At 41.7% G+C, this 64,087-nt stretch overlaps 2 protein-coding genes and 1 pseudogene across 2 annotated transcripts; all 3 read left to right on the forward strand.

Moving 5' to 3' along the window:
- Positions 1-5,718: 5,718 nt before the first annotated feature.
- Positions 5,719-6,640, forward strand: LOC123725243 (cortexin domain-containing 1-like). The gene has a single exon (XM_045690375.1). It carries the CDS (start codon positions 5,800-5,802, stop codon positions 5,980-5,982), a length of 183 nt encoding a protein of 60 aa, XP_045546331.1. The 5' UTR covers positions 5,719-5,799; the 3' UTR covers positions 5,983-6,640.
- Positions 6,641-19,746: 13,106 nt separating this feature from the next.
- LOC106562658 (hereditary hemochromatosis protein homolog) lies at positions 19,747-20,208 on the forward strand. The gene has a single exon (XM_045690376.1). It carries the CDS (start codon positions 19,762-19,764, stop codon positions 20,173-20,175), a length of 414 nt encoding a protein of 137 aa, XP_045546332.1. The 5' UTR covers positions 19,747-19,761; the 3' UTR covers positions 20,176-20,208.
- Positions 20,209-49,351: 29,143 nt separating this feature from the next.
- LOC106560939 (hereditary hemochromatosis protein homolog) lies at positions 49,352-54,667 on the forward strand (annotated as a pseudogene).
- The last annotated feature ends 9,420 nt before the right edge of the window (positions 54,668-64,087 follow it).

Here is a 64,087-nt window from a genome sequence, read left to right on the forward strand (position 1 = left end):
AAGTTTCTGGATATTGGCGGGAACTGGAACACGCTGTCGTACACGTCGATCTAAAGCATCCAAAACATGCTCAATGGGTGACATGTCTGGTGAGTATGCAGGCCAAACTGAGACATTTTCAGCTTCCAGGAATTGTGTACAGATCCTTGCGACATGGGGCTTTGCATTATCATGCTGAAAAATGAGATGATGGCTTTGGATGAATGGCACGACAATGGGCCTCAGGATCTCATCACGGAATCTCTGTGCATTCAAATTGCCATCGATAAAATGGAATTGTGTTCGTTGTCCGTAGCTTATGCCTGTCTATACCATAACCCCAGCGCCACCATGGGGCACTCTGTTCAGCAAACCTCTCGCCCACACAACGCCATACAAGCTGTCTGCCATCTGCCCAGCACAGTCGAAACCGGGATTAATCCGGGAAGAGCGCACTTCTCCAGCATGCCAGTGGCCATCGAAGGTGAGCAGTTTCGCACTGAAGTCTGTTATGACGCCAAACTGAAGTCAGGTCAAGACCCTAGTAAGGACAACAAGCACGGAGAGGAGCTTCCCCGAGGCGGTTTCTGACTGTGTGCAAAAATGATTCAGTTGTGCAAACCCACAGATTCATCAGCTGTCCGGGTGGCTGGTCTCAGATGCAGGTGAAGAATCCGGATGAGGAGGTCCTGGGCTGACATTACACATGCGGTTGTGAGGAAGGTTGAACGTACTTCCAAGTGCTCTAAAAAGACATTGGAGGCGGCTTATGGTAGAGAAATTAACATTACATTCTCTGACAACAGTTATGGTGAACATTCCTGCAGTCAGCATTTCAATTGCATGCTACCTCAAAATTGAGACATCTGTGGCATTGTGTTGTGTGACAAAACTGCACATTTTAGAGTGTCCTTTTATTGTCCCGAGCACAAGGTGCACCTGTGTAATGCTCAAGCTGTTAAATCAGCTTCTTGATATGCCACACCTGTCACGACTTCCGCCGAAGTCGGTCCCACTCCTTGTTCGGGCGGCGTTCGGCGGTCGGCGGTCGACGTCACCGGCCTTCTAGCCATCGCCGATCCACTTTTCATTTTCCATTTGTTTTGTCTTTATCTTACACACCTGTTTTCAATCCCCCAATTACCTGTTCATTATTTAACCCTCTGTTCCCCTATGTTTGTTTGTGAGTGATTGTTTCTATGTAGGAAGGTCCGTTATTGTGGGCTCTGTTTTTGTATTGCATTTATTATATGTTGAGTGAAATACGTTTTATTTACTCATATCTGCTGTCCTGCGCCTGACTCCTATACACCAGCTACACACAAACATCCTTACAGAATCACTCACCAGAAAGAATGGAGTCAGCAGGAGCAGACGCCCTCCTTTCAGAGATAGAGGAGCGCGTTCAGCAGCACGCGACTATATTGCAACATCTGGGCACCGCCATGGATCGCGTGCTGCAGAAGATGGATCGTTGGGAGAGAGGAGGAGGTCGTCCAGCGCCTCCACCAGCCCCACTACAGCAGGTCCCTTTGTCCACCCCTCCTTCACCCGGTTCCAGCGGGATTCGGCTCGCGCTCCGGAGGGAGTATGATGGAACGGCTACCGGATGCCTGGGGTTCCTACTCCAGCTTGAGCTCTACCTGGCGACCGTCCACCAGTGAAGGACTGTTCCACCTAAGGCAGGGGACGAGGAGCGCGCAGGATTTTGCATTGGACTTCCGGACCCTGGCTGCCAGCGCAAGATGGAACGACAGGGCCCTGATCGATCACTACAGGTGCAGTCTGCGAGAGGACATCCGTCGGGAGTTGGCCTGCCGAGACACAACCCTCACATTGGACATGTCCATCCGGCTGGACAACTTGCTGACTGCCCGCGGACGTCCGGATCGGGGCCTGTCAGTTCCATCCCCCAGCACCTCCGCTCCGATGCCCATGGAGCTGGGAGCTGCTGCACTTAGGGCGACTGGAGGAGGGGCCATTCCCTGCACTATCTGTGGCCGCAGAGGGCACACTGCTGGTCGTTGCTGGGGGGGTTCCGTCAGGGAGCCGAGGCAGCAGGCAGGGCACTATCGTGTCACCCCAGGTGAGCCGTCACCAGGCTCACCCAGAGTCCCCTGTTGCTCACATATATGTGTTTATTTCATTTCCTGAGTTTTCCCCGCATTCCCAGCATAAGGCGCTCGTAGATTCAGGTGCAGCTGGGAATTTAATTGACCGTTCATTTGCCCATAGTTTAGGGATCCCCCTTGTTCCTGTGGATATGCCCTTCCCTGTGCACGCCCTAGATAGTCGACCATTAGGGTCAGGGCTGATTAGGGAAGTCACCGCTCCACTAGACATGGTTACGCAGGAGGGTCATAAGGAGAGAATCAGTCTCTTCCTTACTGATTCTCCTGCATTTCCCGTGGTGCTGGGCCTATCCTGATTGGCCTGTCATGACCCCACTATTTCATGGCAACAGAGGGCTCTCAAGTGGTGGTCACATGAGTGCTCAGGGAGGTGTGTGGGGGTTTCCATCGGTGCGACTACGGTGGAAAGTCCAGAACAGGTCTCCACCGTGCGCATCCCCTCAGAATATGCAGATTTGGATCTCGCCTTCTGTAAGAATAGGGCGACTAAATTACCACCTCATCGACGGGGGGATTGTGCGATAAATCTCCTGGTAGACGCAGCACTTCCCAGGAGTCACATGTATCCTCTGTCACAGGAGATGGTCGCTATGGAAACATATGTCTCCGAATCCCTGGGGCAGGGATACATTCGGCCCCACTTCACCTGCCTCCTCGAGTTTCTTTTTTGTGAAGAAGAAGGATGGGGGTCTGCGCCTGTGTATTGACTATCGATGTATCAATCAGATCACTGTGAGGTACAGCTACCCGCTGCCTCTCATCGCCAGTGCGATCGAGTCAATGCACGGGGGGCGCTTCTTCACAAAATTGGATCTCAGGAGCGCTTACAACCTGGTGCGTATCCGGGAGGGGGACGAGTGGTAGACAGCATTTAGTACCACCTCTGGGCACTATGAGTACCTCGTCATGCTGTACGGGTTGATGAATGCTCCATCAGTCTTCCAGGCCTTTGTTGACGAGATTTTCCGGGACCTGCACGGGCAGGGTGGAGTGGCGTATATCGACAACATTCTGATATACTCCGCTACATGCGCCAAACATGTGTCCCTGGTGCTCTGGGTGCTTGGACAACTGTTGGAGCATGACCTGTACGTCAAGGCTGAGAAATGTCTGTTCTTCCAACAGTCCGTCTCCTTCCTAGGGTACGGCATTTCCACTTCAGGGGTGGAGATGGAGAGTGACCGCATTTCAGCCGTGCGTATTTGGCTGACTCCCACCATGGTAAAGGAAGTGCAGCTACACACAGACTTCCTTACAACACCTGTCAGTTGGATGGATTATCTTGGTAAAGGATGGGCTCATGGGCTTATGGTATGGGCTCACTAACAGGGATGTGTACAAATTTGTGTACAACATTTTAGAAAAATAACCTTTTTGTGTGTGTGGAACATTTCTGGAATCTTTTATTTCTGCTCATGAAACAAGGGACACTTTAAATGTTGCGTTCATATTTTGCTTCAGTGTAGTTGTATCCTGACCTTCACTACAGCATACAGATGTGTTGAATACTCAGTAATACTTTATAATAATCGCCTCTAATAAATAATTTATAAACTATTAGTCTGTTCACCATTTATTAGATGCTGAACCGACTATTAACAAATACTTCTCTAAACGATTAATTAAAGGACGTTATTAAAAGTGTTATTGTGTTGTCTTTATTACTGTCGATAAGGATGTTTGTTTATTTGTTTGTTTGTTTATCTATCAGTTGTGAATGGGCCTGGTGGTCAGCATTAATTGCGGAGAAGAATTTCATGAGACCTGGTTAGTTTGTATTTTCTGCTTGGATATTAAAAGTGATGGATGCTCTAATCCTTCATAACACCAGATATCGACTAAGTGTCTCTGTTATTTCCAGAAACTTTGAACACAGCCACAATTGATTATTTCACTTTGCACTCTCTATTCTATACTCTATATCCCCCTGTGTAAAACTGGCAAGGCAGTATCACTCATTCTGGTGGTGGGATTTATTTTCTTAAAAAGACATGTAATGATTAAGGAGCTGTAACTCTAAATGTTTTTTTCTGGCTAGTAGAATTAGGGTATACTACAGTGTCCATGTAATAACTCCTACTGAGACTGAGGTTGTCCTAATATGGACACCATATAAACAGCTCTAGAACAAGGTTGAATTGCCCATATACATTACCGGTCAAAAGTTTTAGAACACCTACTCATTCAAAGGTTTTTCTTTATTTTCACTATGTTCTACATTGTATAATAATAGTGAAGACATCAGAACTATGAAATAACACATATAGAATCATATATTTACATTACATTACATTTACGTCATTTAGCAGACGCTCTTATCCAGAGCGACTTACAAATTGGATATAGTAACCAAAAAAGTGTTAAACAAATCAAAATATATTTTATATTTGAGATTCTTCAAATAGCCACCCTTTGCCTTGATGACAGCTTTGCACACTCTTGGCATTCTCTCAACCAGCTTCACCTGGAATGCTTTTCCAACAGTTTTGAAGGAGATATGCTGAGCACTTGTTGGCTGCTTTTCCTTCACTGCGGTCCGACTCATCCCAAACCATCTCAATTTGGTTGAGGTCGGGGGTTTGTGGAGGCCAGGTCATCTGATGCAGCACTCCATCACTCTCCTTCGTGGTAAAATAGCCCTTACATAGCCTGGAGGTGGGTTGGGTCATTGTCCTGTTGAAAAACAAATGATAGTGGGACTAAGCCCAAACCAGATGGGATGGCGTATCACTGCAGAATGCTGTGGTAGCCATGCTGGTTAAGTGTGCCTTGAACTCTAAATAAATCACAGACAGTGTTACCAGCAAAGCACTGCCACACCATAACACCTCCTCCTCCATGCTTTACGGTGGGAAATACACATGCAGAGATCATCCGTTCACCCACACCGCGTCTCACAAAGACATGTCGATTGGAATCAAAAATCTAAAATGTGGACTCCAGACCAAAGGACAGATTTCCACCGGTCTAATGTCCATTGCTCGTGTTTCTTGGCCCAACCAAGTCTCATCTTCTTATTGATGTCCTTTAGTAGTGGTTTCTTTGCAGCATTGTTGGTTAAGCGCTTGTAAGCATTTCACTGTACGGTCTACACCTGTTTGTATTCGGCGCATGTGACAAATACAATTTGATTTGAATAAAAAATCAACAGTCATTTTGATGTGGTTTATTTATCAGGTACTGTTCTTAAGTCAGAAACTTCCTGTTAGCATTTACACTCAAAACAACGTAAAGCTTACTGACTGGTTAGAAGTAGTTGGGAATGTCTTTACCATATTCAACTTTTTGCCCTCTGTTCTGTCTGTTTCTGTTCCCCCCTCCTGCCACCTCCCTTTTGTCCATCCTGCCTCCCTTTTACCCCTAATGCCTCCTTCCTTTCCCCCTCCTGCCTCCTTCCTTTTCCCCCTCCTGCCTCCTCCCTTTTGTCCATCCTGCCTCCCTTTTCCCCCTCCTGCCTCCTCCCTTTCCCCCTCCTGCCTCCTTCCTTTTCCCCCTCCTGCCTCCTCCCTTTTGTCCATCCTGCCTCCCTTTTCCCCCTCCTGCCTCCTCCCTTTCCCCCTCCTGCCGCCTCCCTTCCCCCCGCCTCCTCCCCCTCCTCCAGAACCATTCTCAGGATGGTAGAGGTGTGTGTGTGTGCGGCGGAGGACAGTGACAACATAGAGACCCAACGACAGCAGCAGCAGCAGGCATGGAGGAGGGGGCCACTCCCGACCCAGAGTTTGTGGACGTGGACCAGGGCATGACGCTGGCCTGTGTGGCCTTCCTCTGCCTTCTCCTGGTGGCCATGATCATCCGCTGTGCCCGTGTCATCATGGACCCCTACAGCGCTATACCCACCTCCACCTGGGAGGAGCAGCACCTGGATGACTAGCGGGGAACAAGCTGTGCTGTTACACATATAGCTACATCTGTGAGGGTGCAGACGCACAGGCACGCAGGGACATGCACATGAACGCAAGCGTGGGTAAACACGCACATGCACAAAAGAAAGGAGTAGAGAGGAGAGCTTGACCAGAGAGGAGAGTAGAAGAGAGGAGAAGAGAGTTATGGTCCCAAACAGTAACACTGCCTGTCAACACATCTATTGTCTGGTATCAGTCAGTACTTGAGAAGCGCTGGACTGGATGACAATCAACCATGGTCTGGACGCATTACAGTCTGTGTCTACACCTTCACCCTGTAAACTGCTTCCTGTACACACTAGGCAATACTGGTCATGATGATGATGAAGAGAAAGACTATTTAGTACTTTAGGACTTTTTCAGTTAATTTATTGATCTTACAAAACATCTGAAGTTTTGTACATTTTATAAGGAAAATAACAATGACTTTGTCTACATAATAGTACTGCTCATGATACAGGGCCTGTGTTTTTCAGCTTATAGACTAATAAGGCTCAGAGAAACTTTATCCATGTGTCATGTCTGAAAATGTGTCAGGCAAACAGTATTGCAAAGTAGTGGGGAAATAATGTCATCTGTTACAGTCTATACACACAAACACACACACACACACACACACACACACACACACACACACACACACACACACACACACACACACACACACACACACACACACACACACACACACACACACTACACTGCCCACCAAACTGTAGAGCAGGCACCTCACTCCAATAACTTGTGGCTCATAGCAATGAACTATCATCCCCAGCCTTGTCCTCTTCCAGTCATAAATCATCCTTGTTTGTGGCTGTTGTCTGCCCATTAGCTTAAGCACAAAACGGTTATGTTGATCTAGTACTTCTATGTTCTGTTATGATGACTTACGTCTCTAGCAAGTGCATTTATTACTTGTGAAACGATTGTCTGACTTGCATGTTATGAAGTGCCTCAGCTGACACCACAGAATAACCAAGCTTGGCTGAATTTCAACTCCTCTCCTCTATTCTATGGATAGGTGTGAGCAATAGGGTGAATATACCTCCTAGCCAATCAGAAGGCAAAATGAAGCAAGGCAATCACCATGATATGTGATTTAACCTGTCCGATACGTTCATCTGTGCATAGGGGCTAGGGACTAGGGTCGGTTTGGATTTGAGCAGATTATTGACAAGCATTAACCGGCAAATTAGCGGCAGGTGACGATTTGATATGAACCCAGATTGTGCTACATTTAGCCTGTCTATAATAAAGATGATTATGAATTACAAAAACCCTATTTTGGATGAGCGAGTTGTCTTGGTGTGAGATTGTAATTAGCTGTAAATGAAAACCTAACGGAATCTAATCTTACATGATCTGGACACGTAATTGGGTCGTGTGGAAAGCCCGATGACATTTCGCTCAGTGTTCACCCACGGGTAACTCTCTAAGTTCCCTAAGGGCCATTCTCATCAACCCCTATTTCATATAGAAGACTTACAAATAGTTAGTGTGCTGCTACCATTTTGAATTTCGTGTTGCAGCTCGAGTCCAACTCACCACACTATTGGTATGGGACCCAGATGGCACCCTATTCCCTATTTAGTGCACTACTTTTAACCAGAGCCCTATGGTCAAGGGTACTAAAACAATAATAAGGTGCCACTTGGGACAAATCCTTGATGTAAAATCTTGACAAGCTTGAGGTTTCAAGGTTAGGTCCACTGTCTGCAAACAGACCAGCTAATACATATGAGCATTATGCTAATCAGGTTAAATTAGAATAAAATAACGTTTCAGGAAATAAATGTTCCTCAGGGAGACAGGCTGTCATGTAGATGGTCTAACTCCTTTAAGGATAAATCCCTCCCTCCCTCCCTCTGTTTTTCTAAGCCTGTTTCTCTCTACAGCAGAATGAGGCCTCCAGCTCTGACACTCACTCTGTGGTAAAGGTCGGAGTTGTTCTCGTGTTGAACATGCTTTCAGGGGCACAACTACAACATTCATTCAGCATGCATGTGTGTTACTCCGTCATTGTATATGATGCTTAGTTTCTTTCACACCTTCCTCCTCCCCCCTTGACTCTCCCTTCTCCTCCCCTCCTCTCCTCCTCCTCCCCTCTTCCTCAAACAGTTGTCCCTTCAGTTGTCCTTGTGAAACCCCAATCTCTCTATGCAGAGGTGTGTGCTTATTCCCCTGCTGTACTCCCTGTTCACCCATGACTGCGTGGCCACGCATGACTCCAGGACTTAAAATGGTCCACACAAATGCACACAGTCATGAAGAAGACGTGACTGCGCCTCTTTCCCCTCAGGAGGTAGAAAATATTTGGTATGGGCCCTCAAATCCTCAAAAAGTTCTACAGCTGCACCACTGAGAGCATCTTGACTGGCTGTATGGTACCAGTGCACCAAGTCTGACACCAACAGTCTCCTAAACAGATTCTACCCCCAAGCCATTAGACTGCTAAATCGCTAACAAAATGGCTACACGGACTATCTGAATTTACCCTTTTATTTTTGCAATGACTCTATGCACACTCACAGGACACACACACACACACACACACACACACACACACACACACACACACACACACACAATACCTGCACATTGTAAAGATGGTATTGGCACTGACCCTGTATATAGCTTACTTACTTACTTGTGATTTTTTAATCTACTTTACTTCATAGTACTACTGATATTGATTACTGCATTGTTGGGAAAGAGTTCACCAACAAAGACATTTCACTGTACTTGTTCACGTGACACTATAACTTGAAACTGGAAACACACACACACAGTCACACCAGCCAGCTGAATCTCACAAGCCTTTAATCTAGAACACACTGCGCGATCCCATTTTATACGAAGGTAAACGAGTGACATCTCATGACACACACAGACACCATCGTTTTAGGGCGTAACCTTCCTCCTATCTCCCTCATATCTCACACTCAGGTGTGAAATTGCCCTCAAACACAAAGACAGAATCAAACCAAGTCAAACGGCTGGGGGAAGGAGGAGAGATCTGTCGTTTGAAATCCCTGTGGTTTTCCGAGCAAGGAGGAATGAGGAATAAGTTTAGCTAATTAGCGTGTCGGTTCAGCCGCCCAGGGAAATGACTCCACTTGAACCCATTACTAGGATTCTGCTACAGTCAAAGAATAGTTTCCCTGGCATTGAAATTGTTTTTATTAGCTTGTCTTGGCTCTGCTTACGTTTGCAAAATTCTGGTAACTTTACAAAAATTCCCAGGTTTTCCAGAAATCCTGGTTGGAAGATTTCCGGAATCAGGAGGGAATGAGAAGGAATCCTCAAAACACTCTTTCTGGTAAACATGGGAATTCTGGGAAAGCTAGTGGAATTTTGCAACACAAAATCTGTTAGAATGTCTGCTTTCTACCACAAGAATAAGGCACTATTTAGTTAGTTGTTGAAAAGTCAATTATAAAAGTCTAGGGTTGGAAAGTTATAGGAACTAAACATAAGCAAGACCTACAATATACTGTATTTGGTTGTACTTTTATATGAACAGCTGCTGTTTTTAATATGTGTATGGCAATATAATTCATACATCATTTATTGTCACCCTGACATTTTAGAACAAAAGATGGCTACTGTAATATCCATCCAAAAGCACAAACAACCTAAACTAACTGGTTCAAAGTCCCCCTTCCAAAGCACAAACAACCTAAACTAACTGGTTCAAAGTCCCCATTCCAAAGCACAAACAAACATAAACTAACTGGTTCAAAGTCCCCATTCCAAAGCACAAACAACCTAAACTAACTGGTTCAAAGTCCCCATTCCAAAGCACAAACAACCTAAACTAACTGGTTCAAAGTCCCCATTCCAAAGCACAAACAACCTAAACTAATTGGTTCAAAGTCCCCATTCCAAAGCACAAACAACCTAAACTAACTGCTTCAAAGTCCCCATTCCAAAGCACAAACAACCTAAACTAACTGCTTCAAAGTCCCCATTCCAAAGCACAATACCTAATGGTGGTTAATATTTGACCAGCTGTACTGGAAACTGATCTTTTCCACAAGTCTATTAAAGTCAAGAGTAGCCCCAAACCTTTCCCTTCCTCTTCCTGTTTCATTGATTTAACCTCTTAAATGTAACGGCAGAAATGTCTATTTCCATCTAAATAGACATACCTTAAAGTAACTGCTTTTAATGAGCAGTTATATGATAAGGATATTCATAAACTTGGTATCATTGGAAACAACACACCTGGGAGATTGAGGAAATGGTCAGAACATAGATAGGAATGGCACAGTTCATATCACACAAGATCAAGCATACACAAAGTAACCGCTTTTATTTTTAAAGTAATCTTTCAAGGACAAGCTATAGGTCAATTATTGATTAATAGAGCTGGAAACACATCAGATGGCTTCCACAGCAAATCAAAAACTTCTGGGGAAAAATAACATCTGGGATTGACAGATATAACAGCTACAACTACAGACGTTTAATAAGGGGAGTCAGGGGGGGTCAAGGGACATCTCCAAGTGTCCACTCAGCCTCCCCAAACTGTCCCAAGTGTGTAAATTAGATATACACTGAATTCGAGAAAAGTATTCAGAGCCCTTAATTTTTTCCACATTTTGTTACGTTACAGCCTTATTCTAAAATGAATTAAATAAACATCCTCATCAATCTACACACAATACCACATAATGATGAAGCAAAAACTGTTTTTTTGAAATTTTTGCAAATCTATTACAAATAAAAAAACAGAAATACCTTATTTACATAAGCCTTTAGATGCTTTGCTATGAGACTCTTCCTGGAGCTGGCCGCCCAGCCAAACAGAGCAATCGGGGAGAAGGGCCTTGGTCAGGGAGATGACCAAGAACCCGATGGTTACTCTGACAGAGCTTCAGAGTTCCTCTGTGGAGATGGGAGAACCTTCCAGAAGGATATCTATCTCTGCAGCACTCCACCAATCAGGGCTATATGGTAGAGTGGCCAGACGGAAGCCACTCCTCAGTAAAAGGCACATGACAGCCTGCTTGGAGTTTGCCAAAAGGCACCTAAAGACTCTCAGACCATGAGAAACAAGATTATCGGGTCTGATGAAACCAAGATTGAACTCTTTGACCTGACTGCCAAGCGTCACATCTGGAGGAAACCTGGCACCATCCCTACGGTGAAGCATGGTGGTGGCAGCATCATGCTGTGGGGATGTTTTTCAGCAGCAGGGACTGGGAGACTAGTCAGGATTGAGGCAAAGATGAACATAGCAAAGTACAGAGAGATCATTGATGAAAACCTGCTCCAGAGCGCTCAGGACCTCAGACTGGGCTGAAGGTTTACCTTACAACACGACAACGAACCTAAGCACACCGTCAAAAGAATGCAGGAGTGGCTTCGGGACAAGTCTCTGAATGTCCTTGAGTGGCCCAGCTAGAGCCCGGACTTGAACCTGATCGAACATCTCTGGAGAGACCTGAAAATAGTTGTGCAGCGATGCTCCCCATCCAACCTGCCAGAGCTTGAGAAGATCTGCAGAGAAGAATGGGAGAAACTCCCCAAATACGGTTGTGCCAAGCTTGTAGCGTCATACCCAATAAGACTCAAGGCTGTAATCGTTGCCAAAGGTGCTTCAACAAAGTACTGAGTAAAGGGTCTGAATACTTATGTAAATGTATATGTAAAACAATTCCAGAAATAACAATGCAACAGTCAATTTTAACATAACTGTGTATTTAACATAACAACAGTCTATTTTCTGGCATTTTAACCGCTCTTTTTACCAGCCTTTGTGTAGACTTGAGAAAAATAGACTTGCTTTTTAACTTGACGCACCATGACGCTGTTGATGCTTCCAGACTGTCTGTTTTCTCTCATTCAGTACCATGCATTCTAATCTATTGTGTACACACTCGTTAACGCGCGTAAAAACAAAGGCTTTCCATTTGTTTTTGGTTTTAAAATAGAGGGCTGCATTCCCTCTGGATGCCCCCTGGAACTGCAGGTCCCGACAGATATCGATGCATTTTTCATGCTGTGGGCCGGAGCAGTCGTCAAACGATTTTGGGATTAAAGTATTTGTGTTGTTGTCCCGCAGATGATTTGGAAACGGTTGCCTTTCTGCTTTGTATGCGTTACCCTACCAATCTTAGTAAAATGACATATTTTTCTGCATTATTCACACACATAATTCGCTGCTTCAAATTCAGTAGCCTCTCTCCTAGTTAGGCGTGCGAGTTCAATTGCTATTATGTGTGGTCTCATTGAAATAGAGTAGGCTGCCTACATGGGCGGAGAACGTGGCAGTTAATTTAAATATGAAATTCAATTAAATATGATTAAACTGTAGTTTACTACAATGTCTGTAAATAAATGTTGATAATGGAAAGAAGTGGAGGGCGCTCGACCAATGTCCAATGTGTGTCGAAGTGCAATCAAAATATGTTATCCTCATTGAAGAGGAACAGGCACTACGTGCTCATGTTAGGCTACTATGGTGAGCGAGCGTTGCGTCTTTTCAAGTATTACTACCCAAGTATTTGTCTCTGCCTGCAAATCGTCTTCCTAAAACGTAGGCTATATGCTTTATGAATTTTTTTTGCAAGTGTAACTGACATCATTCTTGCTGCTTCAAGTTCAGTAACCACACCTGCGAGATCAGGTGCGTGTGTGGTCTCAATGAAATAGAGTAGGCTGTTGTGTATGCATGGGCGGAGAAGCACTGGCAAATTATCTTTCCAATGAAATGGACTTTCTAAATATGATTAGGCTATAGTTTTTTTTTTTACATTGCCTATAAATAAATATTGATCACCCATATGTCTCCGAATGAAAATCGTCCCACTCCTAAAAGGTAGGCTATAAAAATAATTTAAAGTTGTAGTAGTAGAATACACATGGTGCAATTTAGAAATTGGGTAGTGCATCATCAGTTCCTCTTGTCATGTGTCATTGCATACATTAGAGATATATTTATAACTTGTCAGAAACGTCCAGATCAACTAGCCCATGTCAACTAACGTTTTTGTATTTCGTTTTTTAAGCCCATAGATTTGTGTGCCCGAACAGCCAAAAAAAAGTCCAAAACGATTAAAAACGCCACAAAATATCGTCATAATATATGCACGAAGCATGCAGGCACCTATTCCATTGAACGTTTTCAAGCCGTTAGGGTTCTGCCTAGTGGAAACAGAGTCTGGAGGTCAGTACTGAGGAGCTAAAGAAGAGACACAACTACACCTGTACTGCCTCTCACCTCAGTCTGGACAACAAGCTGGATGTCAGTTGGGAGTCTGGGGCAGAGAGAGTTCATCTGTCCACCCTCTCAGTTCTACTGATGATGCTGCTGATTCTTATTCTATTGGTCATATTCATTTGTGTCAAAAGGAGGTGGAGTAACACTGCCTCCCAGTCTGAACTTGCCAACGTTGATGCAAAAGTGTCAGAGGAAATGAACCTGTCTTCAGATTCTGAGACCTAATATATTCTTGGGACACGGCTGCAGCTTTGTCAATTCAGCTCAGTTCTCAATGAAAATATGACTGCCAGAGCACCCATCAGAGCAGACACAAAATATGCAAAGGATTCTGATATTGTTGGTCAGACTTCCTTTCCCCTCAACAATGGATTGTAAAGGATCAGTTTAGGGAGACTGTTGACAATAACAAATATCTGGGCATTATTAGTCCAGATCTGCATTTATATATTTGATATGCTGGTTTGGCATCCTGAGCATTAACAAAGGTAATCTGTTAGTTATTTTGTGATGTAATCTGTCATTTCTAATCATGACTATTCATGACTATTCATTAACTGTACAATTCTATCTGTGCTGTATTAGCTGATATCCAGTATCTTTACCAGAAGGAGAATCATGTGATCATGTGTATGAGGTCTATTTATTATTGGAAAGACTTTACAGTGTCTGTGTTGTATTGTATGTAGTGTATGTTACCCCCAGGCTGTACAATAATACCTTTATTACAGACAATAAATGTATAGCTTAATCGATTAATACATGGATTCATGTTAACTATGTAATTCATTAATGTTAATTATATACCTTAACTTCTCTCAGGAACTTGTTTATCACTGTGGAAGGGAGAAAAATCTGACTCTATTTCACTCCAGTTTAAGACTGTCATGAGTATTAATCTAAGGTGAATGTTGTATGCATTATAACCAATGAAACAGTGTTATGATAGAACACCTTTAGTAGAGAATAAATCTGTTTGATCTTGTTCAGTACCATGAAAAGTCCTGTTCTATTTTACAGTATGTACAGCGCTTGTTCTAAACATCATTTCTTTAGTGTTACTTTTCCCCAGTCAAATATTCAGGCCTACATTTCCACTCCAAGGCTGGACCACAACATAAAACACTGCTTTTGATTATAAGATCTAATTTAATTAACTGTTATTTTGTATTGAACACTGAATGATATATGACATATCAAAAGGCTGCAAAGCCAATGTTACCTGCTTCCTAATAAGATGAGATAGGATTGAACCTAGGTCCCCTGCGCACCACAATACTGTATTAGCCCTCTGAGCTAAATCTGAGAACCACTGGCGATATTCCTAAACCTGCTGTCTTGCTGCTATTTTACATAAAAACAAACGTCAAGATCTTATCTGCATTTCAATGCCTACATAAATGGCATGTGCACAAAGGCTGTGCTCCAAATGGCACCCTATTTCCTTCATAGAGCAATATGGGCCCTGGTTAAAAGTAGTGCACTATGTAGGGAATAGGGTGCCGTTTGGGACATAGCCATGTTTACTGACTTTAGTCAATTCATTTCCCCAGGTCTGCACGCTCCAGTGTTTTACCAATAAAAATCCTGAAGGTAGAAAAAAGGCAGAATTGTATTTCTCTTGGAGACTGATGCCTCATAAAGAGTAAATGTCATTTGTCAATCTGAAGTGAGTCAGCGTTAGTGCTGCCTACCCTTTTCCAAATCAAGTATTGTTCATTGTGAAACTTGCCTGGTTGTCGTTCATCCTTCCTGAAATTGCACTGGGGCACAAAATAACAAAAAATGTCCATATGTGATAAACACACAAGCACACACACAAGCATTGACGGACAGATTTGGGGATTGGGGGCCCCCAGATAACATGTGATAGCAAAAAGTGTAGAACTGCAGGAAATTTGCTTTAAACTGTGTGTAGAATAGAATAGCATTATAAAACTGCTAATGTTTCTCTCTGTACCATGGCAAAATGTGTTGAAATGTAGGTAGTTAGCTAACTGATTCGGCTCCACAAGTGATCTCGGTCTGGACGCTCAAATCAGATTTGCACATGACCTGCCATTACCGTGACAATCACTGCCAAAATGTTAAGGAACAGTGACAGAAAATGACCATTGCATCTGTATGCTTCTTCAGAGGCTACATCATGAATGCGCAAATCTGATATGGGTCACATGTAAAACTGAGTGTAGACAGTCAGAAAAAATATTGGATATGGGGATAGAAACAGAACTGGGTTCTTCAGGTGGTTGTGTAAACATAGCCATGGAAAATTCAATAAATCCGATTTTTTATTTAAATTAAGGCTTGGCTAAAGTGCTAAAATCCTGCATTTTGTCATGGCCCTCCATCAACCATGTGTCAATTCTAGGAAGATTTCAACCCACTTAGTCCCAAAATGTCTACCAATGTTTACCATCATTGCAAAGACTTAAGGTATTTTATTGCTTTGACAAAGTCAAATAGATACCAGAGAACATCTAATGTGATGGACCATATGACTGGACAGATACTATATAACATCTAATGTGATGGACCATATGACCGGACAGATACTATAGAACATCTAATGTGATGGACCATATGACTGGACAGATACTAGAGAACATCTAATGTGATGGACCATATGACTGGACAGATACTATATAACATCTAATGTGATGGACCATATGACCGGACAGATACTATATAACATCTAATGTGATGGACCATATGACTGGACAGATACTATATAACATCTAATGTGATGGACCATATGACTGGACTGATACTATATAACATCTAATGTGATGGACCATATGACCGGACAGATACTATATAACATCTAATGTGATGGACCATATGACTGGACAGATACTATATAACATCTAATGTGATGGACCATATGACTGGACAGATACTATATAACATCTAATGTGATGGACCATATGACTGGACAGATACTATATAACATCTAATGTGATGGACCATATGACTGGACAGATACTATATAACATCTAATGTGATGGACCATATGACTGAACAGATACTATATAACATCTAATGTGGTGGACCATATTACTGGACTGATTCTATATAACATCTAATGTGATGGACCATATGACTGGACTGGTATTATGGAACATCTAATGTGATGGACCATATGACTGGACAAATACTATATAGCATCTAATGTGATGGACCATATGACTGGACAGATACTATATAACATCTAATGTGATGGACCATATGACTGGACAGATACTATATAACATCTAATGTGATGGACCATATGACTGGACAGATACTATATAACATCTAATGTGATGGACCATATGACTGGACAGATACTATATAACATCTAATGTGATGGACCAAATGACCGGACAGATACTATATAACATCTAATGTGATGGACCATATGACTGGACAGATACTATATAACATCTAATGTGATGGACCATATGACTGGACAGATACTATAGATCTGTGCAAAAACATCTATATACTTCATTATGATCAGGCAGTGTGGTTTAGTTTGACACATCATCAGCAATGTGCAAAATAAAAAGCAAACTATTTCTGCATCGCTTAGTTTATTAAACTCTAGTTAAATAATCACCTTTTTATAACGCACATTGTTCAAGAAAAGCGTAAAATTTAATTATACTGACAGTTTATAATGCATTTTACAGTACTTTTGCACAGATTTTAACTACAGTATTTTGCACCACAAAGATGTCACTCAGTAAGTCAATAGGATGAAAACAAAACATAAAGTCACAGGAGGGTTTAAACATTTATAGTTTTTAGATGTCAGGTCCCAAACCACATAGTTACAACATTATGGAATATAATACTGCTTCTGGCAACAATACTTTGGAATGATAAACAAGGCTTCTTTTGCAATCAGAGAAGAGTTTCCCTGGCGTTGAAATTGTTTTTATTATCTCGTCTTGGCTCTGCTTAGGGTTGAAACATCCTGATAACTTTCCCAAAGTTCCCAGGTTTTCCAATAATCCAGGTTGGAAGTTTTCTAGAATTAGGAGGGAATACCTAGGAAAACCTGGGAATTCAGTGATAGTTAGTGGAATTTTGCAACCCTAACTCTGTTTTAATGTCTGTTTTCTACCACTCCACATCCTGAAAAAAATACAAGAATAAGTTACTACTTAGTTAGTCATTCAGGATTTTATTGTAAAAGTCTAGGGTTGGAAAGTTATAGCAACTAAACATAAGCAAGACCTACAATATACTGTATTTGGTTGTACTTTTATATGAACAGCTGCTGTTTTTAAAATGTGTATGGCAATATAATTCATACATCATTTATTGTCACCCTGCCATTTTAGAACAAAAGATGGCTACTGTAATATCCATCCAAAAGCACAAACAACCTAAACTAACTGGTTCAAAGTCCCCCTTCCAAAGCACAAACAACCTAAACTAACTGGTTCAAAGTCCCCATTCCAAAGCACAAACAACCTAAACTAACTGCTTCAAAGTCCCCATTCCAAAGCACAAACAACCTAAACTAACTGCTTCAAAGTCCCCATTCCAAAGCACAAACAACCTAAACTAACTGGTTCAAAGTCCCCATTCTAAAGCACAAACAACCTAAACTAACTGGTTCAAAGTCCCCATTCCAATGCACAAACAACCTAAACTAACTGCTTCAAAGTCCCCATTCCAAAGCACAATACCTAATGGTGGTTAAAATTTGACCAGCTGTACTGGAAACTGATCTTTTCCACAAGTCTATTCAAGTCAAGAGTGGCCCCAAACCTTCCTCTTCCTTTTCCTATTTCATTGATTTAAAGTCAACAGTCAGTCATTTTCTTGGCAAAGTGCTCCACATCTTACTTAGCCTCTTATAGAAGTTTGTTTGGATTGTAAATTGTGTTCAGAAGGTGGCATTAAAAATTCACAATCCTGCACACTGCGAGGAGACGGGAAGGGTGGAGTGAGTGTGTGTGTATATGAGGAGAGCTGGACAGGCAGTAGGAAAACAGAGAGAGGGGCAGACATAGCAGGCTACTGCACACATGCGCAAGTGAACGCAAGCCACACACATGCTGCACACTCTAGCAGATATGTGTGTCACAGAAAGACAGGCAGAAAATTAACATGATCACACACACAACCACACATTCAGGTCTAATGATTTCACTGAAAGTTATTTGTAATTCATTTACAGTGTCATCTGATTGGTGTTTGGCTGTGTGTGCAACATGCAACATGGTTCACCCTCTCTTCCTCATTCCAACCTCAGTTTTCATTGTCTTAAATTTCCACCTGACTCGTTCAACTACATTAAAGTACCTTACCTTGTTTTGACAAGTGAAAAGAAAAGTCTGTCAGTCACTTCAGAGCTAGAAACCTGCTACGTGAGGATACTGGAAAAGTAGTGAACATTTCAAAATCATGGGCAAACTGTCTGTCCTTTTATTTGTTCATTAGTTTTACACCATTGTCAATGAAGGTAAAATGGACTTAACTTTCTCTCAAACTAATTTAATGATTTTTTTTATGTTATAAAATATAAAATGTCCATATCTGTGTATAATATCACTCCTCTCTCAGGTTCAGGATCACATTCTCTGTGGGCACTTGCAACATATACACAGTAATTGGAGAGACGCCTTTCCCTGCGTTACGGTTGTGCTAATCTTGGATGGTGTTCAAGTGGCTTGCTATGACTCCAACGATAAACAGTCTGTCTACAGGGGACAACATATCTGTCATAAGGTTTGTCGTCTGAGGAGGAGAAATCATCGGACCAATATGCAGCGGGTTAAATTGCTCATCTTCTTATTTATTAAAGTAAGGAAAAAAATACTCATACAAAACAAACGACAAAAACCAGTCTCGTAAGGTGCTCAGACTATACACGGAAACAACCACCCACAAACACAAGAGAAAACTAACCCACTTAAATATGGCCTCCAATTAGAGGCAACGACAACCAGCTTCCTCTAAAACCCCAACATTGAAATAGAAAAACTAGAAAAACCACATAGAAATAGAAAACATAGAACATCAACCAAAAACCCTGAAACACACTAAACAAACTCCCCCTGCCACGCTCTGACCAAACTACAATAACAAAGAACCCCTTTTACTGGTCAGGACGTGACAATATCACAGACAAAACTGAGGATGATGAAGCTCAGGACGGAGCTCATGTATTTGGAATAATATACCAGAGGTAATTTGAACTAAAGATAATTTGAACTAAAGCACCACTTTAATCTCATGGAAGGAGTTCAAGTTCAGCAAAGATTGACTGACTGTGAGATAATGGACAATGGAGATCCGGCCATGGCCGTGTTTAAGGATGTTTTCAATGGCATTTTTCAAGATGTATTACAACATTTCTCACTATACATATGATGCTGGGAAACTACTACTAGGAAGGGATGGGATGATGCAAGCATACAAAATAACACTTTTGGAGACTTTTTACCTTCCCCTTTGCATCAAATCACTGAAGACATTCCTGAAGAGAGAAGAAGAGATTCCTGAAGAGAAGAACGTTGTGATGCGTAAAGTGCCTCCCAGTGTCACATTGGTAAAGAAAGAGGTTTATAGAAGGTTTCAGGTGAGCTGCCTGGTGTTTGGTTTCTATCCCCGCCACATCAACCTGACCCTGCTGAGAGACGGCCAGCCAGTGGCAGAACAGGAGCTGACAGGGGGGGAGGTGCTGCCTAGTGGAGATGGGACCTACCAGCTGAGGAAGAGTCTGGAGGTCAGTACTGAGGAGCTAAAGAAGAGACACAACTACACCTGTACTGCCTCTCACCTCAGTCTGGACAACAAGCTGGATGTCAGTTGGGAGTCTGGGGCAGAGAGAGTTCACCTGTCCACCCTCTCAGTTCTACTGGTGATGCTGCTGATTCTTATTCTATTTGGCATTTTCATTTGCGTCAAAAGGAGGAGATGCACCTTCTCGTAGACATTGTCACAACTTGCCAACGTTGATGCAAAAGTGTAAAAAAAAATGAACCTGTCTTCAGATTCTGAGACCTAATAAAATGCTGGGACACTGATGCAACTTTGTCGATTCAGCTCAATTCACAATGAAAAGATGACTCCCCACACTATTATTATTATTGCAGTATTACAAATGTAGGATCTTAATTTGAACCAGTTTACAACAGCATAAAAAGAACACTGCATTAACAGCAAATGTAATCTGGAGTTATATATATGTCTGTAATTTCAAAACATAACTATTCATTAATTTCATAATGCACTCTATATCTGTGCTGTATTAGCTGATAGCCAGTATCTTAACCAGAAGGAGAATCATGTGATCATGTGCATGAGGTCTGTTTATTATTGGAATGGCTTTACAGTGTCTTCATAGCCACAGGAAGTAGGGGTGCTGAGGGTGCTGCAGCACCCCCTGAAAAATAAAATACAATTATATAAACAAATATTTTTTAATTTAGACATTTTTTCACAAAGTAGTGCATTGGGCCTTTACTAGTCCTATATTAGCACAGGGGCCAGGACAGAGTTTGGGAAACTCTGCATTAGCGGACTGATATAGCTTTCTGTAGCGTGTGTCTCTGTTTTGTATTGTATCTAGTGTATGTTCATCCTGCCTGCAAAATAAAAGCTATATTACAGACAATAAAATGTAGCCTAATTCAATTAATGCATAGATTCATATTAACTATGTCATTAATTCATGTTAATGAAATACCGTGACTTCTCTCAGGAACTTGTTTATCCCTGTGGAACGGAGAGAAACTCAATTTTTCTCCAGTTTAAGTCTGTCATAAGTATTAAACTAAGGTGAATGTTGTATGAACTATAAACAATTTAACAGTTTTATGATAGGAAGCCTTTAGTGGGGAATGAATCTGCTCGATTGTAGTCAGTGGCCTGAAAAGTGATGTTATATTTTATGTTCACCTCACCTTCGGTATCAAAGCCTGTGGAAGAGGCTAAAATAACTAAAATAACAAAATAACTTCTTGTATCCAAGCCGTTTGACCCTCCCAACAATTGAAGTAGGCACATTCAAACAGAGATGGAGTTTCAAAACCGAAAGCCAATTATTTTCACATTTGCTCAATTGGGGGTATTATATAAAAAATAAAATAACTTTCAGAAATATCAATAAAAAATGTAATATATACTATGCTAGCAATGCTTCAACCATTGATTAGCTTACTCTAGATAATTTGCCCTTCTACACATGGATGGAAGGGGTGGTTGTTTTTGAAAAATCGACACTGCTCACAGCCAATCAAATCAGATCAGATCAAATTTTATTTGTCACATTTGCCGAATACAACAGCTGTAGACCGTACGGGGGGGTGCAATGCGAATCTGGGTAGCCATTTGATTAGCTATTCAGGGGTCTTATGGCTTGGGGGTAGAAGCTGTTAAGAAGCCTTTTGGACCTAGACTTGGCTCTCCGGTACTGCTTGCCGTGAGGTAGCAGAGAGAACAGTCTATGACTAGGGTGGCTAGAGTCTTTGACAATTTTTAGGGCCTTCCTCTGACACCGCCTGGTATAGAGGTCCTGGATGGCAGGAAGCTTGGCACCAGTGATGTACTGGGCCGTACGCACTACCCTCTGCAGTGCCTTGCGGTCGGAGGCCGAGCAGTGGCCATACCAGGCAGTGATGCAACCAGTTAGGATGCTCTCGATGGTGCAGCTGTAGAACTTTTTGAGGATCTGTGGACTAATGCCAAGTCTTTTCAGTCTCCTGAGGGGGAATAGGCTTTGTAGTGCCCTCTTCACTACTGTCTTGGTGTGTTTGGACCATGATATTTTGTTGGTGACGTGGACACTAACGAACTTGAAGCTCTCAACCTGCTCCACTACAGCCCCGTCGATGAGAATGGGGGTGTGCTCGGTCCTACTGTTCCTGTAGTCAACAATCATCTTGATCACATTGAGGGAGAGGTTGTTATCCTGGCACCACACGGCCAGGTCTCTGACCTCCTCCCTATAGGCTGTCTCATCGTTGTTGGTGATCAGGCCTACCACTGTTGTGTCATCGGCAAACAATAAAGATTGCATCATCTATTGATCTGTTCGGGCCGTATGCAAATTGGAGTGGGTCTAGGGTTTCTGGGATAATGGTGTTGATGTGAGCCATGACCAGCACTTCATGGCTACAGACGTGAGTGCTACGGGTCGGTAGCCATTTAGGCCGGTTACTTTAGTGTTCTTCTGCACAGGGACTATGGTGGTGTGATTGAAACATGTTGATATTACGGACTCAGTCAGGGACAGATTGAAAATGTCAGTGAAGACACTTGCCAGTTGGTCAGCACATTTACACATTTACAATCAGTCAGCAGCCACGGTCTATCAGCGTTCCACTCCTACCTATAAGATGGCAGAGAACTGTTGTCTAATGAAGTCCAGGCCATTGTTGTAGACCATATGGTAAACAGAGGCCTTACCATGGCAGAGGCTGCCAGATCAGTTCACCCCAGTCTGAAAATATCAACTGTCAATTTGATCATGAGAGCATTTTGACAAGAAAACCGGTAAGTGTGCAGGATATGCACTGTACTTTACCATTACATTTACAGTAAATGACATATTGTAATGCATGTAAATTCACTAAACATGTTATGTATTCTTACAGTATGATCTATTGACAGTGTACTCTGTTCTACCCTCAAAATTGGCAGAGGGGGGCATCCCGAGTACCGCAGCGGTCTGAGGCACTGCAGTGCTTGAGGCATCACTACCAGCTGCAGCCAGCCGCAACCGAGAGACCCATGAGGCGACGCACAATTAGCTCTGCGTCGTCCGGGTTAGGGGAGGGTTTGGCCGGCCGGGATGTTCTTGTCCCGTCGGGCTCTAGTGACTCCTGTGGCGTGCCGGGCGCATGCATGTTGTACGGTGTTTCCTCCGACACATTGGTGCGGCTGGCTTCCGGGTTAATTGGCATAGGGGGCAGTATTTTCACGGCCGGATAAAAAAGTACCCGATTTAATCTGGTTACTACTCCTGCCCAGAAACTAGAAAATGCATATAATTAGTAGATTTGGATAGAAAACACTCTAAAGTTTCTAAAACTGTTTGAATGGTGTCTGTGAGTATAACAGAACTCATATGGCAGGCCAAAGCCTGAGAAGATTCCATACAGGAAGTGCCCTGTCTGACAATTTGTTGTCCTTCTGTTACATCTCTATCGAAATTACAGCATCTGTGCTGTAACGTGACACTTTCTAAGGCTTTCCATTGGCTCTCTAAAGCCGCCAGAAAGTGGAATGGGGTGTCTGCTGTCTCTTGGCAAAGTATAGGAGCAGAGTTTGTAAGTGGTCAGCCTGGGGACAGTGAGACTGGAGATGCGCAGTCACAAGAACTCGCCATGTTTTTCTTTCTCTCTTTGAATGAATTCAACGTTGCCCGGTTGGAATATTATCGCTATTTTACGAGAAAAATTGCATAAAATTGATTTTAAACAGCGTTTGACATGCTTCTAAGTACGGTAATGGAATATTTTGACATTTTTTGTCACGAAATGCGCTCGCGCGTTACCCTTCGGATAGTGACCTGAACGCACGAACAAAGCGGAGGTATTTGGATATAACTATGGATTATTTGGAACCAAAACAACATTTGTTGTTGAAGTAGAAGTCCTGGGAGTGCATTCTGACGAAGAACAGCAAAGGTAATCCAATTTTTCTAATAGTAATTCTGAGTTTAGGTGACCCCGAAGTTGGCGGATGTCAAAATAGCTAGCCATGATGGCCGAGCTATGTACTCAGAATATTGCAAAATGTGCTTTCGCCGAAAAGCTATTTTAAAATCGGACATAGCGATTGCATAAAGGAGTTCTGTATCTATAATTCTTAAAATAATTGTTATGTATTTTGTCAACGTTTATCATGAGTAATTTAGTAAATTCACCAGAAGTTTTGGGTGGGAATGCTAGTTCTGAACATCACATGCTAATGTAAAAAGCTGTTTTTTGATATAAATATGAACTTGATTGAACAAAACATGCATGTATTGTATAACATAATGTCCTAAGAGTGTCATCTGATGAAGATCATCAAAGGTTAGTGCTGCATTTAGCTGTGGTTTGGGTTTATGTGACATATATGCTTGCTTGGAAAATGGCTGTGTGATTATTTGTTTCTATGTACTCTCCTGACATAATCTAATGTTTTGCTTTCGCTGTAAAGCCTTTTTGAAATCGGACAATGTGGTTAGATTAACGAGAGTCTTATCTTTAAAATGGTGTAAAATAGTTGATGGTTTGAGAAAATTGAATTGTGGTATTTTAGTTGGCTAGGGGTTCCGCAGGCGGAACGGGGTTCCGCTAGCGGAACGTCTGTCTTCAACAGGTTTTAAGCAAGCAGTGTTTCAAGAAGCAATGTGGCTTGGCTGGGTCGTGTTTCAGAGGACGCATGGCTCTCGACCTTTGCCTCTCCCGAATCCGTACGAGAGTTGCAGCAATGGGACAAGACTGTAACTACCAACTGGATATCACGAATATGTGGAGAAAAAGGGGTAAAAAAATAAATGAATTAAAATTGACAGAGGAACCAATGGTGGTGGCCATGTGCTGACCGACCGGCAGAAGTGGGCAGTGGTGGAAATGGTGCGGGACAGGAATGACATACGGCTTTCCGAAATAAAGCAGACCACTCCACTGAGGAGAACGATGACACCTTGGCCAATATGGCATTCATCAGCCTACCAACAATTGCCGCCTTTTGAAGAGGCACCAGGTTTCTATGAAACACATTTACCTGGTGCCTTTTGAGAGAAACAACAGCCGGGTGAAACAACTGCAGGCTGAGTATGTTCAGGTACAGAACTATATACTGTATTACTGTTACTATTTGATGTACATGGTACTTCACAATATCATACTGGAACTATACTGTAAAAATAACTAACCAAAACATATTTTTAGAGGGTGATGGTGCTTGATGCTGCTGCGAACCATCACAAGTGTATCTTTGTTGGTGAAGCGGGCTTCAACCTGGCCTAAACTCAGCGCCATGGCTGGAACCTCATCGGGCCAACAGGCGACCGTCCAAGTGCCTGGATAACGTGTGGGAAACATCTCCGTGTGCGCAGCTATCTCTGAAGATGGTGTGGTAGGACATAGGCCATTATTTGAATCCTACAACGCTGCACACCTCATTGTGTTTCTCAATGAATTTGAGCAGGCCTGTCAAGGTGAAGGGGTCACCTATGTCATTCTGTGGGACAATGTCAGGTTCCACCATGCAGAGGTGGTTCAGACATGGTTTCGGGCCCATCCCTGATTCATGACCATATACCTGCCCCCATACTCTCCTTTCCTCAACCCTATTGAGTAATTGTTCAGCATGGAGGTGGAAGCTGTAAGATCACCATCCACATCAGTTTGCCACCCTCCTTTTGACCATGGATGAGGCATTCTGCGACATCAATGCAGAGCAATGTCAAGCTTGGATTTGCCATGCCTAAAGGTTCTTCCCACGGTGCATGAGTAATGAGGACATTAACTGTGATGTGGATGAGAATTTATGGCCAAATGCTCAAGACAGACATGATGCAAATGAATGCACGCTAAACAGCATGTTTTATTTTCATTCATTCATTTAATTTGTTTAATTTAATTTCTTACACTTAATCACAGAGTACACCGATGTTGCAATTATATCTGAAAAATAAAATATACATTTTTGCATGAATAACTGTAGAGGATGTCTTCATTGATCACACCTTTGATTACACATTGGATAGATATTATGGGAATTTTGTTGGGTAATGTACAGTGTATTCGGAAAGTTTTCATACCCCTTGACTTTTTCCACATTTTGTTACAACAGATTTATTCTAAAATTGATTAAATTGTTTTTTTCCCTCATCAATCTAAACACAGTAGCCCATAATGACAAAGCAAAAAAAGGTTCAGACTCTTTCCTCAGTACTTTGTTGAAGCACCTTGGGCAGCGATTACAGCCTCAAGTCTTCTTGGGTTTGGCGCTACAAGCTTGGCACACCCGTATTTGGGGAGTTTCTCCCATTCTTCTCTGCAGATCCTCTCAAGCTCTGTCAGTTTGGATGGAGAGCATTGCTGCACAGCTATTTTCAGGTCTCTCCAGAGATGTTCGATCGGGTTCAAGTCCGGGCTCTGGCTGGGCCACTCAAGGACATTCAGAGACTTGTCCCGAAGCCACTCCTGCGTTGTCTTGGCTGCGTGCTGAGGGTTGTTGTCCTGTTGAAGGTTAACATTCACCCCAGTCTGAGGTCCTGAGCGCTCTGCAGCAGGTTTTCATCAAGGATCTCTCTGTACTTTGCTCTGTTCTTCTTTGCCTCAATCCTGACTAGTCTCCCAGTCCCTGCCGCTTAAACGTAACGAAATGTGGAAAAAGTCAAGGGGCCTGAAGGCACTGAATGGTTGCTGGAGACCCCCCAATTAAATGTGTTGATGAACTGTATAACAAGTTAAAAAGAACAAACTACTTAGCATCACATTGGATACAGCTCCCTCCTGGTCTGAACATATAGACAATACTGTAATTAAAATGGGTAACTTCTGAGTAGGTAACATCCAGACCTTACCGTGAAATTCTTACTTACAAGCCCTTAACCAACAATGCAGTTTGTTGGTTGTAACAACCTTTGGGATGTAACAACCGTTGAGCATCTGAGCTTATGGTTGATTGTGGGGGAAAGGGGTTGAGTGTGTGTGTGTGTGTGTGTGTGTGTGTGTGTGTGTGTGTGTGTGTGTGTGTGTGTGTGTGTGTGTGTGTGTGTGTGTGTGTGTGTGTGTGTGTGTGTGTGTGTGTGTGTGTGTATCCCACATCTGTTGCAAGGGGGTAAGGATGTTACGGACAATATAGGAGGACTCACCATAATTGTTTCCTAAAATAACAATTGCTTGACAAAAATGTTATGTAATGCAATGGTAATCCTGGTTATAGGTAACAATCCTTTGCACAAATTGCCAACATCATTACGCATATTAATTGTAAATGATGGAAATTAAAATACGTAGGATATTTGAATATATATATATATTTGAATAGCAATATATAAAGCAAATTGAGGGGAGAGCATTGGAAATACTTTCAGCGGTTGATCTGCTTCTGTTCTGTGGGTGGCACTGTGTGCTCTTTTCAAAGGATGGGTCCTAGCATTTCAGGGGGGCATAGGGATCTAGGGGTGGTCTGCCGGTCACTGGGATGACAACCCAACTTGGGAGGGGCTTTGGCGGGTGGAGTAGTGGAGAACAATTGGAGGGTTACTTAGTAGCAGTGCAAATATCATGGTATTGCTATATAGACACTCAATCACTATGGTACATTTTAATGGTAAATTTACAAACATATATTATGATGAATAGATTTGAATCTTGTATCTCATTATGGTAAATGGTGAAATAAGTATAGCTAGTTATACGTGTAATGGCTTAGAAGGTAATAAGAAAAGAAGTACAATATTTACTTGGCTCAAAGAGAAGGAATATAATATCTAGTTTACAAGAAACTCATTCAACAAATTTAGATGAAGGTGAGAGGCAAATGGACTGGGGGGTGAAATATACCTCTCCCATAGCCAAGGAAACTCAAAAGGGGTGATTTGATTTGGATTTTATTAGGATCTCTTTTAGTCCTCATTTTGACATTTGAACTATCTTCCAAGAGTCCTTAAACATTAAAATACAATTTATAATACGATCACATTTTCACATATAACACACTGTTACAAACAGACATTATTCAATACATTATTCAATTTCTTTATTGCTCTAAATCGAAATGTTATTTTGCCTATTTCTCTTTTCTTTCTGGATAACACATACTGTAGATGGTCAACAATCTATTCCTAGTATTGACTGAATGTCTGTCTCTTACCAACTGAATACCATTGTGAATAGAGTTTTGCCGTTTTAAATTGTGTATATTATGAAATGTAGGAAAAAGGAAACTGCACACTGCTCTTGATAGTATCTCTGATATTTAATACGCTTACGTATCGGCCTTCGTCAGAACTTTTGTGAATTTTTTTAAATCAGTACCCCTATGTAGACCTAGCCCCACCCACATCCGTTTCACACATGGAAAGGGGTTGGAGGCAAAGGAAAAACAAACAAGTGCTACCAAATATAACAGTATACATTTCACAAACACCACAAAAGTGTAGAAATAAGACGCATTAAACACGTCCATAAAACCACAATGAGGACACAGCAAGCCTTCATGAATCATTGGGCACATCGCACGAAAAACATCTGAGCAATCTTAAATAGGCACATAATTCATGTTCAAATTCACAACATAACATACATAGGCATTTCATCATTAAGTCCTTTGGGAAATAATGTCTGGAGGGTGAAAATCCAAAAACATTCTCTTTTGCTCAGAGTATTATTAATATCACCTCCCCTGTCTGATATCTTGACCTTCTCTATGCCACAAAATCTAAAAGGTAGAAATGTCATGTTTTAGGTCATTAAAATGTACTGCGACTGGATAATCCCTGTCGTTTCGCCTGATTGAACTTTTATGGTCACTAATTCTCTGTTTGAGAGAGCGGGAGGTTTTACCGACATAGCAGAGCCCACATGGACATTTAATAATGTAAATTACATGGGTGGTGGAACACATAATGATATCATCACGACAAAACTTTCGTTCATCAATGGGGTGAAATACTCAACAAATGTTCACTCGATTTAATGCTATTAATCGTTGAACATGTGTCGAAGGAAGCAAAATAAATGTAAGTTAAGATTAGCGAACATGAGGTTATAATGAAGGAGATTCTAGGCCCTAATTTTACAGCCAAAGACTACACGATCAACCAGTCCATTGGGAAATACAGAGACTTTCTACAAGCAACAAAGATCAAGAAATATCAGCGAGACACAGAGGACTACCAGCTTAACCAGGTGTACGCATGGGAAGGCCCAAGGACAGGAGCACGGAGAGGCCGACGTAGGGACGCAGCAGCGGGAGGACATGGAAACTTGGACACAGAGGCATCCACCGAGAGCGAAGGCCCTACAGGCAGTGACACTATGGCACACAGTCTGGTTTTCTAGCCCGGAAGCAACACAAGGCTCCACGAAAGAAAAGAAACGATGTAGGAGAGGCAAGCGGTCGAAGAAGAGACCAGGATCACAGGCCGTGGACACGGAGCTACAGCAGGACGCGGTAATTAACCTCTCCAAAAAATACCTCACTGACGCTCAAGTCTCAGTCTTATCTAAGGGCCTCTCTCTTTTGTACCTACATGTACAGATAAACCATTCGATACGAAAGTAGATCTGTTTAAATTATTTCGCAAGATTAAACTTAAGCATGTGTTTTCACAAAACACTGTTTCGGGCCTAGAAACACATCAACGAACTGGTACCCATTTTAAGCTCAAAAGCAAATTCTTTCCCATGGTTAACAACTCCTCGATTAATACGTATTGTAGGTTAGTCGAACAAGAAGCCATGTCAGTGTATACGAGACAAACAAACCACATTCAGAAAAATCTCACTAGAACAGAAGAACAGGCACTTAATGAATTAATGAAAGATTCATCTTTGGTTGTTAAACCTGCAGAAAAGGAGGGTGCTGTGGTTGTTTTAGACTATGAAAAATATAAAGAAGAAATTCAGAGACAACTCAGTAATGAACGTTTCTATAGAAAATTGAGTGTTGATCCCACACAGGTGTTCCAAAAGGATATATGCTCTAATCTGGAGCAAGCCCTATTAAACCACTTTCTCAAAACCTGAATATGAATATCTTTGCTGTAAATGTGCCATACGTCCATGCCTGTACATTTTACCGAAATTACACAAACCTAAAACACAACAAGGCAATTATCCAGGCAGACCAGTGGTTGAAGGAATAGGCTCAATGTTAGAGCCATTGTTGAACTTTATAGACTCTTTTATTAAAACTCATGTGCAAACATTGCCATCATATGTAAAAGACTCTATAGACTTCATAAACAAGATCTCACCAATAGCAGGTTTAAAAGAAGACTGTATTTTGGTCACATTAGATGTCGAGAGTCTATATACCAGCATTCCCACACTATTTGGGAGACAGAGATACTAATGAATATCCACCAACAAACTTTATTCTAGAGCTGGCAGAATATGTTTTGAAGTATAACTATTTTAGATTTGATGATGAATACTATCTCCAAACGAATGGAACATCGATGGGCTCCACATTCCCTCCGAGCTATGCTAACCTTTATGTGGGTCTATTTGAAGAACTTTTAGTCAATAATGTCATGACGTTGGCCTCTTTTGGTACAGGGAGGACAGTTGACCCCTCCCTTTTGCACCCAATCCACCCTGTGTGTAAAGGGTCGTAAAAACTCTAAAATTCCAGGAGAGTCTCTGGCCACATGGCCCATAGAGAGACACAGGAAATTCTTCCAACTCATAGAATTGGAGAGCCAAGCGACATTTTGTATTCTGGAGAAGGTATGGAAGATTGGTGAAGAATCCAGCTACGAACTGATCCGCTTGGTACAATTTTGTGATACTCAGAAGAGACAATATAGCCATATTACCATAAAACTGTTTATATAATAGCATCATAATGGTTGTATAGAATGTATTAATAAGGATAAAGCTTTTGTAAGACATTGAGATGCTATGTACTGATGTAATATGATAGAATTGTATTTCTGTAACCAAATCTAACTCAGTCATAGGCATGCCCCCAGGGACCCATACAGGACCAGGCATCATTTGACAAGCCTGTTCTATGGGCACTATAAAACACCCCCGGATTTACATTTCTTCAGACCAGGCCTACACTCCGTGGCCTATAGGTTACCATCCAATTCCTCTACTGAAAGTGAACCATACCACGTGGTTAACTTTTAGACTATTGATACCGACAGAATAAGAACAAGTCTTTGATATTAATTATTAGTCTGCAGCTAAGTAAATTATATCATTGAATGCGAAGACCAACGAAACAACCATTCGATGACGACATTAATGAATGTCGCTTTGAAAGATCCATTCTAACCGAGAGAGAGACTCTCCATCAGAACTACTCTCCAACAAGAATCAGAACGACACACTGAGCGTAAATATATATTGATTGCAATTGTTCCCGAATGAGTGAGCCTTCAATTGTCAATTGTTAATATTAATGAACTCTGTGTGCCACAGCTGACCTTTTATGATCCATTGTTCAACAGGCCGACCTGCCTGTTTAGCCCACAAGGGCACATTCCTATACCAATCCTTTGTGACGATAATTACTGTTTGTATGTTTTTCTGTTTATTACTTAGTGTAGTAAATAAATGATTTTAAGACAATTGATGTATGGATGATTTTAGTAAAGACTGGGTTCGTGCAGATACAACAATTTACGAAGCTTGGAATGAGAATGGACTAGAGGTAAAATACACCAATTAAACTAGAAGATAATCGGCCTATTCTATAATAGAATTTAATATTATAGTACAGGAAAGTTATATTAGGAAAATTATAGCTTTGTAATCTGAATATTCTCCTTGGTGCCCCGATCTCCTAGTTAATTACAATTAAACGATTAATCAGTTTAATCGCGTGATAATAATTACAGGGCGCTAATTGATAAACATATCTTCCGTTTAATGGTACCCCCAAAGACATGACGATAATGAAAACCCATTTTTGAATAAAATCCTGAAGTGGTATCGATATATTGACGACATTTTTTGCATAGGGGAAGGAACTGAACAAGAGCTGTCAGATTTTATGGCATTACTCAATGACATTGACCCAATCTCAAATTCACTATTGAATGTGACACTCAACGCGTTCATTACCTCGATATGTGGATTGAGAAATCAAATAGAACCCTGTTTACAACTCTGTATAGAAAAGAAACGGACAGAAATACTCTATTACAGGGGGACAGCTTCCATCCTGAGCCATTAAAAAGAGGACTTCCAAGAAGCCAATTTTTCAGACTGCGCCATATATGCCACTCCACAGAGGATTATCTAGAAAAAGCAGCGGAGATGCGCATTAGGTTTCTAAGAAGAGGCTATTCGCCACAATGTGTGGATGAAGCTCTTAATTTGGCATTGGGAAAAACACGAGATGAATTGTTACAAAAAAAGACCCGCTAAAGCTAAAGAACACTCTGTAATGTTCACAACCACATATACTTTGAATTCGCGAAAAGTGGGAGGTGTGGTCAAGAAACACTGGCATATTTTATCATCGGACCCAGTTTTGCCGGCCGAATTTAAAAATCCACCACTTATTGTGTATAGGAGAGGTCGCAATTTACGCGATAAATTGGTTCATGCCAACTGCCAGCAACAAAAGAATATCAACCAGGCTCTTTTACGCCCTCTACCAAATGGTAGCTATAAATGCAGAGGATGCGCACAGTGCAACAATGTGGTGAAGTGTGAGTATTTCTGCCACCCCCACACAGGAAAACGGTTCCAAATAAATGATATCATTACGTGTTCCACCACCCATGTTATTTACATTATTAAATGTCTATGTGGGCTCTGCTATGTCGGTAAAACCTCCCACTCTCTCAAACAGAGAATTAGTGAACATAAAGGTTCAATCAGGCGAAACGACAGGGATTATCCAGTCGCAGTACATTTTAATGACCTAAAACATGACATTTCTACCTTTTAGATTTTGTGGCATAGAGAAAGTTAAGATATCAGACAGGGGAGGTGATATTAATAATACTCTGAGCAAAAGAGAATGTTTTTGGATTTTCACCCTCCAGACATTATTTCCCAAAGGACTTAATGATGAAATGCCTATGTATGTTATGTTGTGAATTTGAACATGAATTATGTGCCTATTTAAGATTGCTCAGATGTTTTTCGTGCGATGTGCCCAATGATTCATGAAAATTTGCTGTATCCTCATTGTGGTTTTATGGACGTGTTTAATGCATCTTATTTCTACACTTTTGTGGTGTTTGTGAAATGCATATTGTTATGTTTGGTAGCACTTATTTATTTTTCCTTTGCCTCCAACCCCTTTCCATGCGTGAAACGGAGGGGTGCTGATTTAAAAAAATTCACAAAAGCTCTGACGTAGGCCGATACGTAAGCTTATTAAATATCAGTGATACTATCAAGAGCAGTGTGCGGTTTCCTTTTTCCTTCATCTTGTTCAACTGTTGCCATGCACCTGTAAAAAGATTGCTCAGATGTGCGAGTGCCTTTTGAATTTTGTATATTCTGAAATAAAATAAGCAAGTTTTTTTCAATTATCTTGTTGATTGATGACCAACAAAGAGAATTGTGCATGTCAACAACAGAAGAACCATATCTCCACCTTAAAACAATCCTTGCTGCTTTGTTCTGTTCAATCTGCAGCCTCCTAATTTCACCTGCTGATGCATTTTCCAGTAGTTCAGCTGACTCTCAATTAATGCTTGGGTTATTTGCTTAATAATCTTTCCCAGTACATATTTAGCTATCCTTCTGATCATGCATGCAGTTTTAGTATTTTCTTTACATAGATTAGTTATTTGAGGTGACCATGATAAGCAGTTGTCTAGCTGCACTCCCAGTAGTTTGGTTTATGCCACTTCCTCAATTTGTACTCCCCCCGTACTTAATTGTATACCATGCTGTGTTGGTGTCACATCTTCTCCTGCTCCTCCCCTCTGGCGTACGATATCAACAGAATACTAACCACCGGTCCTGGGATTCATCATTACGCATTCCTGGCACTCATCATTACACGCACCTGTTAATCATTATGATTCGCACCTGGACTTGATTACCTTCATAATTTCCTCCCCTTTATATGTCACTCCCTTATGTTTTCTCACCAGTTGGTATTGTTCTTTTGTACCTGCATGTAGCCTTAAGTATATGTCTTGTTACTGGTTTTGTTTGATCAAAGTTTCACTTGCACCTGCTTCCTGACTCACAGCTCTGTTATTAGTTGGTCTTTTCCTGGTGGAACAGACCAACATAACTTGGTTTTCTTGGTGTTTAAAACAAGTTTATTCCGGCAAACCCACTCCTTGATAGTTTCCAAATCTACTTGTAGCACTTGCTGTACCTGTTGAACCGATTGTCTTGCTGTGTAAGTTGTGGTATCATCTGCAAATATAGTAGCTTGAGTTACGGATCAGGCATAAGGAAGGTCATTGGTATATATTAAGTGAGGTGGCCCAGGGCAGCTGCCCTGCTGTATTCCACAGTTTAAAGCATGAGGAGAAGAAAATGAACCATTGATATAGGTGGACTGTTTCTTGTCAGTTAGATATGACTGTACCCAATTCAATGCTACCTCCTTAAAACCATAAACTCAGCAAAAAAAGAAACGTCCTCTCACTGTCAACTGCGTTTATTTTCAGCAAACTTAACGTGTAAATATTTGCATGAACATAATATTAAACATCTGAGACAAACTGAACAAGTTCCACAGACATGTGACTAACAAATGGAATAATGTTCCCTGAACAAAGGGGGGGTCAAAATCAAAAGTAACAGTCAGTATCTGGTGTGGCCACCAGCTGCATTAAGTACTGCAGTGCATCGCCTCCTCATGGACTGCACCAGATTTGCCAGTTCTTGCTGTGAGATGTTACTCCGCTCTTCCACCAAGGCACCTGCAAGCTCCCGGACATTTCTGGGGGGAATGGCCCTAGCCCTCAACCTCCGATCCAACAGGTCCCAGACGTGCTCAATGGGATTGAGATCTGGCCTCTTCGCTGGCCATGGCAGAACACTGACATTTCTGTCTTGCAGAAATTCACGCACAGAACGAGCAGTATGGCTTGTGGCATTGTCATGCTGGAGGGTCATGTCAGGATGAGCCTGCAGGAAGGGTACCACATGAGGGAGGAGGATGTCTTCCCTGTAACACACAGCATTGAAATTTCCTGCAATGACAACAAGCTCAGTCCGATTATGCTGTGACACACCGCCCCAGACCATGACGGACCCTCCACCTCCAAATCAATCCCGCTCCAGAATACAGGCCTCGGTGTGATGCTCATTCCTTCGACGATAAACGCTAATCCGACCATCACCCCTGGTGAGACAAAACTGCGACTCGTCAGTGAAGAGCACTTTTTGCCAGTCTTGTCTGGTCCAGCAATGGTGGGTTTGTGCCCATAGGCGACGTTGTTGCCGGTGATGTCTGGTAAGGACTTGCCTTACAACAGGCCTACAAGCCCTCAGTCCAGCCTCTCTCAGCCTATTGCGGACAGTCTGAGCACTGCTGGAGGGATTGTGTGTTCCTGGTGTAACTCAGGCAGTTGTTGTTGCCATCCTGTACCTGTCCCGCAGGTGTGATGTTCAGATGTACTGATCCTGTGCAGGTGTTGTTACACGTGGTCTGCCACTGCGAGGACGATCAGCTGTCTGTCCTGTCTCCCTGTAGCGCTGTCTTAGGCGTCTCACAGTACGGATATTTCAATGTATTGCCCTGGCCACATCTGCAGTCCTCATGCCTCCTTGCAGCATGCCTAAGGCACGTTCACGCAAATCAGCAGGGACCCTGGGCATCTTTCTGTTGGTGTTTTTCAGAGTCAGTAGAAAGGCCTCTATAGTGTCCTAAGTTTTCATAACTGTGACCTTAATTGCCTACTGTCTGTAAGCTGTTAGTGTCTTAACGACCGTTCCACAGGTGCATGTTCATTAATTGTTTCTGGTTCATTGAACAAGCATGGGAATCCGTTTTTAAACCCTTTACAATGAAGATTTGTGAAGTTACTTGGATTTTTATGAATTATCTTTGAAAGATAGGGTCCTGAAAAAGGCGCGTTTCTTTTTTTAATGAGTTTATAATAAGTTTGTAAAAATTATTTCATGATTCACTATCAAATGCTGCAATAAAATCTAAAAATGGTACACCCACAAACATGCCATTATCCATAAAATTGAGCCACTGGTCAGTCATGTCAATCAATGCAGTGGTAGTGGAATGATTTTTGCGGTAAGAATGTTCATTGGCTGTAATCAGATCATTCTTTTCCACGTACTCCCATATTTGTCTACTCACAATACCCTCCAATATCTTACTGAGTGAAGGGAGTAGACTAATTTGTCGACTCTTGGCAGGAGTAATGGCTTCTTTGCAGTCTTTCGGAATAGGACACAGTTTAGCATGCTTCCATACATTTGCAAACATCCCCTTTTCCAGTGACCAATTAAATAAGTATTTCAGTGGAGCTGCAATTTCGGGAGCAGCATAGCGAAGTAAAAAAATTGTCCATAAGATCATAACCTGTAGATTTACCATCGGGTAATGACTTCAATAGGTTTAATACCTCTACTGACACCATTTGTAGACTAAAAGAGCAGGTTTTGTGTTCATCAATCCATTGGACAGTAGCTTGTTTGGAAGAATGGGTGTTTACATTATTGCTCAGTAAATTCATTTTATAAAAAAATCAGCAAAATTATTGGCAATGTCAGCTGGTTTTGTTATTGTTCTCCCGCCAACCTCCACACTAGATGAGCATGATGAGATAAATGTACCAAATAAGCCCTTAACTGTATTTCATACCTTTTTTAGAATCATTTTTACAATCAATAAAAACATTTTTCTTACGATTTAATTTAACTGCATAATTATGTAGTGTTCTATAATTCTGTTCATCAATTTCTAGATTAGATTTGGCTGTGAAAACTTTTGCCATATTTCTTTGAGAAAAAGCCTCACCCAGTGTCACGTCCTGACCATAGAGAGCTTTTATTTTCTATGGTAGAGTAGGTCAGGGCGTCACAGGGTTTTTTTCTAGTTGTTATTTTCTATGTGGGGCTCTAGTTTAGTTTTTCTATGTTTAGGTGATTGGTGTGATTCCCAATTAGAGGCAGCTGGTAATCGTTGTCTCTAATTGGGGATCATACTTAAGTAGCTTGTTTTTCACTGGGGGGTTATGGGATATTGTTTATGTATAGTTGTATATTAGTCACGGTTCATCTATTCTTTATTTGTTTTGTATTTTGCATTACGTTTCACTTTATAATAAATTATGTGGAACGCTACTCACGCTGCGCCTTGATCCAATCATTTTTATGACGAACGTGACACCCAGTTCATCATCAGTTCATGGAGATGGACGAGCCCCAACTGTACTCTTTCTTACTGGGGCATGATGGTCCATTACCTCAGTGAGCAAATCAATAAAACATTCTGTAGCGTGATTTAAATAATCCTCTAGATAAATCAGCTCCCAGGGTACAGCAGCCAAATCATTTTGAAATAGCTCATGATTAAATGTTTTAAAATTTCTCCTGACCACAGGGATTCTTTTGGAACCTTGGTGTTCATGTTAATGGTCACAATATTATGGTCTGTCCAGCCCACTTTCATTGATCTGGCTTTCAAGCATTGCAATGGTATATTAGAGAAGATCAGATCAATGCATGTGTCCAAACGATGACCCAACTTAGTTGATGATCTAGTAGTATCATTAACCATTTGTTTCAAACTACAGTTCTCGGCATATCTCATTAATTTAGTTCTATTTGAATTATTATGATCCTTCCAATTTCTATTAAAATCACCCAAGATAATTAATATCATCAACAGAGAAGTATTTAAATGTAATTTTGATCCGAATGTGCAAATTGTCCAAACAGATCCGCAAGGTAGATGGATTATTTTAAATATTTATATGGACCATAAACAGATATGGCTCATTAACCTTTACAGACCAAATAATGATGATCCACACTTCTTTGAAAATATATATAATAAATTATTAACCCTGCAAGATATACAAGACTATTATTATGGTGGGAGATTATAATACTGTTTTAAAGACCTCAATGGACCGTAAAGGATATCACAGTACAAACTATCACCCTCATGCTCTGAAGGAAATCATGAATGTCATGGATATATTGGAACTAGTGGATATTTGGAGGCTAAAATATCCTGACCTATTGAGATATACATGGCAGAGGCTCAATCAAGCTAGTCGTCTTGACATATTTCTTATGTCATTCTCGTTGGCACCAAAAGTGAAAAAAGTGTTGATAGAATGCGATCGGACCATCAGATAATTGGTATTTAAATTTTTTTTATTTAAGCTTTATTTAACCAGGTAGGCTAGTTGAGAACAAGTTCTCATTTACAACTGCGACCTGGCCAAGATAAATGCAAAGCAGTTCGACACATACAACAACACAGAGTTACGCATGGAATAAACAAACATACAGTCAATAATTCAGTAGAAAGAAAAGTATATATACAGTGTGCAAATGAGGTAAGGGAGATAAGGCAATAAAATAGGCCATAGCGGCGAGGTAATTACAATATAGCAATTAAACACTGGCGTGATAGATGTGCAGAAGATGAATGTGCAAATAGAGATACTGGGGTGCAAATTAGCAAAATGAATAAATAAATACAGTACGGGGATGAGGTAGTTGGATGGGCTATTTACAGATGGGCTATGTACAGGTGCAATGATAAGTGAGCTGCTCTGACAGCTGGTGCTTGAAGTTAGTTCAATTTTTTTATTTATTTTTTATTTCACCTTTATTTAACCAGGTAAGCTAGTTGAGAACAAGTTCTCATTTACAACTGCGACCTGGCCAAGATAAAGCAAAGCAGTGCGGCAGAAACAACAACACAGAGTTACACATGGAATAAACAAGCGTACAGTCAATAACACAATATAAAAAAAGAAAGTCTATATACAGTGTGTGCAAATGGCATGAGCAGGTAAGGCAATAAATAGGCCATAGTAGCAAAGTAATTACAATTTAGCAGATTAACACAGGAGTGATAGATGAGCAGATGATGATGAGCAGATGATGGTGTGTAAGTAGTGATACTGAGGCGCAAAGGAGCAGCAAAGTAAATAAGAACAATATGGGGGATGAGGTAGGTAGATTGGGTGGGCTATTTACATATGGACTATGTACAGCTGCAGCGATCGGTTAGCTGCTCAGATAGCTGATGTTTAAAGTTAGTGAGGGAAATGTAAGTCTCCAGATTCAGCGATTTTTGCAATTTGTTCCAGTCACTGGCAGAAGAGAACTGGAAGGAAAGGCGGCCAAAGGAAGTGTTGGCTTTGGGGATGACCAGTGAGATATACCTGCTGGAGCGCGAGCTACGGGTGGGTGTTGTTATCGTGACCTGTGAGCTGAGATAAGGCGGAGCTTTACCTAGCATAGACTTATAGATGACCTGGAGCCAGTGGGTCTGGAGACGAATATGTAGCGAGGGCCAGCTGACTAGAGCATACAGGTCGCAGTGGTGGGTGGTATAAGGCGCTTTGGTAAAAAAATGGATGGCACTGTGATAGACTACATCCAATTTGCTGAGTAGAGGATTGGAAGCTATTTTGTAGATGACATTGCCGAAGTCGAGGATCAGTAGGATAGTCAATTTTACTAGGGTAAGTTTGGCGGCATGAGTGAAGGAGGCTTTGTTGTGAAATAGAAGGCCGATTCAAAATTATATATTGGATTGGAGATGTTTGATATGAGTCTGGAAGGAGAGTTTACAGTATAGCCAGACACCTAGGTATTTGTAGTTGTCCACGTATTCTAGGTCAGAACCGTCTAGAGTAGTGATGCTAGTCGGGCGGGCGGGTGTGGGCAGCGAATGGTTGAAAAGCATGCATTTGGTTTTATTAGTGTTTATGAGCAGTTGGAGGCCACGGAAGGAGTGCTGTATGGCATTGAAGCTCGTTTGGTGGTTAGTTAACCTGTTATGGATAGGGGGCAGTATTTTCACGGCCGGATAAAAAACGTACCCGATTTAATCTGTTTATTACTCCTGCCCAGAAACTAGAATATGCATATAATTGTTTGATTTGGATAGAAAACACCCTAAAGTTTCAAAACTGTTTGAATGGTGTCTGTGAGTATAACAGAACTCATATGGCAGGCCAAAACCTGAGAAGATTCCAAACAGGAAGTGCCCTCTCTGACCATTTCTTGGCCTTCTTTAGCCTCTTTATTGAAAACAGAGGATCTCTGCTGTAACGTGACACTTTCTAAGGCTCCCATAGGCTGTCAGAAGGCGCCAGAACGTTGAATGATGACTTTGCAGTCCATGGCTGAAAAACAGTAGCGCATTTGGATAGTGGTCGATCTGAGAACAATGAGACGGGTGCACGTGAAGAGTCCATTTTACATTTTCAGTCTTTGAACGAAAACAATGACTCCCGGTCGGAATATTATCGCTATTTAACGAAAAAAAATCGCATAAAAATTTATTTTAAACAGGGTTTGACATGCTTTGAAGTACGGTAATGGAATATTTTGAAATTCTTTGTCACGATACGCGCGGGCGCGTCACCCTTCGTTACCCTTCGGATAGTGTCTTGAACGCACAAACAAAACGCCGCTATTTGGATATAACTATGGATTATTTGGAACCAAACCAACATTTGTTGTTGAAGTAGAAGTCCTGGGAGTGCATTCTGACGAAGAACAGCAAAGGTAATCCAATTTTTCTTATAGTAAATCTTTTTGAGTACCAAACTTGGTGGGTGTCAAAATAGCTAGCCTGTGATGGCCGGGCTATCTACTCAGAATATTGCAAAATATGCTTTCACCGAAAAGCTATTTTAAAATCGGACACCGCGATTGCATAAAGGAGTTCTGTATCTATAATTCTTAAAATAATTGTTATGTTTTTTGTGAACGTTTATCGTGAGTAATTTAGTAACATAATTTAACATAATGTCCTAGGAGTGTCATCTGATGAAGATCATCAAAGGTTAGTGCTGCATTTAGCTGTGGTTTTGGTTTTTGTGACATTATATGCTAGCTTGAAAAATGGGTGTCTGATTATTTCTGGCTGGGTACTCTCCTGACATAATCTAATGTTTTGCTTTCGTTGTAAAGCCTTTTTGAAGTCGGACAGTGTGGTTAGATAAAGGAGAGTCTGTTTGAAAAATGGAAGTTTTCGGATTTTCGAGGAGTTTGTATTTCGCGCCACGCCCTATCATTGGATATTGGAGCGGTGTTCCGCTAGCGGAACGTCTAGATGTAAGAATTTAACACAGTGTCCAAAGAAGGGCCAGATGAATACAGAATGGTGTCGTCTGCATAGAGGTGGATCAGGGAATCACCCGCAGCAAGAGCGACATCGTTGATATATACAGAGAAAAGAGTCGGCCCGAGAATTTAACCCTGTGGTACCCTGTGATATCGTTTAGCACCTTGAGCGTGGCTGAGGTGCACCCATGACCAGCTTGGAAACCAGATTGTACAGCGGAGAAGGTACGGTGGGATTTGAAATGATCAGTGATCTGTTTATTAACTTGGCTTTCAAAGACTTTAGAAAGGCAAGGCAGGATGGATATAGAGTCTCCAGCTTCAGCGATTTTTGCAGTTCGTTCAGTCATTGGCAGCAGAGAACTGGAAGGAAAGGCGAACAAATGAGGAGTTGGCTTTGGGGGTGACCAGCGACCTGCTGGAGCAGGTATATTACGTTATTCTTACTGAATTTCCACGTGGGCAAGGATTTACATTTACATTTTACATTTAAGTCATTTAGCAGACGCTCTTATCCAGAGCGACTTACAAAATGATGCATTCACCTTATGATATCCAGTGGAACAACCACTTTACAATAGTGCATCTAAATATTTTAAAGGGGGGGGGGGGGTTAGAAGGATTACTTTATCCTATCCTAGGTATTCCTTAAAGAGGTGGGGTTTCAGGTGTCTCCGGAAGGTGGTGATTGACTCCGCTGTCCTGGCGTCGTGAGGGAGCTTGTTCCACCATTGGGGTGCCAGAGCAGCGAACAGTTTTGACTGGGCTGAGCGGGAACTGTGCTTCCTCAGAGGTAGGGGGGCCAGCAGGCCAGTGGTGGATGAACGCAGTGCCCTCGTTTGGGTGTAGGGCCTGATCAGAGCCTGAAGGTATGGAGGTGCCGTTCCCTTCACAGCTCCGTAGGCAATCACCATGGTCTTGTAGCGGATGCGAGCTTCAACTGGAAGCCAGTGGAGAGAGCGGAGGAGCGGGGTGACGTGAGAGAACTTGGGAAGGTTGAACACCAGACGGGCTGCGGCGTTCTGGATGAGTTGTAGGGGTTTAATGGCACAGGCAGGGAGCCCAGCCAACAGCGAGTTGCAGTAATCCAGACGGGAGATGACAAGTGCCTGGATTAGGACCTGCGCCGCTTCCTGTGTGAGGCAGGGTCGTACTCTGCGAATGTTGTAGAGCATGAACCTACAGGATCGGGTCACCGCCTTGATGTTAGTGGAGAACGACAGGGTGTTGTCCAGGATCACGCCAAGGTTCTTAGCACTCTGGGAGGAGGACACAAGGGAGTTGTCAACCATGATGGCGAGATCATGGAACGGGCAGTCCTTCCCCGGGAGGAAGAGCAGCTCCGTCTTGCCGAGGTTCAGCTTGAGCTGGTGATCCGTCATCCACACTGATATGTCTGACAGACATGCAGAGATGCGATTCGCCGCCTGGTTATCAGAAGGGGGAAAGGAGAAGATTAATTGTGTGTCGTCTGCATAGCAATGATAGGAGAGACCATGTGAGGATATGACAGAGCCAAGTGATTTGGTGTATAGCGAGAATAGGAGAGGGCCTAGAACAGAGCCCTGGGGGACACCAGTGGTGAGAGCGCATGGTGCGGAGACAGATTCTCGCCACGCCACCTGGTAGGAGCGACCTGTCAGGTAGGACGCAATCCAAGCGTGGGCCGCGCCGGAGATGCCCAACTCGGAGAGGGTGGAGAGGAGGATCTGATGCTTCACAGTATCTAAGGCAGCAGATAGGTCTAGAAGTATGAGAGCAGAGGAGAGAGAGTTAGCTTTAGCAGTGCGGAGAGCCTCCGTGACACAGAGAAGAGCAGTCTCAGTTGAATGCCCAGTCTTGAAACCTGACTGATTAGGATCAAGAAGGTCATTCTGAGAGAGATAGCAGGAGAACTGGCCAAGGACGGCACGTTCAAGAGTTTTGGAGAGAAAAGAAAGAAGGGATACTGGTCTGTAGTTGTTGACATCGGAGGGATCGAGTGTAGGTTTTTTCAGAAGGGGTGCAACTCTCGCTCTCTTGAAGACGGAAGGGACGTAGCCAGCGGTCAAGGATGAGTTGATGAGCGAGGTGAGGAAGGGGAGAAGGTCTCCGGAAATGGTCTGGAGAAGAGAGGAGGGGATAGGGTCAAGTGGGCAGGTTGTTGGGCGGCCGGCCGTCACAAGACGCGAGATTTCATCTGGAGAGAGAGGGGAGAAGGAGGTCAAAGCACAGGGTAGGGCAGTGTGAGCAGGACCAGCGGTGTCGTTTGACTTAGCAAACGAGGATCGGATATCGTCAACCTTCTTTTCAAAATGGTTGACGAAGTCATCCGCAGAGAGGGAGGAGGGGGGGGAGGGGGAGGAGGATTCAGGAGGGAGGAGAAGGTAGCAAAGAGCTTCCTAGGGTTAGAGGCAGATGCTTGGAATTTAGAGTGGTAGAAAGTGGCTTTAGCAGCAGAGACAGAAGAGGAGAATGTAGAGAGGAGTGAGTGAAAGGATGCCAGGTCCGCAGGGAGGCGAGTTTTCCTCCATTTCCGCTCGGCTGCCAGGAGCCCTGTTCTGTGAGCTCGTAGTGAGTCGTCGAGCCACGGAGCAGGAGGGGAGGACCGAGCCGGCCTGAAGGATAGGGGACAGAGAAAATCAAAGGATGCAGAAAGGGAGGAGAGGAGGGTTGAGGAGGCAGAATCAGGAGATAGGTTGGAGAAGGTTTGAGCAGAGGGAAGAGATGATAGGATGGAAGAGGAGAGAGTAGCGGGAGAGAGAGAGCGAAGGTTGGGACGGCGCAATACCATCCGAGTAGGGGCAGAGTGAGAAGTGTTGGATGAGAGCAAGAGGGAAAAGGATACAAGGTAGTGGTCGGAGATTTGGAGGGGAGTTGCAATGAGATTAGTGGAAGAACAGCATCTAGTAAAGATGAGGTCAAGCGTATTGCCTGCCTTGTGAGTAGGGGGGGAAGGTGAGAGGGTGAGGTCAAAAGAGGAGAGGAGTGGAAAGAAGGAGGATATTAGAAATTTAATCAAAACCTGTTGGATGATAACTTTTTTGTAACTAGGACAGAAAAAAATGTATAACTGAATTTTTCCGCCATAACATAGGTAGAGCAAATCCGCTTATTGTATGGGACGCTTTTAAATGTGCCTTTAGAGGTCATGCAATTCAAAGGAGTCAAAACTAACAAAGCAAAAAGGTCTAACAGAACAGATAGATAGCAATACAAACTGACCCATAGAGGCTCAGAATCAGTTAGAGAAAAAACTAAAACTTATTCAACAAAGACCAAGTGTTATAATAAAGCTGGATGGAAAATAGGGAAAAATGCACCAAATTATTTTTTTCATCTTCAACATAGAAATGCTACCAAAAAGAATTTACTGAAACTTGATACAAATGATCCAGTCACCTACGATTCACCACCAGTATTTTGAAAGCGGAAGTAAAGTACCTTAAGCATATGTTTTCATTTCAGTCTCCTCCATCTTCTCTAACCGAAGCAATTTTTTTTCTGTTAATAATGTAAAATTAACGTCCATACAGAAAGACTCATGTGAAGGTGAAATTACAGAGGAGGAACCTCTTGATGCAATTAAAGCCTTTAAGTCCGGGAAATCTCCAGGGCTGGATGGCATACCAGTTGAGGTATACCAAACCTTTTTTGATATACTCAGAGGACTGTTATTAGCATGTTTTAACCCCTCCTATGTAAATGGTAGATTATCAGACACTCAAAAAGGTCTGATTTCATTATTACTGAAACAGGATACAAGTGGGAAATATAAAGACCCATCCCATTTAAATTATTGGAGGCCCCTTACACTTCAGTGTTGTGATGCAAAAATTCTAGCAAAATGTATAGTGCATTGAATTATAAAGGTATTGTCCGACATAATTTATTCTAATCAGACAGGTTTTTTACATGGACGATACATATAAGGCAAGTACTGGAAACAATAGAACACTATGAAAAATCTGGGAAACCAGGCCTGCTATTCATCATAGCGGACTTTGAAAAGGCAATTTGATAAAGTACGACTGGAGTTTATATATAAATGCCTGGAACATTTCAATTTTGGAGAATCTCTTATAAATGGGTTAAAATCATGTATAGTATACCTAAGTGTAAAATATTAAATTATGGCTACTTCTCAGAAAGTTTTAAACTGTCAAGAGTAGTAAAACAAGGTTGTCCACTATCAGCATATCTATTTATTATGGCAATCGAAATGTTAGCTATTAAAATCAGATCCAGCAATAATATCAAGGGATTAGAAATACAGGGCTTAAAAACAAAGGTGTCATTGTATGCTGATGATTCATGTTTTCTTTTAAATCCACAACTTGGATCCCTCCACAGCCTCATAGAGGATGTTTTTTGGAACGGCATGCCAGACAAAATTAAACGGGCCTATTTATATAATGAATACAAATTCAGAGGACTGAAATTAAATATTAAAGCATTAGACCTCTAACTAAAGGCTTCAGTCAAACAAAAGTTATACTTCAATCCAAACTGGTTCACTAGCAAATTGGTAAAATTGTCTCAACCAATGTTCAAGAAGGGCCAGAGTTGCAAAGAAAAATCCATATCTCAGACTGGCCAATAAAAAGAAAAGATTAAGATGGGCAAAAGAACACAGACACTGGAGAGAGGAACTCTGCCTAGAAGGCCAGTATTACGGAGTCACCTCTTCACTGTTGACGTTGAGACTGGTGCTTTGCGGGTCCTATTTAATGAAGCTGCCAGTTGAGGACTTGTGAGGCATCTGTTTCTCAAACTAGACACTCTAATGTACTTGTCCTCTTTCTCAGTTGTGCACCGGGGCCTCCCACTCCTCATTCTATTCTGGTTAGAGCCTGTTTGCGATGTTCTGTGAAGGGAGCAGTACACAGCGTTGTACCAGATCTTCAGTTGCTTGGCAATTTCTCACATGGAATAGCCTTAATTTCTCAGAACAAGAAATAGACTGACAAGTTTCAGGAGATAGTTCTTTGTTTCTGGCCATTTTGAGCCTGTAATCGAACCCACAATTGCTAATGCTCCAGATACTCAACTAGTCTAAAGAAGGCCAGTTTTATTGCTTCTTTAATCAGCATGACAGTTTTCAGCTGTGCTAAAATAATTGCAAAAGGGTTTTCTAATGATCAATTAGACTTTTATAATGATAAACTTGGATTAGCTAACACAACGTGCCTTTGGAACACAGGAGTGATGGTTGCTGTACGCCTATGTAGATATTCCATTACAAATCTGCCGTTTCCAGCTACAATAGTCATTTACAACATTAACAATGTCTACACTGTATTTCTGATGAATTTGATGTTATTTTAATGGACAAAAAATTGCTTTTCTTTCAAAAACAATGACATTTCTAAGGAGAAACTTTTGAACGGTAATGTACACAGTTGAAGTCGGAAGTTTACATACACTTAGGTTGGAGTCATTAAAAATATTTTTTCAACCTCTCCACAAATGTCTTGTTAACAAACTATTGTTTTGGCAAGTCGGTTAGGACATCTACTTTGTGCATGACACAAGTAATTTTTCCCAAAATTTTTTACAGACAGATTATTTCACTTATAATTCACTTTATCACAATTCCAGTGCGTCAGAAGTTTACATACACTAAGTTGACTGTGCCTTTAATCAGCTTGGAAAATTCCAGAAAATGATGTCATGGCTTTAGAAGCTCTGGTAGGCTAATTGACATCATTTGAGTCAATTGGAGGTGTACCTGTGGATGTATTTCAAGGCCTACCTTCAAACTCAGTGCCTCTTTGCTTGACATCATGGGAAAATCAAAAGAAATCAGCCAAGACCTCAGAAAAAAATTGTAGACCTCCACAAGTCTGGTTCATCCTTGGGAGCAATTTCCAAATGCCTGAAGGTACCACGTTCATCTGTACAAACAATAGTACGCAAGTATAAACACCATGGGACCACACAGCCGTAATACCGCTCAGGAAGGATACGTGTTCTGTCTCCTCGAGATGAACGTACTTTGGCTGGGAAAGTGCAAATCAATCCAAGAACAACAGCAAAGGACCTTGTGAAGATGCTGGAGGAAATAGGTACAAAAATATCTATATCCACAGTAAAACGAGTCCTATATCGACATAACCTGAAAGGCAGCTCAGCAGGGAAGAAGCCACTGCTCCAAAACCAGCATAAAAAAGCAAGACTGCGGTTTGCAACTGCACATGGAGAAAAAGGTTGTACTTTTTGGAGAAATGTCCTCTGGTCTGATGAAACAAAAATAAAACAGTTTGGTCATAATAACCATCGTTATGTTTGGAGGAAAAAGGGGGAAGCTTGCAACCCGAAGAACACCATCTCAACCGTGAAGCACGGGGGTGGCAGCATCATGTTGTGGGGGTGTTTTTCTGCAGGAGGGACTGGTGCACTTCACAAAATAGATGGCATCATGAGGCAAGAAAATGATGTGGATTTTGAAGGAACATCTCAAGACATCAGTCAGGAAGTTAAAGCTTGGTCGCAAATGGGTCTTCCAAATGAACAATGACCCCAAGCATACTTCCAAAGTTGTGGCAAAATGGTTTAAGGACAGCAAAGTCAAAGTATTGGAGTGGCCATCATAAAGCCCTGACCACAATCCCATAGAAAATTTGTCGGCAGACTGAAAAAGCGTGTGCGAGCAAGGAGGCCTACAAACCTGACTCCGTTACGCCAGCTCTGTCAGGAGGTATGGGCCAAGATTCACCCAACTTATTGTGGGAAGCTTGTGGAAGGCTACCTGAAACGTTTGACCCAAGTTAAACAATTTAAAGGCAATGCTACCAAATACTAATTGAGTGTAGGTAGACTTCTGACCCACTGTGAATGTGATGAAAGAAATAAAAGCTGAAATAAATCATTCTCTCTACTATTATTCTGAAATTTCACATGCTTAAAATAAAGTGGTGATCCTAACTAACCTAAGACAGGGAATTTTTACGAGGATTAAATGTCAGGAATTGTGAAAAACTGAGTTTAAATGTATTTGGCTTAGGTGTATGTAAACTTCCAAATTCAACTGTATTTGCAAAACAATATATGGGGGATTGGAAGTGATGCAGACAACTACATTGATGGAAGCTACAATCTCTCTGCAATATTAAAGCTGATCTACCCCCCCCCCTAAAAAATAAATAAAATAAATAAACAATATAGTTTTACGAAAAATATGAGTTAAGAAAATATTTACTAAATAAAAAATGGCAACAAATCATAATAATAAGTAACACAATATAATAACGATGATATAAACAGGGGTACCAGTACTGTGCAGTGGTACAGGTTAGTTGAGGCAATTGAGGTAATATGAACATGTAGGTAGGGGTAGTGGCTGTGCGTATATAATAAACATGGGGTAGCAAAAGGGTAAATAAAAAAGTGGGGGTCAATGCAAATAGTCCAGGTAGCCATTTGATTAACTGTTCATCAGTCTTATGGCTTTGGGATAGAAGCTGTTCAGGAGCCTTTTGGACTTAGATTTGCCGTGCGGTAGCAGAGAGAACAGTTCATAACTAGGGTGGCTTGAGTTTTTGACCATTTTTAGGGCCTTCCTCTGAAACTGCCTGGTATAGAAGTCCTTTATGGCAGGAAGCTTGGCCCCAGTGATGTACTGGGCCGTACACATTACCCTCTGTAGCGCCTTGCATTCGGATGCCGAGCATTTGCCATACCAGGCGGTGATGCAACCAGTCAGGATGTTCTCAATGGTGCAGCTGTAGAACGTTTTGATGATCTGAGGACCCGTGCCAAATATTTTCAGTCTCCTGAGGTGGAAAAGACGTTGTCGTGCCCTCTTCACGACTGTCTTGGTGTGTTTGGACCATGATATTTTGTTGGTGATGTGGACACCAAGGAACTTGAAGCTCTCAACCTGCTCCACTACAGCCCTGTCGATGTGAATGGGGGAGTGCTCGGCCCTCCTTTTCCTGTAGTCCACGATCAATCTCTGGTTCTATCACACTTAGAGTATTGTCCTGTCATATGGTCATCTGCAGCAACAAACGTACCTAAACCAGCTCCAACTCACTCTAAACACGGCTGCCAGATTAACTCTTTAATGCTTTGTTCAAATGAATGTCAACAAAATGCACCAGAATATTTTATGGCTCTCCGTTGAACACAAATTACTATCAAGTCTTTAGATTTTCTTTAGGAATGTTATATTTTTCAAGAAACCACTGTATTTCTCAGACCAATTAGTGTATACTGGTGTAAGAGATGTCCCACGAAGACAAGAAGATGGTTCTCGGCACCAGTGTAACAGACGCTCCATGAAGACCAGAAGACTGGTCTCGGCACCAGTGTAACCGAGTGTGATCGTACTTCGTAAATCTCTTGAGGAATAGAGAAAGGATGTCTATCCAGAGATCCCAGTTGATTGCTGTTTATTCCCGATGATAGACACAAGGAAGCACATTAGATGGGTGTAGATTTGTGATTCGTCTGTAATAATAACTGTGAATTAGCAAGGCGCTAATGCCACCATTATAATTAGAGCATGCCAGCTAACTCGCTCTTACAGCAATAACATACTATTAGAGCATGCTAGCTAACTTGCTCTTAGAGCAATAACATACAAAAGCACATCCCAGGATGCCCCCAATATCTAACAGGTACCGAACACACATACACCTTTTGCCCTCAGAGCAGCCTCAATTCGTCAGGTTATGGACTCTACAAGGTGTTGAAAGCCCATGTTGACGCCAATGTTTCCCACAGCTGTGTCAAGTTGACTGGATGTCCTTTGGGTGGTGGACCATTCTTAAGAACTGCAACCCTACTGGTTTTTTCACGCTCAACAGTTTCCCGTGTGTATTAACACAAACCGGTGCGCCTGGCACCTACTACCATACCCCGTCCTTAATGTTTTGTACATACATCAGGACATGTACGTAGTGAATTCGTACACATGGTAAATTGCATATGAATAATGTATTTCAGAACGTGACCTACCGCATGTCAATATCAGACTGGGAAGATTTGATGTTTGCGATCTGCCCCTATCTGCAAGCATGTCCAATGGAATAACACCTTATTGATATGTAAACCAATAGCAATACATAAACATCGAATACATACTGTATTTCTGCAGTCAAAAACTGCAAGAGGAACCATAACCAACCCTGTTACACTAGCAACAAACATAACCATTAAACAGACAGTCAAATTCATTTAATCTGATCCTCCCAGGTCAAGGACAAATTTCCTTAAATCAACAGTTTTATACAGAGCCATCACTGAATTAATTCTTTACCAACTTACATTTCTTGGGCAAAACATAAATCCACCTTCAAGAACAATAAAAGTACATCTAATGTGATGGACCATATGACTGGACAGATACTATATAACATCTAATGTGATGGACCATATGACAGGACAGATACTATATAACATCTAATGTGATGGACCATATGACTGGACAGATACTATAGAACATCTAATGTGATGGACCATATGACAGGACAGATACTATATAACATCTAATGTGATGGACCATATGACTGGACAGATACTATAGAACATCTAATGTGATGGACCATATGACTGGACAGATACTATATAACATCTAATGTGATGGACCATATGACTGGACAGATACTATAGAACATCTAATGTGATGGACCATATGACTGGACAGATACTATATAACATCTAATGTGATGGACCATATGACTGGACAGATACTATATAACATCTAATGTGATGGACCATATGACTGGACAGATACTATATAACATCTAATGTGATGGACCATATGACTGGACATATACTATATAACATCTAATGTGATGGACCATATGACTGAACAGATACTATATAACATCTAATGTGATGGACCATATGACTGGACAGATACTATATAACATCTAATGTGATGGACCATATTACTGGACTGATACTATATAACATCTAATGTGATGGACCATATTACTGGACATATACTATATAACATCTAATGTGATGGACCATATGACTGGACAGATACTATATAACATCTAACGTGATGGACCATATGACTGGACATATACTATATAACATCTAATGTGATGGACCATATGACTGGACAGATACTATAGAACATCTAATGTGATGGACCATATGACTTGACAGATACTATAGAACATCTACTGTGATGGACCATATGACTGGACAGATACTATAGAACATCTAATGTGATGGACCATATGACTGGACAGATACTATAGAACATCTAATGTGATGGACCATATGACTGGACAGATACTATATAACATCTAATGTGATGGACCATATGACTGGACAGATACTATATAACATCTAATGTGATGGACCATATGACTGGACAGATACTATATAACATCTAATGTGATGGACCATATGACTGGACAGATACTATAACATCTAATGTGATGGACCATATGACTGGACAGATACTATATAACATCTAATGTGATGGACCATATGACTGGACAGATACTATATAACATCTAATGTGATGGACCATATGACTGGACTGGTATTATGGAACATCTAATGTGATGGACCATATGACTGGACAGATACTATATAACATCTAATGTGATGGACCATATTACTGGACTGATACTATATAACATCTAATGTGATGGACCATATGACTGGACAGATACTATATAACATCTAATGTGATGGACCATATGACTGGACAGATACTATATAACATCTAATGTGATGGACCATATGACTGGACAGATACTATATAACATCTAATGTGATGGACCATATGACTGGACTGGTATTATGGAACATCTAATGTGATGGACCATATGACTGGACAGATACTATATAACATCTAATGTGATGGACCATATTACTGGACTGATACTATATAACATCTAATGTGATGGACCATATGACTGGACAGATACTATATAACATCTAATGTGATGGACCATATGACTGGACAGATACTATATAACATCTAATGTGATGGACCATATGACTGGACAGATACTATATAACATCTAATGTGATGGACCATATGACTGGACAGATACTATATAACATCTAATGTGATGGACCATATGACTGGACAGATACTATATAACATCTAATGTGATGGACCATATGACTGGACAGATACTATATAACATCTAATGTGATGGACCATATGACTGGACAGATACCATATAACATCTAATGTGATGGACCATATTACTGGACTGGTATTATGGAACATCTAATGTGATGGACCATATGACTAGACAAATACTATAGATCTGTGCAAAAACATCTTTACATTTCATTATAATCAGGCACTGTGGATTAATTATGCATCACTCAGTTTATTAAACTCTAGTTAAATAATCACCTTTGTATAAAGCACATTGTTCAAGAAAAGTGTCAAGTGAAATTATACTGCCAGATTATAATTAAGAAATAAGGCCCGAGGGTGTTTGGTATAGTGCCAATATTCCACAGCGAAGGGCTTGTTTTAAATCACGACGCAACGCGGAGTGCCTGGATACTGCCCTTAGCCGTGGTATATTGGTCATATACCCCAACCCCCTGAGGTGCCTTATTACTATTATAAACTGGTTACCAACTTAATTAGAGCAGTAAAAATATATGTTCTGTCATACCTGTGGTATATGGTCTGATACCACGGCTGTCAGCCAATCAGCATTCAGGGCTCGAACCATCCAGTTTATAATGCATTTTACAATACTTTTGCACAGATTTTACGTACAGTATTTTCCACCACAAAGATGTCACTCAGTAAATCAACAGGATGCAGACAAAACACAAAGTCACAGGAGGGTTTAAACATTTATAGTTTTTAGATGTTAGGTCCCAAACCACATAGTTATGGAACAGTATGGAATATAATACTGCTTCTGGCAACAATACTTTAGAATGATAAACAAGGCTTCTGCTGCAGTCAGAGAAGAGTTTCCCTGAGATTGAAACTGTTTATATTTTTTATTTATTTTACCTTTATTTAACTAGGCAAGTCAGTTAAGAACAAATTCTTTTTTTCAATGACGGCCTAGGAACAGTGGATTAACTGCCTTGTTCAGGGGCAGAACGACAGATTTTTTACTTTGTCAGCTCAGGGATTCAATCTTGCAACCTTTCAGTTAATAGTCCAATGCTCTAACCACTAGGCTACCTGCTGCCCCATCTTGTCTTGGCTCTGCATGGGGGTTGAAACATCCTGATAACTTTCCCAAAGTTCCAAGGTTTTCCAGTAATCCAGGTTGGAAGATTTCCTGTATCAGGAGGGAATAGCTAGGAAAACCTGGGAATTAGTGGAATTTTGCAACCCTAACTTTGTTAGACTGTCTGTTTTCTACCACTCCACATCCTGATTAAATTACAATAAGGCACTACTTAGTTAGTTGTTGAAAAGTCAATTATAAAAGTCTAGGGTTGGAAAGTTATAGGAACTAAACATAAGCAAGACCTACAATAAACTGTATTTGGTTGTACTTTTATATGAACAGCTGCTGTTTTTAATATGTGTATGGCAATATAATTCATACATCATTTATTGTCACCCTGCCATTTTAGAACAAAAGATGGCTACTGTAATATCCATCCAAAAGCACAAACAACCTAAACTAACTGGTTCAATGTCCCCATTCCAAAGCACAAACAAACATAAACTAACTGGTTCAAAGTCCCCATTCCAAAGCACAAACAACCTAAACTAACTGGTTCAAAGTCCCCATTCCAAAGCACAAACAACCTAAACTAACTGGTTCAAAGTCCCCATTCCAAAGCACAAACAACCTAAACTAACTGGTTCAAAGTCCCCATTCCAAAGCACAAACAACCTAAACTAACTGGTTCAAAGTCCCCATTCCAAAGCACAAACAACCTAAACTAACTGGTTCAAAGTCCCCATTCCAAAGCACAAACAACCTAAACTAACACATTTTATATATGATGCTGGGAAACTACTACTAGGATGGGATGGGATGGGATGAGGCAAGCAAATGAAAGAGTACTGTTTGAGAATGTTCACCTTCCCATTTGCATCAGAACACAGAAGACTCTCCTGAAGAGAGAGAAGAACGTTGTGATGCTAAAGTTCCTCCCAGACTCAGGTTGATAAAGAAAGAGATTTCTGGAGGGTTTCAGGTGAGCTGCCTGGTGTTTGGTTTCTACCCCCGCCACATCAACCTGACCCTGCTGAGAGACGGCCAGCCAGTGGCAGAACAGGAGCTGACAGGGGGGGAGGTGCTGCCTAGTGGAGATGGGACCTACCAGCTGAGGAAGAGTCTGGAGGTCAGTACTGAGGAGCTAAAGAAGAGACACAACTACACCTGTACTGCCTCTCACCTCAGTCTGGACAACAAGCTGGATGTCAGTTGGGAGTCTGGGGCAGAGAGAGTTCACCTGTCCACCCTCTCAGTTCTACTGGTGATGCTGCTGATTCTTATTCTATTGGTCACATTCATTTGTGTCAAAAGGAGGTGGAGTAACACTGCCTCCCAGTCTGAACTTGCCAACGTTGATGCAAAAGTGTCAGAGGAAATGAACCTGTCTTCAGTTTCTGAGACCTAATAAAATGTTAGGACACTAATGCAACTTTGTCAATTCAGCTCAATTCACAATGAAAATATGACTGCCAGAGCACCTATGAGGGCAGACAACATGTACGAATGATTCTGTTATTGTTGGTGGATCTTCCCTTCAACCTCAACAAAGGACTGTAAAGGATCAATTTGGGGAGACTGTTGACAATAACAAATATCTGTTTGACAGAATCACCCACCATTCCAGGACCAAGCAGCAGAGGAAGGAGCAGAGGAATTTTGAGTTGGACTGGCGGGAGAAGTGGACCTGGGAGGAAGTGCTGGACGGGGCCAGACCTTGGCACCAGGCTGGGGATTATCGCCGCCCGCAGTGGGAAATTGAGGCAGCCAAGGCAGAGAGGCGGAGGTACGAGGCCATGGACGCGCTGAGGGTGAAGCACGAGAGGCACCCCCAATAATTTTTTGGGGGGGGGCACACGGGTAGTTTGGCTAGGCATAGGAAGAGCCGGAAGCCAGCTACCCGTGGTTATATGGAGGAGCGTATGGGGTGGAGAGCGCCATGTTTCGCTGAGGAGCGCACTATCTCACCCATACGCACGCACAGTCCGGTGCGCGCTATTCCAGCCCCTCGCAGGTGCCGTGCTAGAGCGGGCATCCAGCCTGGTAGGAGGATGCCTGCGCAGCGCATCTGGTCGCCGGTACGCCTCCGAGGACCAGGCTACCCAACTCCCGCTCTACGCACGGCTACCATCAGGCCCCTGCACAGCCCAGTCTGCCCTGTACAAGCACCCCGCTCGTACAGGGCTACTAGTTCCATCCAGCCAAGATGGGTTGTGCAGGAGGTAAGATCAAGACCGACTGTGCGCCTCCATAGCCCTGGGTTTCCAGCTCCTGTCTCTCGTGCGAACCCGGAAGTGCGTCAACCCAGTCCGACTCGTCCTGTTCCCGCTCCCCGCACTAGCCTGGAGGTGCGTGTTCAAAATCTGGTAAGCCCAGTACCAGCACCACGCACCAGGCTTCAAGTGCGTAAACCCAGCCTCACCAGTCAACAGTCAACAGAGCTGCCCGCCAGTCAACAGTCGTCATCAGAGCTGCCCGCCAGTCAACAGTCGTCATCAGAGCTGCCCGCCAGTCAACAGTCGTCATCAGAGCTGCCCGCCAGTCAACAGTCGTCATCAGAGCTGCCCGCCAGTCAACAGTCGTCATCAGAGCTGCCCGCCAGTCAACAGTCGTCATCAGAGCTGCCCGCCAGTCAACAGTCGTCGGAGCTGCCCGCCAGTCAACAGTCGTCATCAGAGCTGCCCGCCAGTCAACAGTCGCCGGAGTGGCCAGACTGCGCTGAACTGCCGGAGTGGCCAGACTGCGCTGAACTGCCGGAGTGGCCAGACTGCGCTGAACTGCCGGAGTGGCCAGACTGCGCTGAACTGCCGGAGTGGCCAGACTGCGCTGAACTGCCGGAGTGGCCAGACTGCCCAGACTGTCCCGAACTGCCAGACTGCCCAGACTGTCCCGAACTGCCAGACTGGCCCGACTGCCCCCCGGCGATGCCAGAGTGGCCCGACAGCCTGGAACGGCCGGAACCAGAGCCACCTCCAGATATAGGTGGGTTGGGGAGGGGGGGTGTAGCACAGTGCCGTCGTTGACGGCAGCCACCCTCCCTTCCCTCCCTTTAGTAGGGGGGAATTTTGTTGTTTTTTTTATTTTTTATTTTTTAATTTTTTTTAAGGTGCTGCCGGGGTTAGCACCTTTAAGGGGGGGGTACTGTCACGTCCTGGCCAGTATAAAGGTTAATTAATATTGTAGTTTGGTCAGGACGTGGCAGAGGGTATTCGTTTTATGTGGTTCGGGGTGGTGTGTTTTGTTGAAGGGGCATTTGGTTTAAGTATTCCGGGGTTTTTGGGCACTGTTTGGTTTTCAGGTATTCTATGTTTAGTCTAGTATGTCTGTTTCTATGTTTGGTTAATTGGGGTTGGGACTCTCAGTTGAAGGCAGGTGTTGTCTATCTGCCTTTGATTGAGAGTCCCATATATTAGGGTGTGTTTGTGTTTGTTATTTGTGGGTGATTGTTCTGTGTTGAGCCTTATGCTTTGCCAGACTGTTTGTTGTTGTTGTTGTTGTTGTTGTTGTTGTTGTTGTTGTTGTTGTTGTTGTTGTTGTTGTTGTTGTTGTTGTTGTTCGTTCGTTCTAGTGTTTTGTTATTTTGGTATTCATTTTGAAAATAAATAAACGTCAAGATGAGCCTGCACTTACCTGCTGCGTTTTGGTCCTCCTTCACCGACGACAACCGTGACAATCTGGGCATTATTAGTCCAGATCTGCATTCATATATTTTATATGCTGGTTTGGCATCCTGCTCATTAACAAAGATAATCTTTTAATTATTTCTGTTATGTAATCTGTCATGTATAATCATGACTATTCATTCATTTCACAATGTACTTTATATCTGCAGCCAGTGCCATGAAAAAGTCCTTTAGTGTTACTTTTCCCCAGTCAAATATTCAGGCTTATATTTCCCCTTCAAGGCTGGACCACAACATAGAAAAATAAGATCTATCTACTATTATGTTATGATGAACACTGACTGGTATATCAAAAGGCTGAAAAGCCAATGTCTCCATTCCACCTTGTGAAATAAGTATCCTTCCATGTTACCTGCTTCCTAATGAGACTAACTAGGTTAGAAACAAGGTCTCCTGCACATCCTAAACCTGCTTGGTGCATTTGTCCATGTAAAATCCATAAACATAACTACATTTCATTACCGATGTAAAGGGTAGGTGCTCATAGATCACGTTCCAAATGGCACCCTGTTCCCTACATAGTGCACTAGGGGCCCTGGTCAAAAGTAGTGCCCTATATAGACTATAGGGTGCCATTTTGGATGTAGCTATAATCACTGGCTTCAGTCAATTAACTTCCCCAGTTCTGCACACTCCAGTGTTTTCACATAAAACATCCTAAAGGAAGAAAAAAGGCAGAATTGTATTTGTCTTGGAGACTGATGCCTCATAAAGAGTAAATGTAATTTGTCAATCTGAAATGAATCAGAGTTAGTGCTGCTTGAGAGCAGAGATTAATACAACACAAATACTGTATTTGCTTTCGGAAAACACACAGACACACACACACACACACACACACACACACACACACACACACACACACACACACACACACACACACACACACACACACACACACACACACACACACACACACACACACACACACAGGGCTGCTCTGATCCTATTTGGGGTTGTTTGGAGTTGTTTAGGGATCCTGTTTGGGGTTGTTTACGTATCCTGTTTGGGGTTGTTTGGAGTTGTTTAGGGATCCCGTTTGTGGTTGTTTGGGGTTGTTTGGAGTTGTTTAGGGATTCTGTTTTGGGTTGTTTGGAGTTGTTTAGGGATCCTGTTTGGAGTTGTTTAGGGATCCCGTTTGTGGTTGTTTAGGGTTGTTTGGAGTTGTTTAGGGATCCTGTTTGGGGTTGTTTGGGGTTGTTTGGAGTTGTTTAGGGATCCTGTTTGGGGTTGTTTGGGGTTGTTTGGAGTTGTTTAGGGATCCTGTTTGTGGTTGTTTAGGGTTGTTTGGAGTTGTTTAGGGATCCTGTTTGTGGTTGTTTAGGGTTGTTTGGAGTTGTTTAGGGATCCTGTTTGTGGTTGTTTAGGGTTGTTTGGAGTTGTTTAGGGATCCTGTTTGTGGTTGTTTAGGGTTGTTTGGAGTTGTTTAGGGATCCTGTTTGGGGGTGTTTGTGGTTGTTTTTCAGCCCTGTTCCACAATGTATTCATGCAAATAATTCAAATATTTTCTTTATTTTAACAAAAAAATACAAAATAAATATATATAACTGAATTCCCACCATAATCCCTGAACTCCAATCATTATTTGTCCGTGTCAGTAAAATGTGTTACGTGCTACAAATCTTACAGTTTTTTTTTTACAATCGCTAGGACCCATTTCTGAATACTTAGATCACTTTTTCAAAACTCTTCACAAAATGAGCACAACAGCAGTCTATGTGGGCTAAACTGTGGATCATTTTTCATTGCTTTGGCACAAAATGCATTCAATGACTACATCTTACAAATTTCATGAATTATTTTCTCACTCAGACACAACCACCACCAAAACTCTATGTTCCTACAGGTCAATTTGCACATGTTTACATACTCTTTTCAAAACTGTTAAACTGAAGTTCAAAACCTAACATAACCCAAAATTGAATAAGACAGCAATGTGCTACATTTCTACAGTAATACCGTATTGAAATATATTCCAAATCTAAAAAATTAAATACTATCAAAACAATTAGACCAACCACAGCTGATTCCCATTGTAGCTGAACACCTGCCCAGGTGTTAGTCTTTCAATTTCATTACTGTCACGACTTCTGCTGAAGTCGATGCCCCTCCTTGTTCGGGTGGTGCTCGGCGGTCAACGTCACCGGTCTTCTAGCCATCATTGATCCATTTTTCATTTTCCATTGGTTTTGTCTTGTCTTCCTACACACCTGGTTCCAATCCCATTCATTACATGTTGTGTATTTAACCCTCTGTTTCCCCTCATGTCCTTGTCAGAGATTGTTTGTTGTTAAGCTCGTGATTAATGATTGGTGCGCGACGGGTTCTTGTACCCACGTTTATTTTATTATGTACTTTGGTTTTGGAGTTTTTGTTTCACGTTATTAAACTACTCCATTTATACCAAGTTTTATTCTCCTGCGCCTGACTTCCCTGCCACCTACACACACGACATAACAATTACCATCTATACAAAAGGGGACAGTTTAGGAATAATGCTGTACTGTAATGTAAACATGGACCCAGACAGAGATAGAGAAGTGGCTGACAGAAGAAGAAGAGTGGCTGGGAGAGGGAGAGGAGTACGTACGCGTGGTGGAAGAAGACTGAGAGGAATATCAAGAGCTGTAGTCTCAGATGAGATTAGGGCTGCTATAATTGATCATGTAATAAATCATGGTCTATCAATGAGAGAGGCTGGTCTGAGAGTGTAGCCAAATCTGCAACGCTCAACAGTGGCATCTATTATGAGAAATGTCCAGCAAAACAACAGGTAAGATGTGCATTCTGCAAGGGCTTCTGACTGAACTGCACATTACAGAAGTAAATTGAGCAAAGCCTCCAAACCCACTTGTGTGTAATTGTTTTTGTATTTCTGCTTATGACCCCACGGTTACCTCCCACAGGCAGGAGAGGTAGGATTTTCACTGCTGTGCAGGAAACTGCAATCGTTGATATGGTCATCAGAAACAATGGCATAAAACTCACAGAGATTCGGGACAGAGTGTTTGCAGACAACATTACATTTGGAAATATTCACAATGTAGGCATAACTATTTCTACAGTTCTGAAACAACATCAAGTCAGGATGAAGCAGTTGTACACTGTGTCCTTTGAGAGGAACTCTGAACGAGTCAAGCAACTCAGGAACCAATATGTCCAGGTAAGATGACTATAAAATACACAACTGGTTTTGAACAAAACCAAACAGGGCAGAGACACACATGTTTTGAGGTATAATGTCAACTACCGTAATAGCCTAACTCTTATGTTGTCTCATGGATTTATTTTAGAGAGTCATGGAGATTCATCTTTGTGGATGAGGCTGGTTTCAACTTGGCCAAAACATAGCAGTGAGGAAGGAATGTGATTGGGAAAAGAGCTACAGTGGATGTCCCGGGCCAGAGAGGTGCCAACATCACAATGTGTGCAGCATTATCCTCTGATGGATTTCTGTTACACAAACCACTAATTGGACCATACAACACCGAGCGTCTCATTTCATTCCTGGATGACCTCTATGGAAGGGTTGTGCCAGGTGAGGAAAGGGTTGCAGTGAGGCCAAATCGGCCAACGTTTGTAATATGGGACAATGTGGCATTTCACCACTCCCGTGCAGTCACAGAGTGGTTTGCAGCCCATCCCAGGATGGTGTCACTTTTCCTCCCACCTTACTCTCCATTCCTCAACCCCATAGAGGAATTATTTTCCTCATAGAGGTGGAAGGTTTATGACCACCATCCACATGATCAAATGTCCCTCCTGGACGAAATGAACGCTGGATACCTGGACATATCTGCAGAAGATTGCCAGGGATGGACCAGGCATGCCAAAAGATTATTTCCTAGGTGTATTGCCCAAGATGACATAAGACGTAATGTGGATGAGAACCTGTGGCCAAATGCAAAAGACAGGGTTGACGAGTATTGCTACCGTATCTGTATCGGTAGATGATGTATATACAAATTCTTGTATTTTGGAATCAATCAATGACATAAAACATATTGAAGCATATTGTATCATGTCTGATTCATTCCTGTAACATATACTGCAGTGAATTGTAAACAGTGGAGAGGTTTCATTCCTGTAACATATACTGCAGTGAATTGTAAACAGTAGAGAGGTGTCATTCCTGTAACATATACTGCAGTGAATTGTAAACAGTAGAGAGGTTTCATTCCTGTAACATATACTGCAGTGAATTGTAAACAGTAGAGAGGTGTCATTCCTGTAACATATACTGCAGTGAATTCTAAACAGTAGAGAGGTGTCATTCCTGTAACATATACTGCAGTGAATTGTAAACAGTAGAGAGGTTTAATTCCTGTAACATATACTGCAGTGAATTCCAAACAGTAGAGAGGTGTTTCTTGTTTTGTTTTGTTTTGTAAAGACATTTGACAAAAGAAAACATTGTGTAATGCTGCCTGTTGTTAGTGTTTTTTAGGTCATTGTTTTATGAGTGACAAAGTGTGCTTGTTGGGTGACAAGCTTTGATAGTGTTATGGAAGAATGAGTTGATTTGAGACATGTATGAAGTGTTTTGGTAGTTTTAGTGCGTTTTGGATGTGAAATTAACTGCTGTGCCAAGCTGAAAGTTGGTTAGGAGTTGTGTGAAGAGTTTTGAAAAAGTGACCTAAGTATTGAGAAATGGGTCCTAGCGATTGTAAAAAAAAATGTAATTTGATCCCTCTTTTGTCACCGAGAAAAGGAAGTGCAAGCTCGTATTTGAGGTTTAAAAAGGCTTCTAAAGTTTGTAATTCACACTTTAAAATGTCAGACTTGATTTGCCCTAACAAAAAATATCAACCCCACATTGCATGTGATACATTCATTAAGCAACAGCATTCAATACTCAACTGAGCTGGAACACCACATTACTGAACATACCCAAAATAACATCAGTCACATTCATCATTTAAACAAATAATAGTTTCTCCTTCTTTATCACAAAAAAGGAATTTGAATTTAGACAAGTTATTACAAGGGTATATTTTGTGAAAGATTTTATAGTGAATTTCCTTTACTTTATTTGATATACAAAATGTATGATGGAGAAACCATTTCTTCCATTCAATGTCAGTAATATGTGCGTTCCAGAAGAAATTCCTTCTGAGAGATCTTCTTCTTGGATTGAAGAAGTTCCAGTAAGAATGCTTTATTACATTTCTTATACAGCAGGGGGCAACCTTCTAACATAAGTTGTGCATCTATAGTATCTTGACATGCTCTCAAAAACACAAATGAAATGTCATTAATTGAGTAAGTCTTGAAGGTATTGCTTTGCATATAGAATACAATTCTTTATAATATATTGGGAAGTTATATGTTTCTAAGAACTCTCTATAAGAGAGTATATTCCATTCTTAATCAAATAAATCATGCACAAATATAATATTTCTATCAAACCAGTTAGGGAAGAATAAAGACTTGTTTTTAACAACAATATCTTTGTTGTTCCACAGAAGTGTTTTGTGTGGGGAGAAGTTGTGGATATAGTTTCCAGGCTAAAAGGGCTTGTTGGGGAAATTATGACAGTTTGATGGGTAGTTTTGCTGGAGATTAGTTGCACCAAGCATTGAAGTACCATATAGATTCAGAGCTAAGCATACATATTTTTTTTATCCAGTTTATTTAAAAGGTATTGTTGATATCAATAAATCTAGTACTTCAAGCCCTTCATCAGCTTTTTGGTTTGACATTACAGATTTCTCAAGTTTGTGTTTATTTTTCCATATAAAGTCTAGGAAAGTGTTGTTGATATCCTTGCTGGTTGGATCAGCTACAGATAGAGATAGAGCAGGGTAGACAACATGACAGACCCTCTGCTTTGGACAATACAACCCTTACAATAATAGAGAGGTCACACGGGAGCCAGTTATTACACATGGATTTAGTTTTCTTTCATCTCTGAGAGAAATTGACATGTTGACAGACAATATAGTTTTTCGCCATGTGCACCAGTAAATATTTCACATTATCTTTCACTGGAATATTCTCAATAGATTGGTAATTTGAGATATACAAGGACATTTATTTAAGTTAAGTTCCAGAAGCAGAAGAGAATGATTTGATAATATTTAGTCCAACATTAAGTTCAACTTGATCCTTGTCTTTTAGAGTTGTATCATCTGCTAACTGATATATATATATCCTTTTTCCAAATATTGAAATACCTTTTAATTTAGGGTTATTTAAAATGCTAATATATAGTAATTCTACAACTAAAAGCAATAGGAATGCTGAAATAGGGCAACCCTGGCGTGCACTACGGTGAATATGAAATACTTTAGATGTGTTACGATTAATCGGGGTAGCAGGTAGCCTAGTGGTTAGAGCGTTGTACTTGTAACCGAAAGGTTGCAAGATTGAATCCCTGAGCTGACAAGGTAAAAATCTGTCATTCTGCCCCTGAACAACGCAGTTCCTAGGCCGTCATTGAAAATAAGAAATTGTTCTTAACTGACTTGCCTAGTAAAATAAAGGTAAAAAAATAATCATAATAGAACCATTAATATCTTTATAAAACATATTATAACAGAGACGAAGCTAGTTCCGAAACCTAAAGTGTACAACAATGTATTAGGAACTTGTGTTCTAGCAAATGATTTACAACAGTGGAGGAATAAAATAATAGCCTCGTAGTCAACTGAATCAGCGCAATCAATCATGTCTAAAATTAATGTTACAGCTAATGTGGCGACCTTTCATCAAACCAGTTTGGGTTTCATTTATAAAGGTGGTTTAGGCCCATTTTAAGTTTATTAGAATATGCTGAAATTATCAATTTAAAAACTGTATTTAATAATGTAATAGGTCTCCTATTATCTATGAAAAGGGGATCTTTCTCAGGTTCTGGTATTAAGGAGATAACCCCTTGTTTCATGGTAGTAGTAGTAGTACTCTCACCATTAAAAAAGCTGTTGCGCAGCATCTCACTGCCTTCCTGAAGACAAACAATGTATACGAAACGCTTCAGTCTGGTTTTAGACCCCATCATAGCACTGAGACTGCACTTGTGAAGGTGGTAAATGACCTTTTAATGATGTCAGACCGAGGCTCTGCATCTGTCCTCGTGCTCCTAGATCTTAGTGCTGCTTTTGATACCATCGGCCACCACATTCTTTTGGAGAGATTGGAAACCC

The sequence above is a fragment of the Salmo salar genome, chromosome ssa11 (genome assembly GCF_905237065.1).
Source record: "Salmo salar chromosome ssa11, Ssal_v3.1, whole genome shotgun sequence".
In the NCBI taxonomy this organism is placed as follows: domain Eukaryota; kingdom Metazoa; phylum Chordata; class Actinopteri; order Salmoniformes; family Salmonidae; genus Salmo; species Salmo salar.

Bases quoted from the DNA above. Each gene is read 5' to 3' on its own strand.
- LOC123725243 (XM_045690375.1), top strand. From the start codon at position 5,800: ATGGAGGAGGGGGCCACTCCCGACCCAGAGTTTGTGGACGTGGACCAG.
- LOC106562658 (XM_045690376.1), top strand. From the start codon at position 19,762: ATGCGTAAAGTGCCTCCCAGTGTCACATTGGTAAAGAAAGAGGTTTAT.